Source organism: Pangasianodon hypophthalmus, chromosome 12, assembly GCF_027358585.1.
Source record: "Pangasianodon hypophthalmus isolate fPanHyp1 chromosome 12, fPanHyp1.pri, whole genome shotgun sequence".
NCBI classification, from domain to species: Eukaryota; Metazoa; Chordata; class Actinopteri; order Siluriformes; family Pangasiidae; genus Pangasianodon; species Pangasianodon hypophthalmus.
The window spans coordinates 24,375,510-24,447,598 of NC_069721.1; the positions used below are offsets into that span (position 1 = coordinate 24,375,510).

Sequence of the window (72,089 nt, forward strand, 5' to 3'; positions counted from 1 at the left end):
CAGCAGCGCAGAATAAATTCTGACCTTCTGACTGTTTAATTTCAGCTCCAGTCCTGACCTTCAGCTGTGTTTGGTTTGGTAGATGATTTGTTGTTGATTCAAAATACTAAAAAGATTGGACAGGCCACCTCTGTCCAACCTGGGCCCATCCATCCTGGGGATTCTCTTGTCTATGCCATCCAACATAGGGCTACCTCTGTCCAGGCTGGGACTTCTGTCCAGCCAGGGGCTTCCTCTTTCCAGCCATGAGCCTCTTCCATGACACCTGGGACCTCTTCTCACCAGACTGGAGCTTCTTTTGTGTGCCCTGGGGCTTCTGTCATGCAGCCTGGGGCTTCATCTGTCCAACCAGGGGCTTCTTTAGTTCAGGTTGGGGTTTTAATTTTCCAACCATGAGCTTCTTCAATCAAATCTGGGCCTGTCCTGCCTGGTGCATCATTTGTCCATTCTGTGTCCTCCATCATCCAGCCTAGGATTTCTCTTTTATTCAGTTACTTTGTCCATCTTCCATTTATCCAATGGCCTCTTCTGTCCTGCTTGGGGCTTCTTTGTCTAATCATGTGATTCTTCTGTCCATCCCGGGATGTCCGATGTTCAGTTTGTGGCTTCTTCTGTCCATCCTGGCACCTACTCTGTCCAATCTAGGGCTTGCTTCTGGGCATCCATTGTTTTTTTTTTCCCCATCAAAGCCTGAGGTTCCTGAGGTTCCTTCATTCCAACCAGAGACTTTTTCTGTCCATAACATGAAGTCTCCATGGACCACCCTGGTTACGTTTAACTGAAATTGTTATAGTTTTTCCTTAACTTAATCTAGACCGAAACTAACAATAACTAACAAATTTTAAAAATTCAATGTTGAAGACTAGAACCATGATCATGACCACTGGTGTATATTGTTCTCTGAAACTCTACTGTTTGGGAGACGGCCAGACTTTAGCACCTGTTTATCAATTCAGTGTCGGCTCGCATTAACACCTCGATCTGGAACACTTACTACTGAGGAATCATGGAGATGAACTCATCCAAATCTGACTGCCAGAACTTCACTTTTGATGAGACCGTATCTCACCTCAGACACGATATGGATTTGAATTTATAGGTGGAGCACTTGCATCCAAAACTGAAATGAAGCACAAGCATCAGATGTGGATAATTTTGGCCCGGATTCTAGATAAAACCTTAAACATAGCTGCTTCAATGAGACACTTTGGCTAAAATTGCCAATAAGTTCATATCTGGGATACAGTGTGAATCATATTTTATATCTGTTTTATAGTCATTCAGTCCCATTAGTGTCTTGAACATCTGGTGGTGTCAGTCACATCCAAAGTTTTCTTTTTTTAAAATCAAGATCAGTCTCAGATAAAAGTCTTTTGAGAGTTGCAGTTTGTGTGTGTGCAGGGTCATCTAAGGAAAACTTCATGCTGTGAACATCAGTGAAGAATGCTGAATAAAGAGCACAAGCCTCCATGAAAGGCCTGTCTGTTTGTGTAGTTATTTATTTATTAATTAAAGTTAATGTTACGCCAAGATCGAACAATCCATGCCTGACAAGGTCAAGAGTTTTCTACACCTCCCACTGACATCTCTGAACTCAGTTAGGATTCCAGGTGAGTTGAGATTTATAAATTATTGAGATTTATCCAACACTGCTAATGTCTAGAAATAAGTTTCAGAAGTTCAAGATAAAGAGAAATCTCTATATAACATTTACATTGAAATTGAGTACTATGCCTGGACAGGTAATGTGAAAAATATTCAACCCCCGTAGAAGTCATCAGATTCATCTGGATTGCAAATTTCACTTACACAGATTGTTCCAGCAAGTATTTTTATTGCAGACCAATAAAAGTAAACTTAAAGTAAACTTTCACTGTCAAAATTCATTATTTGTCAGCAAAAACAGAAAATGCTGCAGCAAGTATTCAGCAGTAATGTTGCATTCGACTTACCTCAGAAACGCAAAGTCGAAGCTTGGAACTATGTCATTTTCAACCTGTTTGAGATACAAAGTGGAGAAAAAACATGGATGCCTCCATGTCAATAAGCTAGCCAGCTAACTGTGATGAGTGATACAGTCAGGTCCATAAGTATTGGACAGTAACACAATTTTCATAATTTTGCCTCTGTACACCACCAACGATTTGAAATGAAGCAATAACAATGTGATTGAAGTGTAGACTTCAGCTTTTCAGCTTTAATTCAAAGGGTTTGAGAATTACAGCTATTTTTTTACAGAGTCCCTAAATTTTCACAGGCTCATAATCATAATCATAACATAATCATAAATTTAGGATTATTTTTAATACTTGGATGCATATCCTTCCCCGTCAATGACTGCCTGAAGTCTGGAACGCATGAACATCACCAAATGCTGAGTTTCCTCCCTGGAGATGCTTTTGGGTTGTTTTCGTGGTACATTTTGGGTCATTATCCATCTGTACTGTGAAGCGCTGTCCTATCAGTGTTGCAGCATTTGACTGAATCTAAGCAGAAAGTATAGCTTTATACACCTCAGAATTCATCCTGCTACTTCTATCAGCAGTCACATCATCAATAAACACCAGTGACCCAGTTCCATTAGCAGCCATACATGCCCATGCCATAACACTGCCTCCACCATGTTTGACAGATGATGTGCTATGCTTTGGATCATGAGCCTTTCCTTTCCTTCTTCATGCTCTTCTCATCCCATCATTCTGGTACAAGTTAATCTTGGTTTCATCTGTCCAATGATAACTGGGCAGGCTTTATTAGATGTTTTCTAGCAAAGTCTAATCTGGCCTTTCTGTTCTTGAGTGTAACCAAATGCAAACTGAACACTTGGAATCACCTCCAGACCTTTAATCTCCTTGATTTGTTATAAAATAACGAGGAAACAGGCCACACTTGGCCATGAACCTGCTTATCAGTCAATTGTCCAATTACTTTTCAGCCTGATTGCTTCATTTCAAATTCATTGTGATAGAGTACAGAGGCAAAATTACGAAAATTGTGTCATTGTCCAAATACTTATGGACCTGACTGTATTTTCTTCCTCCAACAGTGAACTGTGTAGTCAGTGTTATAGATTTAACACATGAATATGTTTGTATTTTGATTGATCTAAAGTAAATACGTGTATACAGTATACAGTATAACTCATTTAAATTTAAGAAGTGCTGCTGTGTTTACTGCTGATGCTGTAAGCGGCCATTTTGTTTTGGCGTCACCTTTCTGAACTTGGGGTTGAGACGAACTTCCTGACTTCAGAGGGTATTTTCATTGGTTTTTCCTAGTCGGAGATACCTCAGCACAACAACAGAAGTCAAGAAAAGAAAAGTGAAAATATGCGGCAACATTTACTGACCATGGATTTACAAGCATTAAAGTAAATAACACGGAGAAACCAAGATGTCTCATGGCAGAAACAGATATTTTGCAGGTTTTGTATGTTGGGGTTCAGTGTAGATCACTGCGATTACTGAGACCTACTTTTGACTTTTTATCCAATGTGAATGGCTGAAATTCCACACTGAGGCACTCTGGTATGTAAAAGGATGTGTAAGATATTCCATATTCAGAAGGCATACAGTAATTGTAAAACTATTTGAGTGTCCGTACACCACAAGTGACTCACCCATGTTCCTACTTCATAAGCTCGAGATATTTTGGCATCCCAAACATGTCTTTAAAAAGCAGCTGAATGAATTCATGAAGCCACGTGTCGCTAAAGCAGATGACTGAACACATAGCATTCTGCTTTAGAGGGTGGTTCATTTTATTCCCAAATAATTGTGAGAAGCCAGAAGTCATTAATACCATAGTGAAGTCATTATATATCATATATACATGTTTACTGTTAAGACATTTATAAGTAGCTTTTGTTTGACTGATTATTGCTGCTTGGATATGTTCCTCGAGAACAACAATGATATTTTTCTCAGAGATGTTAGCACAAAGTATGGAATAACACTTGGGGATGTGCAGTTATAGGAAAATAATCAATGCCAGGGTGGTGTGATGTGGCCCAGGCAAAGCACAGTTACTGTTACCATCCTAAAGTTGATTATTTTCCAATAACAGCACCTTTTATACCGCATCAGTTTGCCAACAATTACAATTTTTAAAATGTATGAATGACACATGTTGTGTTTTTTCCTGTTTATAGTTACATTTAATGTTATGGAAAGTCCCTGAAATGATTTAGTTCCTGTTCTCCCTGTAAGTGAAACCACAAATAAGTGTAAACTCCTCTGTCCTGAAGATGTCGGAAAATTTAAAGTTACAGCTTTACCTCTGACTGTTACAAAGCGCTGACACTGGAGACTCCTTCCATAAATGTTAAATAAACATCTCCTTACAGAAAACTTCACCAATCAGTTTTTCAATCTGTTTATGTGGAACGAGCGCATTAATATAAACCTGTGATTTGCAGTTGCGTTACTGTCAGAGCTGCTGTTATAGTAAATTAATCAACACTTTCTGACCAATCACAATCCAGAATTGAACATATAAATGAATATTTGTATAAATCATGACATTTTAATAATTATGTATTATATAAAAATGCCTTAATGTGTAACAAACATCCGTGAATACAGGAGCAATAAACTAACAAATAAACCTGAATAATTAATAAATTAATAATTTTAAGCCAAAGTTAATGTAAAATGTTAACAGATTCAGTTGTGAGATACTGTGATGCCACACACACACACACACACACACACACACCAGCTTTCTGGAATCAATACTTTAGATCCTGGTGTTTCTTTTTGAAAACAATCCTAATATAAGAATATTGATACTGATTGCTTATATTTTTTTAATGGAACCAAAAAAAAGAAAATATCAATGCACAGGCTGGATACGAGTTCTTACTATTGTAAGTAGCTTATATCTCAAATCCTTTTTTCAGTTTTTTTATATGCTGCATAAACATGAAGGCTTTATAGACTGTAATCATTTAATAATCTGTATATAGGAGTGTACTCTGTATCGTGTCTGGATACGTGTTTATCTGACTGAGAGAAACCCTGTAAGATTTTCCACTGAACCTGTAACACCGCTGTAAATATATATACTGATTCTTTATGTGACATATGTATTGATTTTTCTCTCTCAGCACACAGATCTTGTGGGTGTGTGTCACTGTGTTTTATAGTCTGTGCAGACTATATCAACTGTGCAGAGAAGACGCTCCATGAAACTGTTAATAAGGAGTATAAATTAAACATCCTCACAGCTTCCTCGAGGCTAAACTGCTTATATACCCTCACAGTTTGGTTCAAACATGGTGGTGACGTTTCTCTGGCTTCATGACTGGTGAAGTTAATAAAGAAGTGTTTTCTTACCAGGGAGTAACAGCATGTTTATTAACATGGAGTAATTCCAAGGCACATGACTAATCACTAACAACTAATTATCATACCTCATATCTAAGCTGGTCTTTATATGTCCTGTGTTTCCTGTATGCTGTCTTGTCTGTGTTCAGACTCAGCAACATAGATTCAAAAGCTGATACATTAATATTTAGGCAGGGAAAGTTCCTCGTATTCAGAGTCGGGTTACGCGCCTCCTGAAGTCGATTTTCTGAGCTCCACTTCAGCTCATTAAACTCTCCTGCGTGTAGTTCACACCTCTGAGGTCACCAGATTTATCTTGAGTAGAAAAATCTATTTCTTTGCTTGCAACTTCAATATGATGTAAAATAAAAGCAATAGACAAATGAAAAAGCCTTTTCATGCACTTTAAAGGGACAATACTATTAATTCATTAATAGTCACAGTAGTGTTTTGAGTGTATTCACTAACTATATTATCTTTCTCTCACTAGATTATCCTTCACTCTCTGGATTATCTCTCACTCCTTAGATTATCCTTCACTCCCTAGACTATCTTTCGCTCCTTAGATTTGCATTTACATTTATGGCATTTGACAGACGCCCTTATCCAGAGCGACTTACAATTATCTCATTTATACAACTGAGCAGTTGAGGGTTAAGGGCCTTGCTCAAGGGCCCAGCAGTGGCAGCTCAGCAGTGCTGGGATTTGAACTCTCAACCTTCCGATCAGAAGTCCAACATCTTAACCACTAAGCTACCACTTACCACTTAGATTATCTTTTACTACTTAGATTACTATTCATTCACTAGATTATCTTTCACTCCCTAGTCTATCTTTCTCTCTCTCAATTATCTTTGACTCCTTAGATTATCTTTCACTCTCTAGATTATCTTTCACTCCCTAAATTATCTTTCACTCTCTAGATTATCTTTCACTCACTAGACTATCTTGTACTCCCTACTGTAGATTATCTTTCACTCCGTAAATGAGCTTTTATGTATTTTCGTGTGTTTATACGTATAAATCTCCTGGGCGAGGACACAGGCTCAAAGAGCTGAAAGCCTATTACATTTTAGTTTTATCCAGATTGATCTTGTGGTAGTGTATAAGTGTGTGTTTGATTTCAGCTCTTTACATGTTGTGTGTTTGTGAGCTGTTAATAGCATTGTGAAGTTTCCCGCTGTGTGTGTTTGAGCTGTAACACAAGTCACACTGTTCTCTCTCTATCTTTGACTGCAGGATGTTTACTGATTAATGTGAGAGTCAGACTGCACTTTCTAAAGCCAGAGGTTAAAATGAGTGATCCTATTCATCAGAATATGCTAACTGAGAAGCGTGCTACTTAGCAATTAGAAATTCTGTTAGAGCAACACTAGCTCCATCACTTAATAAATAAAGGACAACGTGTCATGGGCCTTGTGGTGGAGCTTTTGCAAGCCTTACTTAAGATTAGCCCCGCCCACTTTAATAATGTCTAGAAGAGTACATGTAGACATTGAAATATCAGCAGTTATTCAGACTTTTCGATGTTATATTAGCACTAAAGGTAGTGTAAATGTGCCACATGGAGCAGGAAGCTAACCGCTGGAGAAGCACGTCTACTGTAAATACACTGAAAATATGAATATTAAAATTAGGTTCATGCATAAATTATACTAATTATACTAATATATACAGGGCAAGAGGTGTATTTATAATCTGGAAAATAAAGCAATTAGAGTTTCCTTCCATTTCAAAAGGGTCTTCGATGGCTGACCCTGTTTCAGTTTAACAGGAAGTGATCTGGGAGTTCCTGTTCCTGATGATGTCACTTCAGGCTCGTGTCTGATTGGCTGAGGAGACTGTTCTGTTACCATGACAGTAGAGCGGGCAGCATCAGAGCCTCTATCGCTTGTCTTTCATTCAAACTGCTCTTTTTTTTCAATGATGTGCTCTCTCTCTCTCACACACACACACACACACTCACGTTCAGTATTGGTGACTAATAACTCAGTTGGCATAGTGGGATAATTTTTATTGCTGCTGTTATAAATCTAGTATGACTCACGCTTTGTTGAGGTGGAGTGAATAACCAAGCCTCTTGTCACATAGTGTGTGTGTGTGTGTGTGTGTGTTCATTATAGACTGGGCATCCCTGTGGCTAAATAACAGGCTGTTTGTCTGAGACACACTACTGATTTATTGGCAATGGATAGTGTAAACGTGCTACTGTTGAGAAAATGACCGTGTGTGTGTGTGTGTTTGTGTGTGTGTGTGTGTGTGTGTGTGTGTGTACAGGCTACCTAATGTCCTCCATGACATGTTTTTTCATTATATAGCCCCTCTGAAAGTGTACTCCACCCTAACCAGAGTTGCCAGGGTGTGTGTGTGTGTGTGTGTGTGTGTGTGTGTGTGTTTAGGTAATCGGTAAAAAAATTGCAGCTGTTTAGATACAGAAAACAGAACGTTTAAGCTTTCAGACAGACATTAGAAGTCCCATTGCTCCATTTAATAAGGAATAAAACACTCAGTGTTGTGCTGTTATGGGAAAATAATCAACGACGGTGTGGTGTGATGAAGCGGAGTCACAGTTAACACCCTGAGGTTGATTACTTTTCTATAACAGCACATCCCCAAGTGTTTTATTTCTCTTATAACACAACAGTTTGCAATTTTTTTTTTACTAATTAAAGAACGATATGTTATACTTTTTATCCATTTGTAGTTACATTTAACGCTGTTGAACATCCGCAAAAATAGTTCACTTACATTATAGCAGCGATAAACGCTCGTTCTCTAACCATTGACGTCTTGTCATCTTTTGTTACTGAGAAACCGCAAAGAAGCGTAAACTCCTCTGTCCTGAAGACGTCGGAAGACTTACAGCTTTACCTCTGACACTGGAGACTCCTTCCTTTCCGTCCGTAAGTGTTAAATAAACATCTCCTTACTTTAAGAAAACTTCACCACATCAACAATTACACATGATTTTAAGTCGCTGTGATTGAGCTGTTGCTACAGAAATGATAGTGAGAGCATTAATAGCCTCAGGGGTGGACTTAGCGCTAGGCAAATGTAAGCAACCAACTTGGGCCCCTAAAAAAATGCAAATTATATATATTTTTAATTATTAATGCTAAATAAGGTATGCTGAAAATGTAAATATCGATGTTAAAACACTGAATAGGGCCCCATATATCATCCTTTATTTTGTCTAGGGCCCCAAAATCACTAAACCCGCCCCTGAACAGCTTATTAACCTGTGATGTGAATTACTGTCAGAGCTGCTGTTATTATAGACAATTCATTAATTAAAACACCTCCTGACCAATCAGAATCCAGACTTCATTAGCGCTGTGTGTATGTCCTCTATAGGTTTTGTGAGTTTTTTTTTTTTAATCTCAGGTGCTTAGGGTTAAAAACCGATTCAGAAGAATCGTGAAAAAGTGAATCGTCCAGAGGAATCGACTCAGTCAGCGAGCGAGTCGGTTATCAGCGGAGGGAAGTCGCGTGAGGGCTGCTGTGTGTTTAAAAAGCCGCGCACGCGAGCGCACCGTGCCGATGGGCGCGGAGCGGCGGAGACGAGCGCGTGACCACCGGAAAGCGCCTGGAAGAAGGATTCGTTAGAGGAGTAGAGGTGTTATAGGATGTGTAACTTCACCGGAACCGGAGTGTGGATGTCGCCTTTCACCGGTATGAGGGACCACTGAGTCACAAACCCCGGGACTTGGGACGCACTCGGTCAGTGGGAAGTTTTCCTTTTCTTTAATACCGGCTCCGGTTTGGACCCTGAAACACTTTCAGCTCACGGTGAGACGCGCGCGCGGCGTGTGTGTGTGTGTGTGTGTGTGTGTGTGTGTGTGTGTGTGTGTGTTGGGGGTCATGGACGTGTGTTTGCTTTGTGTTTTTGTTGGGTTCTCGGTGATAACGGTGTGTGTGTGTGTGTGTGTGTGTGTGTGTGTGTGTTTATACATTATGCTCTAACTCGGGCTCATATACAGGATAACCATCTTTCATTCCTTAGACTCCTTTTTTTTTTTTTAAAAAATACTTTTATTCTGCAGATTAAATTTTTTTTTTTTTAGAAATAAAAACTCTTCCGGATTAAATCTCCACATGAATCTTAACATAAACCTCATTAAGATTATTTAACCAGCATTAACATCTTCCCTCTGCTGCTACAAGATGCAGGAAAAGTTTTCACCTTCATGCACAATAAATATCATTATCCACTATAACACAGCATATACAGTGTGTGTGTGTGTGTGTGTGTGTGTGTGTGTATACACATAGAGCAGGGTCATTATCCATAATGGATAACCAGGATACATGATGTCACACTACAGTGTTGTAGAGAGGATGTGAACCCCAGCGCTGCAGTATAACTGGACGATTGTTCTGTACTTTATATTAGTAAGAATTCATTGAAATTGGAATTAAACCTATAGTTTAGTTGTTAACAAAGAAATCCTTTCATGTCGTGTTTTGTGTACGTTGCATACGTCCGTCTGTCTTCTGTAAGCGCTTTATCCTGGTCAGGGCGGCGGTGGTGGTGGTGGTGGATCTGGAGTGTATCCCAGGAACGCTGTGTATGAGGCGGGAATACACACCAGTCCAGCACAAGAGACCGTTCACACACTTATTCACACCTAGGAGCAATTTTGGCTTTTTTTTTTTTTTTTTAAACCGGAGGAACCCCACATGAACACGGACACGGACATGGGGAGAACATGCGGAACCGAGCTCAGGATCGAACCGTGGACCCTGGAGCTCTGTGGCTCGCTGTACCAATCTGCTACTCGTTTAACTAGTAGTAGTATTAACTAGCTGTAACTAACTATGAGGACAGAGTCCCTGTTCACACCTAGCGTCCTGGGTGATGTGAGTGGAAGTGGTCAGGGCTGAGTACAGGTGTGAACGGGGTGCAGTGTGTCTCCGAGACGATCGCTCATCACATTCAGAGGTGATCTGGGACGCATTACATCTGTAGTGTGAACGTGAAAGCGTCTCGATGCGTCCCGGACAGCAGCGAAGGAGAATTGCGAGACTGTGAACGATACAGCTCTCCATCACTAAGCTAATGGATAACGGTGACGCTATAACAGCACAGACCAAAGCAGCTGCTTTTCATAGTTTCATTCTTCATCTCATCTCATCTCTCATTCATTTCTAAGTTTATTCAGCAGACCGCATGATTAAAACAGCTTGTACAGGTACGTGAGATAGGATTCGCAGGACATTTCTGCAAATGCAGTAGAAGACTGATGTAATAAATGTCCATGATGCACTTCATCCAGAGGAAATGAGGTACCAAATCCGGTCACAAGCGATCACTGAGGACGCATTTTAAATGCATTAAGTTTTAATACACATTATCTTATTCATTACTGTACAAAACATCTTTATCCTGGAATAGTGTACTAATGTTGCGTACTTGTGTTTGAACTAAAGTGTTAATTTTATGTAAATAGGCTATAATATACAAAATAATGAATATCTCTGTTCTGTCGTTTACAAAAACTGGATTTAGATTTATTGAACGTGTTGATTGTAAGATTTCTGCTCTATTTGTTCTTTAATATGACGTTTGTTCACTTTGGGGGAAAAAGAAATGCTCTGTAAGAGCCGAGTTTCAGTAGCTAAATAAAATAAATGGTGTGTATATACACTGATCAGCCATAACATTAAAACTACTGCCAGGTGAAGTGAATAATATTGATTATCTTGTTGCAATGGTACCTATGAAGGGGTGGGATTTATTAGGCAGCAAGTGAACAGTCAGTTCTCGAAGTTGATGTGTTGGAAGCAGGAAAAATGGGCAAGCGTAAGGATCTGAGTGACTTTGACAACGGCCAAATTGTGATGTTTAGACGACTGGATCAGAGCGTCTGCAAAACAGCAGGTCTTGTGGGGTGTTCCCGGTATGCAGTGGTTAGTACCTACCAAAAGAGGTTCAAGGAAGGACAACCGGTGGACCAGAGACAGGGTCATGGGCTCCCAAGGTTCGCTGATGTGCATGGGGAGTGAAGGCTAGTCCGTTTGGTCCAATCTCACAGAAGAGCTACTGTAGCACAAACTGGATCTCAATCCGATCGATCTCAATCTCAATTCCGATCCACAGAGGCCCCACCTCACAACTTACAGGACTTCAAGGATCTGCTGCTAACGTCTCAACACATCTTCAGAGGTTTTGTGGAGTCCAGGCCTCGATGGGTCAGAGCTGTTTTGGTGGCACAAAGGGGGACCTACACAATATTAGGCAGGTGCTTTTAATGTTACGGCTGATCGCTGTATATAAATATTTATACATGTCACTGTCAATTGACTTTATCTTAAAGAAACACACAGTATAAAAGGTCTTTTTTGTAAATTTTATGTATATATGTGCAAAAGACCTTTTATACTGTGTCCTTTGAGATGAAGTCAATTCACTGTAATGTATAAAATCTAAAATATAAAAGCAACTTTAAAAGAAAAGCTTTAAAATATTGTGTATGTTAGTAAAATGAAGAACTGTGTTACAGCTCTGTATACGCACAACATATAGGACTGAATCAATTAACTTTGATATCAGTATCGTATTACGTTATATTGCAATACATGTTTCTTTTCTGAGAGTGTTTGTGTGTATAGGATACTCTGTCGCTGTACTACCAACCTTTATATACGTTATTTTTATTAGCATTAATGTAAAGCGAGACATTCCAGATAAACAGGTTAATTTAATAAAACAATAGATATCCCAGTCAATCTACGCTAGCTGATTTCTTATCTTCTTTTTCTGTATTGGATCTATGTAGCTTCGTGTAATTAAACATGCCTAGATTTGCATACGTTAGTAAACACCTTCTGACCAATCAGAATCCAGCATTGATCTGCGTGGTGGTATAAAGCTGTATAACGCATTTAATGCGCGTTAGCTCCCTGCCTGACTGCTCGGACGCCTCGCGATTAAAGATAAACAAAGATAAGACAGGAAGTGAAGAGATACAGGAAGGAGAGTTACATAGACTTATCTCACGTCCTTCACAAGGCCAGGAAACTGCATCTGAGAATCTTCCTTTCATAGTAACATCGGCTTCACAACTTATTCACGTCATTAACGTCTGCTAAAGCAGCGCGCTAATCTCTTTATAGCCAGCTCCAGAATTATTGGCACCCCGGGGAAAAAATGTCTGTGGTTAATTAGATAAAACTCACATTGCAAATATGAGAGAAATCCAACCTTTAATTGAGGTATAAAAGATACTTTTTTAAAAAAAAAAAACAAAACCACATGTCATAATTATTGGCACCCTTGCAAACTGTAATTGCAGTGAACAAACGGACTTCTCCATCCCTGCTAACCGACCGCACATCTTCACTTGAAGCTACACATGCCTAATGAGTCGTATTTCATAAAAAAAAAAAGATTGGAGCAGCCTGAAATCGAAAACCTTGTGTGAGCCGTTGTGTTTTTTTAAGCATATGTTTAAAATTATAGGATTATTACAGGTCTAAATGCATTTTAAAGCCTCAATAATAAGATTAGTATTAATATTTCAAGCTTGTTTTCCTCCATACACTGAACTGTGATGCTTTCATGCTTTCTTTTGGACATGCATTACGCTTAATGTAGCTTTGAAGAAAATGTTTAGTGTTTATTATCATCAACAGCTCGGCCGAAGAAACTGAGAAACATTTAATTTGCTGTAGAGTCAAGTTGTGGAGTTGTCATGCTCGCGAGTGACAAAACAACAGGTGATTTTTTATTTTATTCTTTTTCTACATATGTGCCATATGAGCCACGATTTCAGTGACATTTGAATTTAGATTTTCTCAACACTATACAAACGCTCTGAAGCGACAAATCAAAACGATCAGCTTGAACGAGTTTTGGACTGAGGTGGTCTGATGTTTCTACAGTGATGTTTCTTCACAACTTTAGTTCCTACCTGCAATTAGTTTTAGCTTGAAAGGACGTAGCAGAGATCGTAGGTGCGTCTGGTGAGTGTATGTAAACTAACAGAACAGAGCTGAGCACATTAATCCAAACAACTGATTTTCACACTGATTAGTGCATTATGCAGTTAGTGCTTTTATAAGCTCTGTCTAGCTACAAATTGAATTGTTTTGCATTCAGTAGGCCACGGCCGCAAAATCAGGAACAGTAGCTGTCGCTACACGCCCACAAGAAACAAAATCCAGCTCAGTAATTCCTTTTTTACAGTGTGTGTGTGTGTGTGTGTGTGTGTGTGTGTTTGCTCTAACACATCTCATAAAATATTTCATGGTTAATTGATTTGAAGTTTGTCGTAGCAGCTGAAGTAGAGAAATGTGCAGGTCACAGGATGTACAGGACGGAGATTTGGAGATTTCCTGTATTAGAGCAGGTTAAACACTAAACCCCGCAGTGTCAAATTCATCACATCGAACACGCACACACACACACACACACACACACATACACATATACACACACTGTATTTATTCCTGTGAAATATTGCACCGCTCACGCCAAGTCTGTGTTTTCTCTCTGGCGGAGATGGCGGAGGTGTGTGTGTGTGTGTGTGTGTGTGTGTGTGTGTGTGTGTGTGTGTGTGTGAGACTGTCATTTATTTTTTTATCAGTGAAACTGAGAACAGGAAAGATTGTTGAAGGTATGCAACTATAACAGGAAATACTCAGAGCACTCGCTTTCATATACACTCCCCTCCGAAAGTATTGGAACAGCAAGGTCAATTCTTTTGTTTTTGTTTTTCCTCATATCTACATTTAAGTGTGTTAAACAACTTAGAAGGTGGCAGAACTACCAAATGTTTAGGTGAGCAAAAGTATTGGAACAGATAGACTTAAAATAAATGAAAGTAAATAACACTTAATATTTGGTTTCATGTCTCTTGCTTGCAATAACTGCATCAAGCCTGCGGCTCGCTGACATCACCGAACTGCTGCATTCTTCTTTTGTGCTGCTTTTCCAGGCTTGTAGCGCAGCTTCTTTCAGTTGGTAATAGTTTTGGGGAGTTTCTTCCTTCAGTCTCCTCTTCAGGAGCTGAAATGCTGCTCAGTTGGTTGAAATTCTGATCGATCGTCTCATATTCAGTTTTTGATCTCAAGCCTAAATGTATTCAATGTATAGCAAAAACAAAAGAATTGGCCTTTCTGTTCCAATCTTTTCACAAGGGACTGTGTATTACACACACACACACACACACACACACACACACACACACACACACACACACACACACACACAACCATAACCAGACAGGCATACATACACACACACACACACAGCGCTTGTATACACAGATGCACGCACAAAATTATAGACTCGTATACACACACACACACACACACACACACACACACAGAGTCTCTGAAGCAGTGGTCAGACTGATTGCGAATAAATTTAACGGGATGAAGATGTTACTCAGCTTCACTATTGTCACAGCTGCTGCTGTAGAAAATTAATCAACACCTTCTGACCAATCAGATTTGAGAACTCCGCACCTCCACCCTGTACTCCAGTAGGTTTGGGTTCTGTGTGTATTTGCAGAAGTGCTGATGTCTAGCTCTTTCTGTTCTGATGTCACGTAACACTCCAGTTCTTTCCATCAGTAATGAGAATGTTTCTTCCTTACTTGGTGGAAGAGCTCAGACTTTCCATCACTGGACTCTGCAGGGGTGAGTGAACTTTACAGCTGTCACAGTAATGAGGAGTTTATAAGGGCAGAAGGCGCTCGTTACTCTCATGTTTAACTCTCCTCAGCTTTCCTCTGCTCATAAAGTCTCGCATCAGTAAACACAGGCGCAGATACTTTCTCTTCTTCTAGATCTCAGCCAATAACACATTACTGTCTCAGCCAATAAGGATCAGGGAAAACTGTCTCGGCCAATAAGATTACCACAATCCTGTCACAGCTAATAAGGATCAGGGCAATACTGGCTCAGCCAATAAGGATCATGGTAGTCTTGTCTCATCCAATCAAGATGAACAGATTCCCATCTCACCTAATCAGGATTAAGGCTGTCTTGTCTCAGCCAATGAGAATCAGGGAGATCCTGTCTCAGCCAATAAGGATTAATACCATTCTGTCTCAGCCAATACATTTAACACAATCCTGTCTCAGCCAGAAAACTGTTTCAGCCAATGAGAATCAGGGAAAACTGTCTTGGCCAATAAGGATTAATATTGTCCTGTCTCAGCCAATAAGCATTAACACATCCTTGTCACAACCAATGAGAATCAGGACAGTCCTGTCTCAGCCAATGATGAACAAAGCAGTTTTGTCAAAGCCAATAGGGATCAGAGAAAACTGTTTCGGCCAATAAGATTAACACAGACCTGTCTCAGCCAATCAGGATGAGGACACAGTTCAGTGCTTGTGAACGCTCCATCACATCATCACTGTCTGTTCTCTCCTCACTTACTGCTGCACTTCCTGCCTCCTAATGGAGCCGTGTGCGTGTGTGTGTGTGTGTGTGTGTGTGTGTGTGTGAGTGTGAGTGAGGGTCAGTCCAGGGTGAAGGACTGTATCTGGGACACAGTTCTGTCAGAGACTCAAACATTCCAGAGTCATACAGAGACCATACTGCACTGATTCTGTCACACCTCTCTCTCTCTCTCTCTCTCTCTCTCTCTCTCTCTCTCTCTCTTTCGTTCTGTGTAACAGTTTTTGCTATTCGTATCTTGTGATATCACATTGCTGAACTCTGACAGTTTCATCGTGGAGCTGTTGATAAATCTGATCCCTCACGTGCCATCTCCCCACCAGTCTTCAGTGACTCTGAAGGAAAAAAACGTGTGCATCACAGTGACAGGAGACACCTCTGACCATCTAGTGATTTTTTTTTTTTTTTTTCTGAGCCGCAAATGTGATTTTATTTAACACACATCTGGAAGCAGAGTAATGTTACACACTGCTGTGTCATCCTGTCGTTAATTGTTGGGGTCTCTGTTTTCCTGGAACGATATGAAATCTCAAAACAACACGAACAGAAACGTTTGACACTCTCCATGATGTCATGCTTCTCTCTCTCTCTCGCTCTCTCTCTCTCTCTCTCTCTCCCTCTGTCTCGCTCCCTCCCTCGCTGATGCTCGCTGCTTCATTGTGGTCTTTTTGTTTTTGCTGGACTTGTTTTATTTTGTTTCTTTTCTTTGCTAACTCTCGTGTCGGGCTGGTCCTCCTCCTCACTCGGGCGGTGAGACTGCTCGTTTTGGTTTTCCGTGCTCTCGGCATGTGTCTCTCCCACACAGCTGCTGGGAACAACACGGTGCTCGCTCTTCCTCCTCGAGCTGACCAGCACCATGAGGTTTTCCAGAGACAGCCTTGAATTCTTCAGCTTGATAAGGAACTGTGGCAGAGTTTATCCTTACGGTCGATCCTTAGTTTTAGCTTTCACTCACTTTATTTCCTGAAAATGATCATATCATGTCATGATACTTACATTGTCAGGAAATATTTCATTTTGCCGAGGTTTTGCTAACAAAGCTACAACTTATAGCGTCCACTAAGACATTTTTGTCCAGTCTTTACAAACATAGTGTTTAATATCCAGTCAGTTACAGAGTTACAAAAGCACCAGCGATACATAGAAAAGTGTATCATGACACTATTATATCACAATATTGACATCACGTCATCATATCGTCCTGCTCTAATTTGGAAATTAGGAATGTTAAACAGTGTTTTAAAGCAGCGATTAGTGATTTTAAAGCATCTATTAAACAAAAATTCCTTTAGTGTAATGTGATTAAAGCTGATTTACTGTGATGTGATTGAGTACTGAGTTAACTCTGAGACATAGCAGGCCACGCCCATTTCACTGGCACCGCCCCCGAGCCACTAGCGATACACGCACTAGTGAGTACACGATGTAGCGTAACTATAAGAAGTGGCGTTTTATTAAACGTGATGTAGAGCTTTTAGGGCTGGAGGAGTTTATCTAATGATTAAAATGGCATGTGCTGACTCTGATATAAAAACAATTGGCAGCATACTGTGTGTGTGTGTGTGTGTGTGTGTGTGTGTGTGTGTGTGTGTGTGTGTGTGTGTGTGTGTGTGTGGGGAAAGCGTCACTCCACATCCTGCTCCTCACCCTCCTCAGTGGAGATGTTTTTGGTTCCTGGACCAGCAGATCTTTCATTCTGCTACACTGCAGCATCTTCAACTCCACCGTGTCTCTGATTTCTCAGGATCAAGGAAATCAGGAAAGGATCAGAGAGGGAGTGAGAGAGAGACAGAGAGAGAGAGAGAGACAGAGAGAGAGAGAGACAGAGAGAAATGGGGAGAGATACAGGGTGAGAGACCGAGAGAGTGAGATAGAGACAGAAAGAGACAAAGAGAGAGGAGAGAAGAGAGATATGGGGGGAGGAGAGAGAGATGGAAAAAGAGATGGGGAGAGAGGGAGAGAGACAGAGTAATGGGGAGAGAGAGAGGAGAGAGAGAGAGAGAGATGAAGAAAGATATGGGGGAGGGGGAGAGAGAAAGAGAGATGCGGAAAGAGAGAGAGTAATGAAGAGAGGTATGGGGGGAGGGAGAGAGACAGATTTTTTTTTGACTTTTAAAAAGCTTTTATTAGTACAATAATCCTTTAAAACACATAAAATTTATCTATAAAAACCATTTCAATTAATTATGAGTGCTTCTGTTAAAAACATCAAATTAACGATTCAAAGAGAGGGAGAGAGGGGGAGAGATTGGGGGGGGAGACAAGGAGAGAGGGAGAGAGAGGGAGAGAGAGAGGGATAAGGAGATACAGAGAGAGGGAGAGAGAGAGGGATAAGGAGATACAGAGAGAGGGAGAGAGAGAGGGATAAGGGATAAGGAGAGAGGGACAGAAAGAGTCTTAAACTGAGTCATATTTTCACAAAACCTCACACTTTCCCACAGCCATGTCACACACACACACACACACACACACACAGCTCTGATTATTTTATTAAATAATATCCAGAAGCTCATTTACTTTAAAAAACACATCTGATCACACATTAGACTTTACACTTCTCACGTGTGTAGAGAGAAGTCTTTGTGTCACATGAAGTGTGTGTGTGTGTGTGTGTGTGTGTGTGTGTGTGTGTGTACGTACGTAAGTGGTGTACTCGGTGAAACACACTGTCTCAGTAACACTCTCTCACTGCTGTTTACAGAGGCAAAGTAAAGTCAGTGTTAGCATGCTGGAATGATAATATAGCAGAGTCTCGTTAGCATCCACAACACACACACGCACACACACGCACACACGCACACACACACACACACACACACACACACACACACATCTTTATTCGGTTAGAATAAATGACATTACATCCTCTCCCGCACATTTTTCTCCCCATGTGTTTATTTTTGGAGCTGCTAGAAGAACACATTCTTGGCCTTAGCTCAGAAAGCTGCACGCTGCTGTGTTTAATTAAACGACAAACAGACCGTATCTAATGACTTTTGTAAAATGGGAGCAGCGGTAGAGGTTAGGGCTTTGTGTTAGTGACCAGAAGGTTGCGACGTTCACACTACTGAGCGACAAATCGACGTACATGACACGGAGCTGCCGTTTTAGAGAGTTCAAAACACTCTAAAATCCAAACACTCAGCTGGAACGATTCCTCAGACCGATCCGATGCACCGCTAATCCGCGAACGGCGAATACGAAGCCTGGCACGCAACATGTTTACAAACAAACAGTTTACTCACTGATTATTTAATTTGTGTTTAATTAGTCAGAAGAAGATGTATAGATATATACGTAGATGTAGGTGGCACCTCGGGTGAGTGTGTGTGTGTGTGTGTGTGTGTGAGGGACACACAGGATAAAAGTGGAAAACTCACAGATGCTGTTGCTGAACTCCACTTCTGGATCATTGACCCTCCTAATGATCAGCTTCATTACTCTGTCACTCTCTCTCTCCTTCTCAATAGTGTGAGAATGTGTGTGTGTGTATGCGTGTGTGTGCGTATGTGTATGTGCGTGTGTGTGAGGGACAGTGTGTGTGTGTGTGTGTGTGTGTGTGTGTGTGTGTGTGTGTGTGTGAGGGAAAGACAGACAACACAACTGACAAAAGTGGAAAATTCACAGATGCTGTTGCTGAACTCCGCTTCTGGATCATTGACCCTCCTAATGATCAGCTTCATTACTCTGTCACTCTCTCTCTCCTTCTCAATAGTGTGTGTTTGTGTATGTGTGCGTGTGTGTGTGTGTGTGTGTGTGTGTGTGTGTTCTTTTAACAGTTTATGGACTTTATTCACCTGTATTGGTTGATAACTGGGGCTCTGTTGTGTGAAAGTGACTAATAAATGCATTATTAGTTGTGATAATGTACAGTTAATGCTTTGTTAAGACCTTGTTATGTAAATTACTGAGCATGAATTAATCTGAATTCGCCTCGTATTAGTGCATAAATGTCAACATATTATACCAGTAGATTGTAGCATCAAGTGACCTGCATTTTATCCCTTTAAGAGCTTATACAATACTGAAATATATGTTCTATGTTCTGAAGTAGAGATTTAGTTCTCGCTAATTAGAAGCTCTGGACAGCTGAAGACTGGAAAAAGACCAGGTGATTTTTTTTTTTAATCTTCAGCTGTCCAGTTTGGTGAGTCTGTGCCCATGAGAGCCTCAGATTCCTGTTCTTGGCTGACAGGAGAGGAACCTGATGTGGTCTTCTGCTGTTGTAGCTCATCCACTTGATGATGTTTGATGTTAGGTTTGATGTTTTGTGCATGGTGAGATGCTTTTCTGCTCACCACGGTTGTAAAGAGTGATTATTTATATATCACTATATCCTTCCTGGCATCTCGAACCAATCTGGCCATCTCTCTTCACAACAAGGCGTTTCCACCCACAGAACTGTCGCTCATTCAGTGTTTCTCGTTTTTGGCACTGTTCTGTGTAAACTCTAGAGACTTGTGTGTGAAAATCGCAGGAGATCAGCAGTTTCTGAAACACTCAAACCAGCCCATCTGGTACCAACAACCCTGCCACAGTTAAAGCCACAGAGATCACACTTCTTCTTCATTCTGATGTTTGATGTGAACATTAACTGAAGCTCTTGACCTGCATGATTCTATGCACTGTGCTGCTGCCACTTGATTGGCTGATTGGATAACTGCATAAATGAGCAGATGTTCCTAATAAAGTGGACAGTGAGTGTATGTGTATGTTTTGTATTACGTGCTGGAACGATACACAAACTGCAAATACGATACGCTACGATACAGTGGTGTCTCGACGTACGATACATTTTTTCGATACAGCAGATATAATTGTTGCCTGCGTTTGTGTCTTAGATTAGCGTTTTTAGCAAAGTAGAACAAAACAACAGCGTTAAAATGAAACATGGCTAATTAAACGTTAGCGCTCTGATGGGGTTCCACCCCAAAATGATGACCTGCTGTTTAATCGGTCACAGAAATCAAACTTGCTTCCGTTTTAAACAGCACACTGCAGCATGTGAGATTTTCAGACGTGTGTGTTTTTCAGACACAGTTTCTTTGTTTAGAATTTTGTCGCAGTGTGAATTTTTTTTTTTGTTGTTGTTGTATCCCTCAGCCTGTTATTCGTCTCGGTTTGGACACGCTCTGAAACAAAACAGCTCCATTTCACAGCATAGTGCATCTTCTTCTACTCGCTCTCCTTCTATGTCCCCTGTGCCTAACACACACACTCTCTCACACACACACACACACACACACACACACACACACACACACACACACACACACACAGCTTGAAGGTCAGTAGGATGGTGTCCAAAGAGACACTGAGTGTATTCTGTCTCAGTGCTTCAGTGATGTTTATTTTTTACGTTCCTATCTTCGCTGAGCTCCAAACGAGCCGTAGGAAACGCTGCCAGAACATCTACCATCCCTTTATTTACTGTATAAACATGGCTTGGGGGTGGGAGGCGTGGCCGGGGTGGGGGTGGAGGTGGGGTGGTGTGTTGTGTGTGAGAAAACCTGGTGTACTCAATTTGATCAAATAAAAAAATCTGATCAGGTTATCGTTTCTATAGTAACGGATCATTCACATTTGACTTATGTACAGCGGATTTAAAAAAAATCATTGAAACGGTAATGATTTCTTAACATAAGGAGTTGTTTATGTAACATTACTGGAAGGAGTCTCCAGTGTCAGAGGGAAAGCTGTAACTTTATGTTTTCTGACATCTTCAGTTTACGCTACATTGCAGTTTCCCAGGAACATGACAAGCTGCATCTGACTTTTTATCCATTTACAGTTACACTTAATGTTGTAATAGTTTCACAAAACAAGTTAGTTTCCTGTTCTTACATCTTGTTCCTGTTTTATTTCTACTTCACTGATCACTGCGTTGTATTCCGGTACCAAGTGTCTCAGCAGTACCGGTGTTTCAGAACCTGGCTAGCGTCCCGTCTCGTAAAGTCAAAGGTCAAACCTTCATACAGGCCAAACATTTCAGAGCTGAGTGTCAGAGTGCTCTGCCTCCTGGAAATCACACACACACACACACACACACACACACACGCCATTTTCTAATTCTCCTCACAAGCAGTATGTGAGTTCAGCATGAACAGAGCGAGCGCAGCGTCGGCGCCATTGTGGGAACGAAGCAGGCGTCTGTGACGGTCCGTTTCCTCTCACGGCTCGTTTCTTCTGTCTTTAATTGAATGAAAATGAACGTCTTCTTTTTCACCGCTGGAATGTTCAGACCCATTTACACACGGGAGATGAGTTCTCTCCGGCTGAGCTTGGCCCGCAATTGGGTTTTATTTATTTATTTATTTATTTATAATTTTTTGCCTTTGCTCATCTGTGCAGGAAAGAAAGAAGAAAAAAAGCGTTTGATACGGCAGCTGAGGTCTGAATAATGCAGCTCACACGAGCATTTCTGAGAGAATCCGAGATACAGAGAGAGAAATTCTCAGCTTTGTGATTTGAGAATTTTCAAACTGATTGAATTTGGCTCATACTTTATAACTTTATAACTTATTTTATAACAAAATATTTCTGTTTTGAATAATACATTTTCCTGAGGTGGTTTGATGATAAAATAGACACCAAATATGAATCTGCAAATTAGAAACTCCCCTCACAGTACATGCCCCGCCCCCTTTCACCTAGTAAACTGGTGTTGTAGGGACTTTTGCATATTGGCACCTGATTGGTTATTATATTTTATGATGCAATAACACTCGCCTCATGGGGGAATAAATGTGTGGGTTTCTGCGAGAGCCCACGTTAGAGAGACTCTGAACTTTAAAATAATAATAATAACAATAAAGTCTTTTTCTAATTTCTAAACACTTTTCTGATTTATTAGAATTGACTCAGCTGCAGTTTCATTCAGTGTCATCTAAAATGTTTCAGTTCTACGATAAAACAGATGACTGAAAAGGCACAGAAGTGCCAACATTTAGCATTCCTCAAGAAGATTTTCAATTTAATAATTAAAAAGAAAATCAAACATTTTTATACCGTTTCGGAGATAAATTTGACGTCACTTCTCATGACATCATCTTTCTTCCAGGTTCTTTAAACACTCCAGATACCATACAATAAATCTAAAATCTAATAAATCTGATTATTTACTGTTAGTATGTGTGAAGATGAGTCTCTATGTTGTAATTTTATTCTTTACTGCGTTATAAACAGCACTAAACTCTACCTTTCCCTGTCGCTAGGGTGGTACCCTTATCTTTTCTGCCTGTAATATGAAATGTAGTTTTGTGGCATAAAAAGGGGTGCCATTAATTATTTTTTTGAGTAAAAAATGAAATGTGCACTTTTCCCATTCACCCCAGATGTAGTCCATCAGCTAGGACGTGCTCAGAACATAAAATCTGCTTCTGTAGTTTAGCATTGTGAGGCTAATGTAGCTAACATATAAAGGAAGCTTGTAGCTACCAGTTTATCACAATCTAAATCATCACACGATCACGTGGAGTGTATTTACATCAGAGACGGAATGAACAGATCATGTGTTTTAACCAGACGCAAATACAAATACGAAAAGGAGGAGCACTATTTGTGTTTTTTTTAAAGAAATTCTCAGTTTTTTTGCTTTCATGTGAGTGAGTGAGTGATCAGATATATTTTGGAAAACAGAAACAAGTAAATTTGTTAGAAAATGTTGCAGGTAGATACAATGGACAGTCCCATGCACATATCTTTATTTTTTATTTATTTATTTTTTGAAGAGCCTTCTGATTTAGGCCACGCCCACTTCAGGTTTAAATGTGAATACAGATAGAAATATTTGGTGTACTAAACAGATACAGATAGTGGTATTGCTTTACACTCTTAATATACACAGCTTTGAAAAATAGCAGAATGAATCTGTGTTGATTCCACTTTCAGACTTTAGGCCACGCCCACTAAGGAATTCACTTTAAGATGGAGTTACGATGGCGTTTTTTTGTAGCTCGGTGACATCATTTTTGTCCATGTTTATATAAATAGCGGTGTGTCACAGAGTGTGTCACGTATAGACATTCTGACCTCTGGTATAAAGCTGATGTCTGATTTTTTTCATGTGTCCTGTCTGTGCTCTCTCTTCTTAGAAAAGAGGAATGAGATGGATTTCTTGGTTTAACTAATTCATCATCATGTGAGCGATGATGCATTGTTTCAGCCACGTTTCCTGTGAAATGAGTTGTGTTCCGGCGCCTCAAATCCCGGAACGCTTTAGCTTCAGAGTGACCGCTTGTGGTTGCTGTGCTGCGAATGAAAGCACCGAGTGTAGGCGAGGAACGCTAATGACTGGGCTTTTAGGTACAGGGGGTTTCCTGTGTGTCTCGAGTGCTGTGTAAGAGCCTGTGGAGGAAGGGCTAAAGAATGTAAAGCCCGATGGAGGGGAGACCTCGTAACCATAGGCTGTTCCGGGAATCATGAAGCAGAATGTAAAATTTATTCCGTTTTACATGAACACGTTTGGCTGAAGCATTTTTATTTTTTATTCAAGCCTGATAATGCTGATCCCTTTTCACCCCAAATGTAGGATGTGTGTATGTGGAAGTTTGATTTGTTATTTTTTTTTGTAACATCTAATCAGGATTATGGTCAGGAATTTTACATGACTTTTATAAACACTTTGCACCTAGGGTTGCCACCTGTCCTGATTTTCCCAGGACTGTCTGTCCCGGGAAATATATGGCATTTTGTCGAGCTGCTCCTGAGATACCAGTGATCCAGACACCTTCTGCTCTCCAGACCTGTGTGATCCATCGTGCTGCCCTACTTCTGGTTGGAGTTCTCATCAGTTGAGTTCGCTCGCTGCTGCTGAGGCCCCACATGGACGGCCTGAAGATCAGTGGGATTGCTGGGGATGGTGCCACTTGGGGGCCGTGGTGATGATTTGGGGATCTCATATGGGGAGCTGTATTGTGATGGCTTGGGACTGCGATTGCTGTGGTGGCTTTGTACTCAGGACTCCATCAGTGGACAGTGGACAGATTTTAACCAACCAGACTTCTTGTGAAAACTGTAATCAATTTCCTGGTTGCACAACTGCACTATTTGTGCATGTAGTACACAGTTATAGAAGGGAAAGATTTATAATCGCACTATCCGTTGCACCCAGATGAGGAGGAGTTTCCTTTTGAGTCTGGTTCCTCTCAAGGTTTCTTCCTCATATCGTCTCAGGGAGTTTTTCCTCACCACTCTCACCTCTGGCTCGCTCATTAGGGATAACTTACATATTTAAAATTTATTTTGGTTTAATTTAATTTGAATCTATTTATTTCTGTACAGCTGATTTGTGACAATGTCCATTGTTGAAAGTGATATACAAATAAAATCGAATTGAAATGAATTTCCCAGGACACGTAATGCCCCATTTTTTTTGTATGGTTGAGTTTATACAGCTACTGTATATTTCATACATCTGTACTGTATAACTATCACACAAGCTACCAGAAATGATTGCCAATGACAATAAATGCAACCCTGGTCCACTGCAGTGTTCTAGCAGGCTGTAACTGGCTGTTACTCATGACATACGTTTGTAATCATCATGCGTTTTAGTTCCTAACTTATCAACTTCTATACAACATTCATTCATTACTCACTTTGGCTAGTTGCCAGCAATGTCAGCTTTAATAACACACGTGTGCTTATTCAGAACGTTGAAATGGGAGGTGAGTCAGAGGAAGAGGATGGTGGGAGTACTAGGCCTGTCAAAAAGAAGTGCAAATGTTATACTTCGTTTAATAATGACTGGCTAAAAAATGAAAAATATGTCTATAGGCTTAAGCCAGTAAGCATGAGGGAAGGAAGAATCGCTTTGGATGGACATGCTGCAGCTAAAAAGCACAAAAACCTACTTCAATCTGAACGCAAAATGAAGGGGATTTCCACATTTATGGTCAATCAAAGATTCAACTGAGGAGGATAAAATTTAAAGATAAATCTAAAGATCAGTGAGATTACTGAGGATGTTACCACTTAGAAACCATGAAGATAGCTTTAGGACTGCAGTTGCCATGAACAGTTTTGCTCTCAGGTCTCCGTCAGTGAACAGTTGATAACTTTTAACAAAACAGACTTCATGTGAAAACTGTAATCAGTTTCCTGGTTGCACAACTGCACTATTTATGCATGTAGTAGACAGTTATAGAAGGGAATTATTTATAATCGCACTATCGGGTGACACCCAGATGAGGATGAGTTTCCTTTTGAGTCTGGTTCCTCTCAAGGTTTCTTCCTCATCTCGTCTCAGGGAGTTTTTCCTCTGTAAAGCTGCTTTGTGACAATGTCCATTGTTAAAAGCGCTATACAAATAAAATTGAACTGAATTGAATAAAAACGAAAAGCAGATTTTTGTTTTAATAAAAACACATGAAGAGACTACAGGCCTATGGGAAAAATTGAAAAAATTAATTGAAAAATTAGGTCTGTAAGTGATGATCAGGCTTTTTGTCTGTCAGTCAGTCAGTCAGTTGTGTCGAGTTTTTTTGTAAGTCAGAGGTGGCAACCCTATTTGTATCTCCTGCATTTTATTAGAGAAGTGACGGATTACTAGTTAATAATGTGCCAGTATTATTACATGTGACTCAATAGCACTTTCTTTTCCGATACTGAAACCTGGAGGATCATTCGATAAGATACTAGTACTAAAGGTTTCAGCTGATAGCGATACCCATCCCATACTGTTCTCTTTTAAAAACTAGTAAGATATTATTAAACATTAAACATAAAGCACTTCACAGCTTCACACGAAAATCACTTACATTGTAGATATAATAAAGTATAAACTATACATATAATAAAATCAATTCTAACAAAAGAAAAAAAAACACACAAATCTCTTTAAGTGTAAATTAAATTTTTAATTAATTTTAATTAAAACTGCGTATTAGATCACTGCCATCTTTAAATATTATTAATAGTGCTAATATCTTCTGGATTAATGCAACAGTACAGTAATATGACTAACCATGGAAGAACAGAGGATTATCTAAACCGCTAGTCTCTTACAGTCTTCCAGTTCATGAACTTAAAGCCATTTTAGAGCAGGTTTTTTCCCATGTTCCTAAAATAGTAAAAAAAATGAGTGTATTACACTCCCTCCTCCTCGTTTAAATTCGAGATAACTGATTCGCACGAGTGCCAAAATGACAAAACCAAACATTTCTATTCAGAGAAACATGGTAGTGCACATAGAGGAGAGTTTATAGCCATGAAAAGTATGATAATTCTTCATTTACAGTATTGCCTGCAAAAATATTTTTTTATAAATATTTACACTTATAAAAAAGAAACAAAAATATTTAACACCGAAAAGGAGAATTTCTTGTATCATTTTAAAGAATTTAAAAAAATAAATACAAAATCTTGACCAGCTGCTTCCAGTCAGTATGGAAGTATTTATTTTTTTAAATAAATGAATACGTTTTATAAAAACAAACATGTATTGTGAAATAATTTACAACAATATCAATATTATAATCATCATAACGTTGGAACGTTTTTCAGCAGGATGTAGTGAAGTGTCTGTGCAGTGAGGTGAAGGACAGATAGGACAGGATATGTGTGTGTGTGTGTGTGTGTGTGTGTGTGAGCACTGCTGTCAAACATAGAAGATTCACAGACGTTGTTGCCGAACTCTGCTTCTGGGTCATTGACTCTCCTAATGACCAGTTTTATTACTCTCTCACTTCTTATTCTGTCTCTCCATCTCAAGTGTGTGTGTGGGTGTGTCTGTGTGTGTGTGTGTGTGGGTGTGTGTGTGTGTGTTAGACAGTCTCGCTGTTGTGTTTGGTTTGTGTTGTTGCTGTGAAATCACCTTTAAACCTCAGCAAAGTTAATATCGGAGACGACCTTCATGAGCTTAAAATCTCGCTGCGGTTTTCCTATCGGTCATCACGTACGAGTGCTCCACTACTGCAGGTGGCGTTGTTCAAATTCGTGAGTTGAAAAATTGAAAAAAAATTGAAAAGTTGAAAATTGTCCATGCTCTCTTTGTGGGAGGGGCATACTCTCTCCGCTGTCAATCACAATGACACTAGCCAATCATGGGCATCTGTGAGTTTGTATGTATGTGGAAGAGGGCGGATAGCGCTTTCCTCCGAGTGTGTTACGCCGCCCCGTGATGCAGCAGTTCAGAAAGATGCAGTTTCACTTGTCTCGGAGGAAGCAGGTGGTAATCGTCACCCTCCCTGGTTATTAGATGTCGTATGATGGAGGAGAGCGGGGGAAACAAAATGGACGCCTCCAAGAAAGTGCATGCTTCAAGCTAACCGGCTAACGTTAGTGATCATGAGTTTATGATGTATTTACTTTCGCAAAACTGTACGGTCAGTGTTCAAGATTTCACCGAGTAATGAGTCTATGTTGATCTGATCTAAAGTAAATCCTGCTATAAGCTCTTTTTCAGTCGTGAAGTAAAGTTTTATTTACTGTTGATGGCGTGAGCGGCCATGTTGACGTGACGTCATTCTGACTCACGAGATGTAGTCAAACGCAGAATCAGAGTCATCCATGTTGTAATGTCCACTTGTGCCACAATTTTGGAGCTGAACTTTTCCACAGGAAGTACACTGAGACCTTTACGCTGATGATTCAGTAACCATGACATAGCTCTTTTTTTCTCCGTGTTGTTATTCCTGTCTGTTCTCTTCTGCTTTACAAAGCCCACTGTCTCCAGCCATCCTGCTTTACTTTAGAAATAATTGAATTTCCTTGGCTGTGTTTTTAATTTAAATCAAACGCTGTAACCTTCTGTGGCTGTTTTGAAGTGTTTCGCATTAACTAATTAAAAAAAGGCAGTGAGCGATAGAGAAAAGGAATTCTAGCTTCAAGCAAAAACACGGATTCATTTTAATATGACCCAGGTCTCGTACACGTTCTGTTAGCCTGGGATAAAAGGATAATAATGGATCATTTGGGGTTTCACACCTTGTTTTAGATTTATTTTCTTTATAGTCGAGCTATTTTGCACTTTCCACTAATGTGTTGAGAAAAAAGAGAAAAAAACCCCTCACCAGATGGATCTCTCCAGACTCAGCTTGACGCTTCATTCTGAAAGGGATTGTGGGATAGAAATGTAAAATAAGCTTTTACAGACGTGTCAGAAATGTCAGGGTTTCTAATAAAACAGAAACCGCACTGAAACGCATGAGAGGTTTCAATTCCGCATCCATTAGAGCCGTGCACGGAAATAAGTGCTCTCACAGAACAAATGCTCCTGCTAAGAAAAGACAACGACCTCGTCGCCTGTTTGTTTGGGGTTTTTTTCCGGAGCTGGTTTATTTTTTTCCCCAGTTGACATTCAGAACTGATTAAAAACACGATGATGTGGGCCGGTGCTTTAGAGAGTCAGTGTGGAAGAGCAAACAGTCAGCGTGGATTAATTGCTCGTTAGATTTCATTTGGTTCAGTGTCAGTGGTTCAGCGTAATATTGGGGTTTATTTTTGGTCGAATTTGTTAAACAGGGTTTGTTGAAAACTATCAGTGCAGAAGGTCAGAATATAATACAGATGGTCTAAAAAACATTTTGCAGGATTTGTTTGTGTTTCTAAATGAGTACTTGTTCTCAAAAACTATAATATTTATTATATTTACTTTCATATTTAGCCATAATGCTTGTTAATACAGTTCAAAATATATCCAGTAGGCAGCGATGATATGTAAAGTAAGGACTAAAACAGTATGCGTCATGCTATTGTAGGAAAATAATCAGCTATGGGGTGGTGTGATGAAGTCGAGTTACTGTTACCAAACCGAACAGCACGTCCGGAAGTGTGTTATTCCTCTTATATACTGCTATGATTAAATTTTTTATTTATTACAAAATGATGTTACTGTTTTTATCCATTTATGGTTACATTTACAAACAAGTTAGCGCCTGTTCTCACTTACGTTACAGCTGCTATAAACAATCGTTCCCTCACCAGCCTCTCTTTTTACAGCTTTACCTCTGACTGTTACAAAGCGCTCACACTGGAGACTCCTTCCATAACTGTTAAATAAACATCTTCACCACATCAGCGATTACACACGTCTTTTTCTTTGTTAACATGGAGGGAATACATTGTCAGAGCAATGCTGTCAGTAATCCTGCACCTACAGAGTGGCAGGAATAGTTCATATAAAGCTTTTCTGCATGGAAATAAACCTTTCATGCATAGCACTGCGCTGCAGGTTCATAAATATCAGAGATGATATCTCGCTGCTGTCAGTTTCCTTCTTTCCAGAAGATCGTTTAATCCTCCTTCCTGGAGTTTAGGATGGAGCGTGGAAGCTTCCACACTTCCCCTGTTTAATTATTCACCAGCTACCTTTTATCACACCATCATGAGCACTTACTGACGGGAAAGCCAAGAAGAGCTCCATGTAGAAGTAGATCAGGGTGTGAGGCGAATCGTACAAAACAAGTTGTACACAGTGAAGTGCAGTAAACACAATACTGAAAATATACCTAATGTGATAATGCAAGGCGGTGCAGTGTAGGAAAAATTCATATGATTCCCCAATATGGAGAGTAAACAGTGTATTGTATAGGATGCAGCGCTGTTGTGTGTGAGCGTGCACATTCCTGCACAGAACATGTGACCTCTTCAGGGTAGAATTCAGATCAATATTCAGATGGAATCTCTATCACAGTTCATATTACCGATCTACTGCACTTTCTTCACATCACATGGAAAGAGTGTTATGGGAGATGACATATTTTCAACAAACACTATAAATAGAAAACGAGGCAGACGGTAAAGAGAGCAGGCTAAAGGTACTCCGTTAGTCTGGAAATATTTCAGACTGGAAGCCGATTTCACTGTCAACTGCACGAGACTATGCTGGGAAAAGTCATTATTTTCTTTTGTTTGAATGGAGTGGGGGGAAAAAAAAACAATCTCCCACCTCTACACTCTCCACACGTGGGAGAATGTTTTTTTTTCCCCACTCCGTCCATTCATGCTGACCAATCCCACCTGCTTCTGAAGGAATTCTAACTAATCCCACTCACTCACAAAGGAGTTCTGCCCAATCCTGCATGCTCTCAAAGGAGTTCTGCCCAATCCTGCATGCTCTCAAGAGTTCTGCCCAATCCTGCAAGCTTGCAAAGGAATTCTGCCCAATCCCGTAAGCTCTCAAAGGAGTACTGCCCAATCCCGTAAGCTCTCAAAGGAGTTCTGCCCAATCCCGTAAGCTCTCAAAGGAGTACTGCCCAATCCCGTAAGCTCTCAAAGGAGTTCTGCCCAATCCCGTAAGCTCTCAAAGGAGTACTGCCCAATCCCTAAGCTCTCAAAGGAGTTCTGCCCAATCCCGTAAACTCTCAAAGGAGTTCTGCCCAATCCTGCAAGCTCGCAAAAGAATTCTGCCCAATCCTGCAAGCTCTCAACGGAATTCTGCCCAATCCCGCAAGCTCTCAAAGGAGTTCTGCCCAATCCCGCAAGCTCTCAAAGGAGTTCTGCCCAATCCTGCAAGCTCTCAAAGGAGTTCTGCCCAATCCTGCAAGCTCTCAACGGAATTCTGCCCAATCCTGCAAGCTCTCAAAGGAGTTCTGCCCAATCCCGCAAGCTCTCAAAGGAATTCTGCCCAATCCCGCAAGCACTCAAAGGAATTCTGCCCAATTATGCAAGCTCTCAAAGGAGTTCTGCTCAATCCCGCAAGCTCTCAAAGGAATTCTGCCCAATTCCGCAAGCACTCAAAGGAGTTCCGCCCAAAGTGTTGAGAAAAAAAGAGAAAAAGAGAAAGAGAAAACCCTCATCAGATGGACATGCCCCTAATATCTCTCTTAACTGGTTTGACGTTTCATCCTGAAAGGGATTTTGGGATACAAATGTAAAATAAGCTTTTACAGAAATGTCAGAAATGTCAGGATTTTTAATAAAGAGGTAACTCCCATGCGTTCATGAAAGTATTTTGACTATTCCCACCCCCTCATGAAGAAATTCTGGGTAATCTCACCTACTCTTTAAGGAATGCTGAACAATTCCTTTGCTCCTGGCCCAGGACAGAATACTGGCCTGATGATGAAATTCTTCCTAATCAATCCACTCCTGAAGGAATTCTTACTAATTCTTTCCTGCTCTTAAACAAAATCTGATCAATGCTTCTGCTCCTGCAGGAATTTTGACCAATCCCACCTGCTTCTGAAGGAATTCTAGCCAATACCTCCACTCGCAAAGGAATTCTTACTAATCCCATCCACTCCTAAAGGAATACTAACCCTCCTTCCCTAAAAAAAATCTGACCAATCCCACTGACTCCCAAAGGAATTCCTTAAACAATTCTGAGCAATCCCTCTGAGAAATTCCACATGCTCCTAAAGACAATGACAATGCCTTCGCTCCTGAAGGAATTCTGACTAATCCCTCACTCTTCTGAAGGAATTGTGACCAGACAGCAATTATGTTTGATTGTATACACCTGCAATATATTCGAATGAACCTAGCATTTTAAAAAATATAAACAATTTAGTAATTTAAACCACAACAACCGTGACCAGGATAAAGTGGTTATTGAAGATGAATGAACGAATGAATAAGTAAATCCAAGTTTCCACCAGACGTAAAATTTACACCAATAAACACATCCATTACACTCACACACTAATGAACGCGGTCACTGGAGCTATCCATGTGTAAAGATCCTAATTACATGCTACGTATCTGATGGAGAAATCGTGCCATTTCCTATAAAATGAAATGAGTGGAGGTAAATACAGACACCAGTGTGCTCCTAACTTTTTTCTGTGGTAAGGTTGACGCATGGAATCACCAATCTGTAAACACCGTTTGCGCAAACATGTCCTGTTTATATTTATAAATGTAGGCAAAGCGCAGACTGAGGCGGCCATTTATCAGGTGCAGTTTCCTTTTCCATGACACAGTGTAGTCATGGAGTTTATGAGGGTTTAGTGTATGCAGGTGTGTTTGTCTTTCTAAAAGCTTTTTCGTGTTAGTTTTGGATTTGGGAAATCTGTCACTGAACACGGCTAACACTAAAGCGTTACTTGTTATCCTCTCCTGATTAGTATTAGGTCAGTAGTATAGTATAATGGGGTTACCCCTCTTTTAGGAGCACACTATGATAAGCAGGAAATAAAACAGCACAGGGTGTGCTGTTGTAGGAAAACAATCAACAGCAGGGCATTGTGATGAAGAGGAGTTACTGTTAATTTCTTTATTATCATATAGTGACCACTGTACTTTTTATCTGATTATAGTTATATATAAAGTTCATTAAACAAGTTCATTCTAGATATAGCTCCTAAAAATGCCACTTATGTCACATACATCATGATTTATTTGGAAAACCCATTTCCATCGTTCTTTTCTTGTCTTTAGGTTTACTGTTAGGTTTAGTTTCTGCATGAATTAGGTGCAGTAATCATTATGTCTTTGGAAGGTCCTCACAAGGATAGAAAAACGAGTGTGTGTGTGTTCAGTGTTCAGACTTCCTGGATGTTTGTGTTTCTCAGTCTAACCTTGTTACTTTAATGAGGCACGTTCAGGAGACACGCTAACGAGTCAGGAGAGCTAACGAGCTGCAAATTACAGGGAGAGAGAGAGAGAGAGAGAGTGAGTGAGTGAAGGAGGAATATATATAGAGAGACAGTAGAGGACAGTTAGAAGGATGCAGGATGGTCATCACACTTTGTCCTTCCTATCAAGGTGGTGTGCTAATTATAGTCAACACTGCAGGAGCTGTTCATCGTCATCCTCATCATCATTATCCTCATCGTCATCCTCATCATCATCATCAGTAAAGGAGGCGTGGCCTCTGTGTCTCAGTCTCAGTGAAGGAGGCGTGGCTTCTGTGTCTATTACAGTGAAGGAGGTGTGGCCTCTGTGTCTATGACAGTGAAGGAGGTGTGGCTTCTGTGTCTATTACAGTGAAGGAGGCGTGGCCTCTGTGTCTATTACAGTGAAGAAGGTGTGGCCTCTGTGTCTATGACAGTGAAGGAGGTGTGGCCTCTGTGTCTATGACAGTGAAGGAGGTGTGGCTTCTGTGTCTATTACAGTGAAGGAGGTGTGGCTTCTGTGTCTCAGTCTCAGTGAATTAGGTGTGGCCTCTGTGTCTATTACAGTGAAGGAGGCGTGGCCTCTGTGTCTATTACAGTGACGGAGGTGTGGCCTCTGTGTCTATTACAGTGAAGGAGGTGTGGCCTCTGTGTCTATTACAGTGAAGGAGGTGTGGCCTCTGTGTCTATTACAGTGAAGGAGGTGTGGCTTCTGTGTCTATGACAGTGAAGGAGGTGTGGCCTCTCTGTCTATTACAGTGACGGAGGTGTGGCCTCTATGTCTATGACAGTGAAGGAGGCGTGGCCTCTGTGTCTATTACAGTGAAGGAGGCGTGGCCTCCGTGTCTATTACGGTGAAGGAGGTGTGGCCTCTGTGTCTATGACAGTGAAGGAGGCATGGCCTCTGTGTCTATTACAGTGAAGGAGGCGTGGCCTCTGTGTCTATTACGGTGAAGGAGGCGTGGCCTCTGTGTCTATTACGGTGAAGGAGGCGTGGCCTCTGTGTCTATTACAGTGAAGGAGGTGTGGCTTCTGTGTCTATTACAGTGAAGGAGGTGTGGCCTCTGTGTCTATTACAGTGAAGGAGGTGTGGCCTCTGTGTCTATTACAGTGAAGGAGGCGTGGCCTCTGTGTCTATGACGGTGAAGGAGACGTGGCCTCTGTGTCTATGACGGTGAAGGAGGCGTGGCCTCCGTGTCTATTACAGTGAAGGAGGCGTGGCCTCCGTGTCTATTACAGTGAAGGAGGCGTGGCCTCCGTGTCTATGACAGTGAAGGAGGCGTGGCCTCCGTGTCTATGACAGTGAAGGAGGCGTGGCCTCTGTGTCTATGACAGTGAAGGAGGCGTGGCCTCTGTGTCTATTACAGTGAAGGAGGCGTGGCCTATGTGTCTATTACAGTGAAGGAGGTGTGGCCTCTGTGTCTATTACGGTGAAGGAGGTGTGGCCTCTGTGTCTATTACGGTGAAGGAGGTGTGGCCTCTGTGTCTATTACAGTGAAGAAGGTGTGGCCTCTGTGTCTATTACAGTGAAGGAGGCATGGCCTCTGTGTCTATTACAGTGAAGGAGGCGTGGCCTCTGTGTCTATTACAGTGAAGGAGGTGTGGCCTCTGTGTCTATTACAGTGAAGGAGGTGTGGCCTCTGTGTCTATGACAGTGAAGGAGGTGTGGCCTCTGTGTCTATTACAGTGACGGAGGTGTGGCCTCTGTGTCTATTACAGTGAAGAAGGCGTGGCCTCTGTGTCTATTACAGTGAAGGAGGCATGGCCTCTGTGTCTATTACAGTGAAGGAGGTGTGGCCTCTGTGTCTATTACAGTGAAGGAGGTGTGGCCTCTGTGTCTATGACAGTGAAGGAGGTGTGGCCTCTGTGTCTATGACGGTGAAGGAGACGTGGCCTCTGTGTCTATTACGGTGAAGGAGGCGTGGCCTCTGTGTCTATTACGGTGAAGGAGGCGTGGCCTCTGTGTCTATTACGGTGAAGGAGGCGTGGCCTCTGTGTCTATTACAGTGAAGGAGGTGTGGCCTCTGTGTCTATTACAGTGAAGGAGGTGTGGCCTCTGTGTCTATTACAGTGAAGGAGGCGTGGCCTCTGTGTCTATGACGGTGAAGGAGACGTGGCCTCTGTGTCTATGACGGTGAAGGAGGCGTGGCCTCTGTGTCTATTACAGTGAAGGAGGCGTGGCCTCCGTGTCTATTACAGTGAAGGAGGTGTGGCCTCCGTGTCTATGACAGTGAAGGAGGCGTGGCCTCCGTGTCTATTACAGTGAAGGAGGCGTGGCCTCTGTGTCTATGACAGTGAAGGAGGCGTGGCCTATGTGTCTATTACAGTGAAGGAGGCGTGGCCTCTGTGTCTATTACGGTGAAGGAGGTGTGGCCTCTGTGTCTATTACGGTGAAGGAGGTGTGGCCTCTGTGTCTATGACAGTGAAGGAGGTGTGGCCTCTGTGTCTATTACAGTGAAGGAGGTGTGGCCTCTGTGTCTATGACAGTGAAGGAGGCGTGGCCTCTGTGTCTATTACAGTGAAGGAGGTGTGGCCTCTGTGTCTATTACAGTGAAGGAGGTGTGGCCTCTGTGTCTATTACAGTGAAGGAGGTGTGGCCTCTGTGTCTATTACAGTGAAGGAGGCGTGGCCTCTGTGTCTATTACAGTGAAGGAGGTGTGGCCTCTGTGTCTATTACAGTGAAGGAGGTGTGGCCTCTGTGTCTATGACGGTGAAGGAGGTGTGGCCTCTGTGTCTATGACGGTGAAGGAGACGTGGCCTCTGTGTCTATTACGGTGAAGGAGGCGTGGCCTCTGTGTCTATTACGGTGAAGGAGGCGTGGCCTCTGTGTCTATTACAGTGAAGGAGGCGTGGCTTCTGTGTCTATTACAGTGAAGGAGGTGTGGCCTCTGTGTCTATTACAGTGAAGGAGGTGTGGCCTCTGTGTCTATGACAGTGAAGGAGGCGTGGCCTCTGTGTCTATGACGGTGAAGGAGACGTGGCCTCTGTGTCTATGACGGTGAAGGAGGCGTGGCCTCTGTGTCTATTACAGTGAAGGAGGCGTGGCCTCTGTGTCTATTACAGTGAAGGAGGCGTGGCTTCTGTGTCTATTACAGTGAAGGAGGTGTGGCCTCTGTGTCTATTACAGTGAAGGAGGTGTGGCCTCTGTGTCTATTACAGTGAAGGAGGCGTGGCCTCTGTGTCTATTACGGTGAAGGAGACGTGGCCTCTGTGTCTATTACGGTGAAGGAGGCGTGGCCTCTGTGTCTATTACAGTGAAGGAGGTGTGGCCTCTGTGTCTATGACGGTGAAGGAGGTGTGGCCTCTGTGTCTATTACGGTGAAGGAGACGTGGCCTCTGTGTCTATTACGGTGAAGGAGGCGTGGCTTCTGTGTCTATTACAGTGAAGGAGGCGTGTCTTTTGCGTGAAGTCACACTGAAACAGCACTAAATTGTATTACACTGATATATAATATCATTTTAAAAGGTGCTTGGAGAATTTGTAAGGTTTGAATCTGCCTACTTTGCCATATTTTCCATGGCAGTATTACAGAATGACTGCGTGCAGAAATACTGATCTGAGAGCGCTTAAGCTGTGCCTGGCTGTAAGTATAAGCTGTTGTTGCATGCTGTTTTGTGCTGTGACAGGTTTCTCAGGGTTTCAGCCCGTGTTCGAGCGTCTCACTGTGTGAAGTGGATTAATCTCCCTTTCACTCAGAGGAACACACTGAGCAACAATCTGTCACCACAATACACAATTCTTACACTACTCACATGCTAAAGCTAGTTTTAATATCCAAATTGCAACACTTTGAGCGCTAATGGTCTTTTAATTTAAAATACAGGGCTGATTTACCACAGTGGTGCTGAATTCCGGATTCTGATTGGTCAGAAGGTGTATTTAAAAAAAAAAAAGCTAATCAACTTTGGAGTGGTTAACAGTATTTCCACTTCATCACACCACCTTGTTCTTGATTACTTTCCTATAACAGCACGATACAGAGTGGTTTATTCTTTGCCTAATAGAAAGTTTCCAGTTTTAGGCCTCAGTTTTCCTAAACACTATAATCACAGTCCAGCTAATTTCATTAGTCCAGCTAGATACTCCATTGCATATTGAATGTTTAGCATAAAGCGCTAGCTCTTAGCTCAACTCTTTGAGCCATAATAAGAACATAGTCTAACCTCAGAGTTCAGCAGAGCTCAATAGTGTGACTCATTAGCACGCCTGAGCTGATGCTGATTAATGAACCCGGACCGTACGGCTGTGTTTCATTTTGACACAGTGGCTCCTTTGTGTCCTGTTGTCCTGCTGAAGGATGCTCTATGTGTGTTTCATAAAGGAACAAAAGTACACACATATAAAAAAAACTCTGACACTTTTTCCATTAATTGAGTGCTTTCAGAGCACCAAAGGAGCGTGGAAGTAGGACAGACGGTCCCCACGTCCCCGGGTGTGTCTGGAGCGCTGCTCACACAGCCAACAAATAAAAACGCCATCCGCCGAGGATCCACATCTGAGCTCAGTTACAAGACCAGCGGGTTTGTGGAGCGACTGAAGACGTGTGCGCTGCTCTGGAACGAGAAACAAGAACAAAGTTTTGCTGTGGGAAAAAATTCCCATTACGTCATGCCACAGTTTTTAACTTTGCTCAAAGCAGAGACAAATGAGCTTTAATTAGACTCGTTTAGATCAAGAAGAAGAAGACGAAGGACTTCGTGGTTTTCATTAAGCCATAAAGCTACCTGTGAACAGTATGCATTCATCTCAGTGTCTCTCAGATTGATGAACTAATTTTCACGGAAATTAAAATCGTAAGCGCTCCGTGTACGTTCCAACATTTAATGCAAACAACCCATTATCTTTATTTTGTTGGAGAAAACTGGATAAATGGAAGATGTAGCAATAACTCCACCTAGATCAATAGCCTCAGTGTCTCATGCTGCAATTAGCAATGAGAAACAACGTGTAAGGTAGGTCAACTGTCTTGCTCATCTTTCGTCATAAAAATGTGTCTGTGACGGTGGTCTTAAATGTGTGCCGCCATATTGTTGTGAGGTTTATATCAGACTTTGAATTCTGAGTTGAATGACTGTTTCTTTGCCTTTTTCCGTTTCGAAGGTTGGGTTTTTTCCGAGTACAATGGATTGCAGCATTAGTCCTAGTGAAAGAGATAACAGTTACTCTTTATCATCTAATTTCATAAATCATAGCTCAGAAAAGGCGTAACAGGTGGATTCCAGTGGTCTTATTTCTTTTTGCAAAACCAAAACTGAAAAGTCAAAGCATACACACAGAGTAAATATACATGTGAGTGAGTTTCAGTATAAAACACTACAGCTCTTTACTGGAAAAAATACAGCTATCTCCAGATGATGCAGAAATGTTCAGTCCCACTTCATGACCACACCTGTTTCATGCTTGGCTAAATCAGGAAGAAAGCACTCCAAGTTTCACTTTGAGAAATGTTCATTTATGAGCTATATGAGTCATATTTCCCCCTCGTCCTTATAGGGAGGCTTTGGACTGCAGCTGCGTCACGTTACAACACGTTTCTGTGTGTTTTTTCCTGTTTCAGCAGCTGAGGAATTCTCAGTACCTTAGATCATTAGAATCCACATTTATTCTTGGGAATTGCTTTGAAACATTTTTCCAGGTAATACAGAAGAAGTTATACAGTGTTTGTAGTATAGAACAGGTCTTATACAGGGGCTTTTAGTACAGAGCGGGTCTTATACAGGGGCTTTTCGTACAGAGCGGGGTCCTATACAGGGGCTTTTAGGCAGAGCGGGTCTTATACAGGGGCTTTTAGGGCAGAGCGGGTCTTATACAGGGGCTTTTTAGTGCAGAGCGGGTCTTATACAGGGGCTTTTAGTGCAGAGCGGGTCTTATACAGGGGCTTTTAGTGCAGAGCGGGTCTTATACAGGGGCTTTTAGGCAGAGCGGGTCTCATACAGGGGCTTTTAGGAAGAGCGGGTCTTATACAGGGGCTTTTAGGGCAGAACGGGTCTAAAACAGGGGCTTTTAGGGAAGAGCGGGTCCTATACAGGGGCTTTTAGGGCAGAGCAGGTCTCATACAGGGGCTTTATTACGGCAGAACGGGTCTTATAGAGGGGCTTTTAGTACAGAGCGGGTCTTATACAGGGGCTTTTAGGGCAGAGCGGGTCTTATACAGGGGCTTTTAAGGGGCAGAGCGGGTCTTATACAGGGGCTTTTAGGGCAGAGCGGGTCTTATACAGGGGCTTTTAGGGCAGAACGGGTCTTATACAGGGGCTTTTAGGGCAGAACGGGTCTTATACAGGGGCTTTTAGGGAAGAGCGGGTCTTATAGAGGGGCTTTTAGGGCAGAGCGGGTCTTATAGAGGGGCTTTTAGTACAGAGCGGGGTCCTATACAGGGGCTTTTTAGGGCAGAGCGGGTCTCATACAGGGGCTTTTAGGGCAGAGCGGGGTCTTATACAGGGGCTTTTAGGGCAGAGCGGGTCTCATACAGGGGCTTTTAGGGCAGAGCGGGTCTCATACAGGGGCTTTTAGGGCAGAGCGGGTCTCATACAGGGCTTTTAGGGCAGAGCGGGTCTCATACAGGGGCTTTTAGTACAGAGCGGTGGTCCTATACAGGGGCTTTTAGTACAGAGCGGGTCTTATACAGGGGCTTTAGGGCAGAGCGGGTCTTATACAGGGGCTTTTATGGCAGAACGGGTCTTATACAGGGGCTTTTACGGCAGAACGGGTCTTATAGAGGGGCTTTTAGTACAGAGCGGGGTCCTATACAGGGGCTTTTAGGGCAGAGCGGGTCTTATACAGGGGCTTTTTAGGGCAGAGCGGGTCTTATACAGGGGCTTTTAGGGCAGAACGGGTCTTATACAGGGGCTTTTAGGGCAGAGCGGGTCTTATAACAGGGGCTTTTAGGGAAGAGCGGGTCTTATACAGGGGCTTTTAGTGCAGAGCGGGTCTTATACAGGGGCTTCTAGTGCAGAGCGGGTCTTATACAGGGGCTTTTAGGGCAGAGCGGGGTCTCATACAGGGGCTTTTAGGGCAGAGCGGGTCTCATACAGGGGCTTTTAGGGCAGAGCGGGTCTCATACAGGGGCTTTTAGGGCAGAGCGGGGTCTCATACAGGGGGCTTTTAGGGCAGAGCGGGTCTCATACAGGGGCTTTTAGGGAAGAGCGGGTCCTATACAGGGGCTTTTAGGGCAGAGCGGGTCTTATACAGGGGCTTTTAGGGCAGAGCGGGTCTTATACAGGGGCTTTTAGTACAGAGCGGGGTCCTATACAGGGGCTTTTATTACAGAGCGGGTCTTATACAGGGGCTTTTAGGGCAGAGCGGGTCTTATACAGGGGCTTTTATGGCAGAACGGGTCTTATACAGGGGCTTTTACGGCAGAACGGGTCTTATAGAGGGGCTTTTAGTACAGAGCGGGGTCCTATACAGGGGCTTTTAGGGCAGAGCGGGTCTCATACAGGGGCTTTTAGGGCAGAGCGGGTCTTATACAGGGGCTTTTAGGGCAGAGCGGGTCTCATACAGGGGCTTTTAGGGCAGAGCGGGTCTCATACAGGGGCTTTTAGGGCAGAGCGGGTCTCATACAGGGGCTTTTAGGGCAGAGCGGGTCTTATACAGGGGCTTTTAGGGCAGAGCGGGTCTCATACAGGGGCTTTTAGGGAAGAGCGGGTCCTATACAGGGGCTTTTAGGGCAGAGCGGGTCTTATACAGGGGCTTTTAGGGCAGAGCGGGTCTTATACAGGGGCTTTTAGTACAGAGCGGGGTCCTATACAGGGGCTTTTAGTACAGAGCGGGTCTTATACAGGGGCTTTTAGGGCAGAGCGGGTCTTATACAGGGGCTTTTATGGCAGAACGGGTCTTATACAGGGGCTTTTACGGCAGAACGGGTCTTATAGAGGGGCTTTTAGTACAGAGCGGGGTCCTATACAGGGGCTTTTAGGGCAGAGCGGGTCTTATACAGGGGCTTTTAGGGCAGAGCGGGTCTTATACAGGGGCTTTTAGGGCAGAACGGGTCTTATACAGGGGCTTTTAGGGCAGAGCGGGTCTTATACAGGGGCTTTTAGGGAAGAGCGGGTCTTATACAGGGGCTTTTAGTGCAGAGCGGGTCTTATACAGGGGCTTCTAGTGCAGAGCGGGTCTTATACAGGGGCTTTTAGGGCAGAGCGGGTCTTATACAGGGGCTTTTAGGGAAGAGCGGGTCTTATACAGGGGCTTTTAGGGCAGAGCGGGTCTCATACAGGGGCTTTTAGGGAAGAGCGGGTCTTATACAGGGGCTTTTAGGGCAGAGCGGGTCTCATACAGGGGCTTTTAGGGAAGAGCGGGTCCTGTACAGGGGCTTTTAGTACAGAGCGGGTCTTATACAGGGGCTTTTACGGCAGAACAGGTCTCATACAGGGGCTTTTAGGGCAGAGCGGGTCTTATACAGGGGCTTTTAGGGCAGAGCTGGTCTTATACAGGGGCTTTTAGGGCAGAGCGGGTCCTATACAGGGGCTTTTAGGGCAGAGCGGGTCTTATACAGGGGCTTTTAGGGCAGAACGGGTCTAAAACAGGGGCTTTTAGTACAGAGCGGGTCTTATACAGGGGCTTTTACGGCAGAACAGGTCTCATACAGGGGCTTTTAGGGCAGAGCGGGTCTCATACAGGGGCTTTTAGGGCAGAGCGGGTCTTATACAGGGGCTTTTAGGGCAGAGCGGGTCCTATACAGGGGCTTTTAGGGCAGAGCGGGGTCTTATACAGGGGCTTTTAGGGCAGAACGGGTCTAAAACAGGGGCTTTTAGTACAGAGCGGGTCTTATACAGGGGCTTTTAGGGCAGAACAGGTCTTATACAGGGGCTTTTAGGGCAGAGCGGGGTCCTATACAGGGGCTTTTAGTACAGAGCGGGTCTTATACAGGGGCTTTTAGGGCAGAGCGGGTCTTATACAGGGGCTTTTAGGGCAGAGCGGGTCTTATACAGGGGCTTTTAGGGCAGAGCGGGTCTCATACAGGGGCTTTTAGGGCAGAGCGGGTCTTATACAGGGGCTTTTAGAGTATAATTAATATAAGTAATTATTATTATTATTATTATGATTATGAATGTAATCAGTTCAAGATGAGAATTCTGAAAGTTTTCTGAGCGGTTCTCACTACATTCCTTTCTCTCTCTCTCTCTCTCTGCTTGTGTGTGTGTGTGTGTGTGTGTGTGTGTGATATCGTTATCAGCTCACTGTAATGAACTTGTGTCAGAGAGGAAAGAAGGCAAACTCAGACTCACATAACTATCTTCTTTTTTCCCCCTGTTCCTCCGGGCCATGCTGAGAGAATGAAATGAGAAATGTCATTTTTCTGATAACCCGTCCACCCGAGCCCGAATCTGCTGTCTGTCTGAGGCTAACATCAGCAGTGACAATTAGCATTCTCCGCTCTCCTCGCTTATCTCACTTCACACACTGTGGCCGTGTTTCACTGCTGTTAGGACTGTCTGGAAATTAGAAATCTGTGAGAACAGAGCAGATCATATTTTTGGCTTGCTGTTACTTACGGTATCTCAAGGGGGCACAGATTTCCTAAAATTGTTTTCAGTTGTGATTTAACATTGAAAACATTAGCAGCTATGAGTGTACAAGACAAGGTTCTTTAGAGACATGCCACAGAGGAACCATTTTTAAGTTTCCTAAAGACCAATAATTCTTTAATCTTATATTACATAATTCTACATGCATGAATTTTACTACGTGAGCTTTCTGATAAATCTGATTACTGTGCATTTTTGCAGAAGTATAAGTATAAATCAGCGCATGTTGTCAGAAACGTGACGTTTCTGGTGTAGCGTGTACACATATGAGCGTGTTCTTCAGAAGCTTTTTCAAAATGTGGTTGCATGTTTAATGACACGCACGCACACACACACACCCACACACACACACACACACACACCCACACACACACACCCCTACCCACCATGAGAGGCTTATGTTACACATACACTGTGTACTTTGTGTATTTATGGTGTGCGTGACATGAAGAATTATTTTAATTTATTGCATTAAAGAAATTACTCGAGTTAATAAGTGAATATTGTGAGGCTGGTGAACTTCATTCCTCGCTTTTGACACGCTAATTTCCCGAGTCAGCGAATATGCAGGATGTAACTCGGCTCATCTGCTTGCACAACTTTGTCATGATATCACAGACATCTACTGACTCATCCCTTCCCACACATACACATACACACACACACACGCACACATATACGTTCAGTCTGGCTGTCCAAGGCCACTGAATTCTTGATGTATAAAGTCTCAGATACAATTTTAGAACATTCTGGAAGTTGGAGAATTGTTAATATTGGAGCTTGTTAATCAGATTCCCAAGAAATTCACAACTATTTCTCATTTATTTGGATGAATTGAAGTTAAGGTGAGTTGCTTGAGCACTGACTGAAAATTATGGAATAAAAAAGTGTGTATTGCTGTATCATGAGAAACAGTGGGGTGATGAAGTGCAAGAATGGGGGGAGTTGTAGATAAAGGGGAGGAGTTGTACAGAAAGGGGCGGAGTTTTACAGTCTGATTGCCACTTAAAGGAACGCTCTCCAGCGGTGTTCAGTGTTGCTCTTTGTTGGTCTCTTGGAACTGATGTTTATCTACATACACAAGTGAGTACAAAGAAAACTTTTCTATATCTGGAAGGAACTTATATTTCGGTTTGGCCATGAAAGCATTTACACACCTCTTTATTAAAAGACTGATAAATGCAGCCTGATGTGTGTATCGTGTGTCTTCTTTTTTCTCTCTTCTTTCCCTTCCTTTCCTTAACATTCCTATCTTTTTGAAAAGTTTTCCCTTCATTTCCTTTCCTTTTCTTTCCTCTTTTTTCCTGTCCTCTCCTCTTTTTTCCTGTCCTCTCCTTTTCTTTCCTGTCCTCTCCTCATTTTTCCTGTCCTCTCCTTTTTTTCCTGTCCTCTCTTGTCCTGTCCTTTCATGTGTGCGTATATGTTAATTGATTTATTAAGTTTTTTTTTATCCTTCCAGGCCGTCCTGTTATTCCTGAGATGATGTATGAGAGCCGGTGCTCGGAGCGTCACTCATTCCTCATGGATACGGCAGCAGTTTCACATCACCTCATCTTCCTCCCTCTCCTCCTCTTCCTCTCTCGCCTGTGTATGTGTGTGTGAGCTGGAGCGCGGCCGTCATGGCTCACACACACCACAGCTACAGTCTCCTCAGCACAGTGGCTGAGGAGCATCACAAGAGGATGCTACCACTGCAGGTATGTGCACACACACACACACACACACACACACACACACACACACACACACACACACACACACACGCGAAACTCTGCAGGAGGTACTACACTCACATTCTTGAGTTGTTAACATGCTGCCGTGTGTTTCAGCAGGACCCTGCGAGTGTGTTGTCTCTCCTGGACATCCACAGAGAAACACTGCACACACTCAGTCCGCTCTCTTGCCTCAGACGCTCCAAAATCTACAGCTTCGTCTTCGGCCTTCTCGTCCTCTTCCTCATCATGGCCTCGTACGTGCTGAGCAGCGAGAGGAAAGCCTTTCTCATCACATCATCTCCGTATCACACAATAAAACATAGAACAATGCTCTTTAACCTCTCCTCCACTAAAGACTCCGCCCACATCGGTCAGGTGGTGCAGCGGATCCTGTCTAACCTGGAGTTTAAACCCAGGAAGTTACCGGATCTGGGAATGCTGGTCCATAGCGAGCCACATGTGAGTGCTCCGTCTCTCAGATTCGAAAAGATCGAAACATGATTTGTATGATTTCATTTATCACACGTTTTTATCAGCTTTAACTCAAATGTTTGAATCTTTTCCTTTCCTTTTCCTTCTTTCCCATCCTTTGCTTTCTTACCCTTAATTTTTCCTTCCATTTTTACTTTTATTTTTACTTCCCCCTCTTTTTCTTCATTTTCTTCCCTCTCCTTTTTTTCACTTCCTTTCCTTAACTTTTTCTGTTCTTTTAAATAGCTTTTCCTTCCCCTTCATCCTTCCCTTCCTCCATGTCTCTATCAGCTGCTGTAAGAAGCGATTGAGTCGCTGTTGAAAACATGCCATTCACTCGTTCTCAAGTGTGTGTGTGTGTGTGTGTGTGTGTGTGTGTGTGTATAAGGAGAGCATCAGTGTGAAGCTTGTGCATGTTTTTGTTTGACAGGATGTGACGCCTCACAGGAACATTAAATCTACATCTATCCCTGTGTGTAAACACAGTGTTGTGTGTAGTGTTATGTTGTTGCAGGTGTAGTGACTGATTGTGTGTTGATGAAACGTGTCATTTCTCTCTCTCTCTGACACTACACATCTGCCTGGTGTGTGTGTGTGTGTGTGTGTGTGTGTGTTTAACATTCAGCTATAAATCTGTGTGTAACTGATCTTTTTCTGTTTTTTAAAAGCTCATTAAAGCAGCAAGCAGAGCCTGGAGTCCCTGTTCATGCCAACACTCAATCCCTCTCTTCCTCCCTTTCCTTACTTTCCCTCTTCACTTTCCTTTTCTCTCTCTTTACTTTCCTATTTCTCAATTCTTTCATTTCCATTTTCTGTCATCTCTCATTTTTCTCTCACCTTTCTTTTCCTTTCCTCATCTTTTTCCCTTAAACTTCTCTTCTCTCCTCTCCTCTCCTATTTTTTGTTTTCTGTACAGGACGTGTGCAGTCGTTCCTCTCCTCCATGCTGATTGTCAGTGGAAGTGGTAGAGGAAATGACTTGCTTTGTAATCAATATGTAATTTGACGAGAAGGTTCTGAGTAATTGGGTCTGGTTTAATCAGGAGGGGCCGCGAGGCTCTCTCTCTCTCACACACACACACACACACACACACACACACACACACACACACAATCAGCAGGGAAGGGCAAGGATGAGGAGGAACGGTGGAGGAAATGTTGGCATTTATCTCACACACACACACACACACACACACAGAGTGGCATGCAGTGTGTAATATGTATTAGCCATATGTTTGATAAAAGTGTAAATGTGTGTGTGTGTGTGTGTGTGTGTGTGTTCTCAGCCGGTGATGCTGTCATCGCTGCCTCTCTGACAGTCTCATTTTCTCGCCTGAACAGATGTTCTCGGTGATTCCCCGCCACTTCCTGCCAGATGCGAAGAATCCGTGCTGGTATAAGCAGCTGTCAGGGAACGCCAGCGTGAATCCGTACCAGAGGAACCTGTACGCTCTGTACTCGCGCCAGTCCCGCGTCGCCTTCCACATCCTGAGGAGAAGCTTCTGGAAACATCTGTTACGGCGAGAGGGGAAGTTGTACCGGATACGCTGCCTGCCCTACTTCTACATCATCGGGCAGCCCAAGTGCGGCACCACGGACCTGTACGAGCGGCTCCGGCTGCACCCGGGCATCCGGGTCAGCGCACTTAAAGAACCACACTGGTGGACTCGCAAGAGATTCGGTTAGTCCACTCACAGTCTGTCATTTTCACTCTCCTCTCTCACTTCCTGTTCTTTAAATTTGCAGAAGTGACACACTGGCGACTTGAAACAAAGCGCTACTGGCCAGTCTCTGCAAAAGTCTGCTCAGTATCTGTCATTTATATAAGGAATAAATCACTCAGCGTCGTGCTCTTCTAGTAAAATAATCAACGACAGGGTGGTGTGATGAAGCGGAGTTACTCTTACCACAACGAAGTTGATTATTTTCCTATAACAGCACAATCTGAAGTGTTTTATTCTTCTTATACAGCAATTTCCCAATGATTACATTTTTTTAAATGTATTAAACAACAAAATGCCATACTTTTTATCCATTTATTGTTACATTGTTCCCACTTATCCCACTTACGTTATCGTAGTTATACACAGTCATTCCCTCACCAGCCGGAAAAATGAAGGTTGCAGCTTTACTCCTGACTGTTACAGAGCACTGACACTGGAGACTCCTTCCATAAATGTTAAATATTTCACATAAACTGATGTGTTTAAATCTGTTTATGTGGAGCGTCCGCTGTACAAGTCTGTACATGTCTATACATCTGGGAAAAGCTGATTATGAAAAGTGCGTCAGATGTAACAGCATGTTTGGACATGGATTTATAGCTTAGTCACATAATGTCATATTGTGGGCGGAGTTTATATCGGCTGTATTATCCTTTAAATATTACACACTGTTTTAAACTGAGCAGCGAGAGACTGAGAGATGGAGGAAAAGCGGAGTGTATGTGTGTTTTGAGTCAGTGGATCCCTGTTGCTGTGTGTGTGTGTGTGTGTGTGTGTGTGTGTGTGTAAGGAAATTGAGCTCCCTTTTCCAAACTCACAGCAATTTGCCATCTGGCCCTGCAGCGTTCAATCCATCGACACGCAACACTCAAACCTCTTCACAGCACCACAACTTGCGGCTAATTACTAACCAATGAGGGTTACACACACACACACACACACACACACACACACACACACATGCCACCTGCAGCTGGCTTTTTATATTTAACTACATTGTAGGCGTGCGGCTGTTAAAATACTCTACAGAGACCACACTTCCTCTTCAGGAATAACACACACACACACACACACACACACACACACACAAATGAACTTGGGAAGCCACATCTTCCTGATTTATGTATGACATTTACCACTCAGATGAAAGCTGTATTATAAATAACGTCCGTATAAATATACTTACTGTTTTGTCCTTATTATTATTATTATTATTATTATTATTATTATTATTATTACACTCATAGTTAAAGTTAAGATCAGTGTGAGAACATTCATTTTCTTTATATTTCTATAATTCCATTTCCATAAATCCATCTACTAAATCCAGAACCATACAGTGCTGTTTCATCTGAGCATTGCTCTCTCTCTCTCTCTCTCTCTCTCTGTCTCTCTCTCTGTCTCTCTCTCTGTCAACAAAACACAGCTTTTCCTTTTACCAAGAAACCAGAAAGCGTAAACTCCTCTGTCCTGAACACTTTCCTGTGCTGGAAAACTTTACAAAGCACTGTGACAGTGACAAAGTGCTGACATTGGAGACTCCTTCCACAAATGTTAAATAAATGTCACCTAAAAAAACATCACCACATTAACAATTATTTGTTTACTTTGTTAAACAACACATTTTAGATTATGTGGTGTGCCTGCTGTACACGTCCCTGTGTATGAGCTGTTACTATAGAAACGATAATGTTAGAAGAATGTTATTAGACGCATTATAGAAATAATAACGAGCACGTTAATAGTAAGCTGTCGTTCATGCTACAGCCGCTACTGCATTCTATTAATTATGTATGTAATGCAGTTGCATTGTTATATAGTTGTTATAAATATATAGAGACTACGCTGGTCACGTGATCGCGTTCTTTTGTGAAGAGTCTTTGAGATCTGCACCAACACACATTATATGTTATATGTTTACATGACCTTATTATAAAAAAAGGCAACAAGAGCCCTTCAGTAGCTTTCAAACAACACTAGAGGCTGAACACGGGCATTTTAGCCGACTTTGGAGCTCTATTTCTGCTACGGAGTTCATAATGTTTCAGTAAATCACTTCCAAAGGCTCCAGCTCAGACACTTTGTTTATTCAATGAAATTTTTGGGAGAATTTATAAATGTGTTGATTTACTTTTAAGATATGGTGAACCTGTAGTACATTTTGTTTACAATATTAAACCTCTGTTCGTAGCTATTTTTAATTTAGTTAGTTTTATACAGACAAAAATGCACAGTGTTTTGCATCTTTTCAGTCTTAATTTCTCTTCATTCAAATTTTGTTTGCATTTTTTGAGAATCAAACTGAATCAAATCATTAGTTAAGTATTGTGAATCGTTGTGAATCGAATCGAATCGTGACCGGAGTGTATCGTTACACCCCTTTAGAGCTAACAGTAAACAGGTGAACACAGTCAGGTAACAGACCAGTGAGAGGATAGTGGCAGAGATGGTGAAAGAATGACAAGCGCAAGCACCAAGCAGCGCTCGCCACACGATAGTCTGGGGAATTCATGACTACAGCATTAAATCAGTCATTAAAGTCAGAATCTATATGAATGTCAACACACATTTGTGCAATTTTCCTAGCTCAGATGACACACACACACACACATATTCCCACTCTGTTTTCACTGACTCTGTTTTCACTGTTTTTATTGGCTAAAAAGACGTTTGTACCAAACAGAAGAGAAAAGAGTAAAGAGAATAAAGAGATGAACATTTCTTTTGGAACAGATTTTGGGAAAACCAGTTGGAAGACATTTTGTTTGGAGAGAATTAAAAGGATGCACCGGAGTAAAAATACAAACTGTTCCTTTTTCCTGTGAAAATGACTGATTCTGGTTTTTGATCATCTGTTTGTTTGTCCTCCTGAAAGTCCAGGGAGACGGAGTACTTTTCATCCAGTATTCATTTCTTCATTCCCACGCGGTCATACAAAATCACACATGGGAAGTTTCCGACCTCCAACGATCAAGCATTCCAGTTTATGTAGCTCAAAATTGGCGCATAAACAAACAAAATGGCTGACACAAGCTAACAAGACAAAGTCAAAGGGTTCGTAATTATCCCTCGTGGTTTGTGTTTCTGTCTCCGGTTATATCGTCGACTCAGCGCTGCTTTTTAATCATTTAAAAATTTTATTTTCAAGAATTAAAATTTGAGATCAGTTCTGACACTGACACAGAGAGGTGTTTCATTACAGTTTTCCTAGAAGCAACTGGGATGCCTGGAATGCAATGCTGCCTTGCTAATTTTCTGCTAACTTCTTACAACTTAACTGTTTTTGTTTTAAGTCTGCATAAACATGATCTGATTATAGTCACATGATGAGGCGAGTCACATTGTCGTTGGCATGTCAGCTAAAAATATGGGCTGTTTATTTAAACTATTTAAACCGTTGTGTTTAGTTTAGTAATTTGGTTTAGAGCTACTAAGCGAAATGAAATAACAGGAACATATCCTGCAGTCTTTAAATACATTTTTCATAGTGGGAAAATTCATTCACACTAACCTCTAGTTGGAATTTTGTGAGCTTTTTTGTTTTGATTTCTCAGACCAAACCAGAAACTTCCGGTATGTCTGCTAGTATGAACATTATCATGCCACAGAGGAACGTTATGGAACTTTGGATTGGATAATGACATGATAAACAGCTCATTCGGAATATGAAATCATTCATCATTCCTGGTGAAAATCTTTGCATGTAAATGCAGACAGTGTCTTTCTCATTTTAGGATCATGAGTGAAAAGGTGGTGTGCTGTGCTAGCCAATCAGAACTGCTCATTACTATGACATCAGAGGCCGTCTGCTGAGGGCGTGTCCCTTCTGATGATGATGAAGATGATGATGATGTTCTGGAAAGAGATTATTTTAAAATTTTCTCTGCAAAACCATGACAAGCAGAAGGAGCAGTCATACAGAGCTGTAGTCGTGTAATTATAAGCACTTTCATTATAATGCCGTGTGTTTTGATGATTTTCTTCCTCTCTTCAGGTATAATCCGTCCCAGTGATGGCCTCCACGCTCGCTATCCGGTGGAGGATTATCTGGATCTGTTTGATCTTCCAGCACATCACATTCAGTATCAGATGTTGGCCAACCGGACCGCAGGAGTCCATCATGCTGATATTATCATCGGTATGATCCGTATAATCACACTGCTGACTCCGTACTGTAGAATGTAAATGTAGAAATCTAAAATCTCAAATGACGTCGTGAAAATATTATTTCTAGGTGCGTTCCAAGAGTTCCAAGAGTTTAGCTTGCAGTGGTTTGTTTTAAAAAGAGGTAAAAATCATAGAAAATGAAATGAAAATTATGTATTTCACATATATTTCTCACGTAAGGGGCGTGTCTACAAACAAACCGGCCAATCATAAGAATCTGGATCACAAGAAAATATGGAAATAAATCATATTATGGAATTATGTTGGAAATTTATTTAGCAAATAATTTGTAGCATGAAATATACAGTATATAGAGTATATAAGGAATAAAACAATGCGCGTGTCATGCTGTTAGAGTAAAATAATGAGTGACAGGGTGGTGTGATGAAGCGGCGTTACTGTTCCCACCTGGAAGTTGATTATTTTCCTGTAACAGCACGTCCTGAAGTGTTTTATTCCTCTTACACCACAGCATTTTGGTAATGATTATTTATTAAAGAATAATACAGTTTACATTTTAACCTTTAACATTAATGAGACGAGTTAGTTCCTGTTCTCACCCACGTTATAGCTGCTATAAACATTCATTCCCTCACCAGAGTCTCTTTTTTCTCTCTCTTGAAGTTAATAAGACAAAAAAAACCGCAGCTTATCGTCTTTTGTTACCGAGAAACTGCAGAAAAGCGTACACTCCTCTGTCCTGAAGATGTCGGAAAACTTCAAGTTACAGCTTTACCTCTGACTGTTACAAAGCACTGACACTGGAGACTCCTTCCATAAATGTTACATAATAAATGTCTCCTTTCAGATCAATGATTACACACATGTATTTTTAATCTGTTTATGTGGAGCGTCCGCTGTACATGTCCCTGTGAATGAGCTGTTACTATGGAAACGATAACGTATTCGAACGAGAGCATTAATATAAACCTGTGATTTGCAGCTGCACTACTGTCAGAGCTGCTGTTATAGAGAATTCATCAACACCTTCTGACCAATCACAATCCAGAACTTTAAAATATATTAAAAATGTAAAGTGTGTCAAAAGTTTGTACACCCCTGTTCATGGAAAGTCTTCATTTTTACTATTTTCTGCAATTTTAGAATAATAATTAAAATCAAAGCTATAAAATAAGACATATGATAATTATAAAATTATAAAGTGACCAGGAAAAGAATGAACTCCATCTAAATTATTTTATAGTTTAAATTTTTTTTGATCAGAGCTCCTCACTGCTTCTCGAAAGTTATTAAAAAGACATTTTTATTTCAAAATAAATTAAAGAAAGAAATCAGTATTAATGCCACTATTTACATTTAGTCTTAGTAACTCGTTTCAAACGGATAAAAATGCATACATTCAGTTTAAAGTGTTCAAACTTTTTACCTGGTAGTGTAAATTTAATGTTCTTTTCTTCTTGTTTGCACTTTTGAAGTCTAAATGCTGAATTTGCAATCAGATAACTCACAGCTTCTTTCCTAATACGTGTTTCTCGTCAGCATCCTCTTTACCTGATCATATCTCGCTGTGTGAGCGTCACTTTTGATAACACATCAACACCTTTTAGCCTTTTTTTTTTTTTACCCACAACATTTCACGTGTTACACCACTGATCTTAAATCTTTAACCATCAGCGATTTCCCAACTGGATAAAAAAACTGTGTTTTAGATGAGCGCTTTGCTGAAAAAGGCCCACTTTGAGGTAAAGTGATAAAGACTTTGACTCCCCGCCCATTGGATTAGATTTAGATTGTTCTGATAAAATAAAGTCATTGCTAACTTTTAGCGTAATCAGCTAAAAGTGGTCCTGAACAACAGGAAGCAGAATATTTTTATCAGATTTCTCTGTTGGAGTGTCAGTATGAATTTCAAAACCAACGTGGTTTTCAGACTGTTTGCTCTCTGGATGTTCATGTAAGGGAAATACTCTGCATTACACCACAGTGCTGCTGAATTCTGCACTGTGATTGGTCAGAAGGTGTTTTCTATAACAGCAGCTCTGAAACTAGTGCAGCTGCAAATCACAGGTTTATATTAATGCGCTTGTTCTAATTCTAATATCTTTTCTATAGTAATAGCTCAAAAAACAACACATGTAATCATTGATCTGTGAGAAAATGTTTATTTGTGGAAGGAGTCTCCAGTGTCAGCACTTTGTAACAGTCAGAGGTAAAGCTGTAGCTTTAAGTTTTCAGAGTTTTGTGGTTTCTTGGTAACAAAAGACGACAAGCTGTGTTTTTTTTTGTCTTATTAAATTTAAGAGAGAGAGTAAAGAGAGGCTGGTGAGGGAACGAGTGTTTATAGCTGCTATAACGTAAGTGAGAACAGGAACTAACTTGTCTTGTGGATTAAATGTAACCATGAATGGATAAAAAGTAAACGTGTCGATCTTTAATAAATAGAAAATTGCAATCGTTTGCAAATTGCTGTGTTATGAGAGGAATAAAACACTTCAGGACATGCTGTTATTGGAAAATAATCACCTTTAGGCTGGTAACAGTAACTCCGCTTCATCACACCATTCCAACACTGATTATTTTACTGTAACAGGACAACACAGTGTTTGTGGTTACTAAGTGATTTGTGAATTTTGTCCCTCACTGAGTAGAATAAATTATAAAAGTAAATCTTCTGTGTTTTACGTGTCATATACAGACACATGGGAGACACGGTGGCTCAGTGGTTAGCCTCTTTGCCTCGCACCTCCGGGGTTGGGGGTTTGATTCCTGCCTCACTGTGTGTGTGGAGTTTGCGTGTTCTCCCTGTACTTCAGAGGTTTCCTCTGGGTACGCCGGTTTCCTCCTCCAGTCCAAAGACATGCATTGTAGGCTGATTGGCATTTCCAAACTGTCCGTAGTGTGTGAATGTGTGTGATTGTGCCCTGTGATGGATTGGCACCCCGTCCCCCTGCCTCGTGCCCCGAGTCCCCTGGGATAGGCGCCAGGCTCCCCGCGACCCTATGCAGGATGTAGGATAAGCGGAACAGAAAATGGATGGATGGATGGATGGATGGATGGGTTATTGCTGCTTTGCTAATGCTAAGCTAATCGTGAATTGTGATTGGCAGGTGAGGCCAGCGCGTCCACCATGTGGGACAACAACGCTTGGTCCTATCTCTATGGCAACACCTCAGAGGCGGAGCCTCCCTTCCTCATCCAGGACTTTATCCACGCCCTTCAGCCTGAGGCACGCTTCATTGCCATCCTGAGGGACCCTGTCGAAAGGTCAGAGGTCAAATATCATATCAGGGTCCTTGTTTAGATGAAGCATGTTGGTAACCACACCCACATGTCACATGGTACAGGCTCATAATACAGCGCACTAGAGAGCTAGTGAGGAGTGAGGTTTGGAAAATAGCGCAGGACTTTTAGTGAGTTGTCACACTTGAGTCCTCACTCAGGACTGATTCTGGGCTCGTTTAGGGGCGGGGCTTATGATCTCAGGTCTTGCATTCACCTAGAAGATGTCTTTCTTCTGAACCGTGGATCGATTGCACAATTCCACGTGTCACTTCGGAGGATTGCAAAATAGTAGGCACTGGGTTCATGCTTTTGCTGTCCTGGTGAAGAAGTGGTGAAGAACGGAGATTTTTGGATGCGTGTTGTGTCATCGTGCAGGAATATCTGCAAACGAGGAGCTGTTCTCGTATAAGAAGTTTTTTAGCTGTGTAGACCGACATGAGACGTGTTTTTCACAGTGTTCTCGACAAACCTGAGCTAATTACAGGGTTCTGTCTCCAGCATCCCTAAACATGAAACACGAAGTAACGTGACAAGATGAACCAATTGATATCTTCCACACCTGATACACCCAGTGTTGCGGTTCTGTTCATGAGAACCCCAGACCACCATTATCAAGAGGAGCAGGGATCGGACCTCGGTACCATTCCCTGGCTTAAAAACAGCTTAAAAACCACAAAACTCTCAGGCTGAATGGCTCTGAGTCTGGGGAAAAACAACACAACTGTAGAGTGGATGTCTGAAATAGTTCACCTTGGACTCATCCATTTTTAAGTTACTTTATCAAGTACAGAACATCCTGCACTCGGAACATGTCTCTGTCTGCATTAGATTTAACAGCTAATTTCTGTCTTTTGACAAAAAAAATCATAATAGTTTTTGTCATATTTTAGTATTTTGACTTTTTAGAGCTTTGGGGTGCTTTTATTTTTGCAGATTTTGGTCTATTTAAATGAACCCTGGTCCTTTTACACCTCGATGTGGTTCATTTGTTTGTGAGTGCGAATCAGAACTGATCTGAGAGAAAGAGAATAAATAAAAACATTTCTTGATGCGATACACAAATTGTTTTGAACTAGTTATTTATATTATTGTTTTCCATCGTTTTTCCATCGCTTTATTTCTGTCCAATAAATAAATTAAGTTTATGAGCATGCATTACGCCCCGCCCACTCTTATATAATCCCTTTAGCCACTGTCTTTGGCTTTTTGGTTTGTTTGTTTGTTTAATTATGTAAAGTGAGAAACACAAACGAACCAATTTTTCAAATTGTTTATAGGTAGACAATGTTAGATTGGCATCTGTGAAAAATATGAACTAATTGTGACGCAAACGGACGTGATGTGGAGGCTCACGTTACCTGAGCGAACAACACGCCACTCAATTTTTGTAAAAAAAAAAAATCTTATAAAATAGATTGACGAACATTTTTCATTTCAGTTTTTATCAACAAATTTAACAAAATAAAGAAAATGAACACTTCCATCAGTGTTGGGTGAAAAACACATCGTCTACATGTATACAGTGAATATTATAAACGAAAAGATGATTTAGCTTTACGTGTCTCAGAGGAAGATTTTACGCTACATGTCATGCAGTAAATAAGAAATTTAGATAATGGGGAGGAATTGGCAACAAATAAATTGAGTAAAAAATGTAGGCCATAGAAATACCAAAGACAGCCTCGTGGTGTGAAATTGTGCTTCAGGAGTGTAACGCTGTAGGAGAAGCTGTCACTGGTTTTGTGTGTGTGTGTCGTGAACATCGCTTCATGGTGATAATCCTCAAAGGCTGTAATTTCAGCGTACATTCACATTCTCTGTCTTTCTATGAGCATTGTAATTAAAGGAGAATGAGCTGAAATAGATCCGTGTGTAGCTGCATTAACTCTCACGCTGAAGGTACAGCAGCTTTAAATAAAACGACTCGTGGAAAAATACATACGTAGCTGACGGGCTAAGAGGAAGCAGTCGTTTTTAATGAATTTCAGATTTCAGAAATGTATTTCTTTTTAAACAACCTTACATTATTTATCTTACATTATTTTAATCTGGATATCTAAGATGATTATCTGTATTAAATTCCCACTAATACAGCATGTAGATTAGTTTATTTTAAGATTAGACTTACACTTGGGTATGAATGATTTCACAGACCAAAAACAAACTAAATATCTGCTCCAGGTCTAAAAAAGTTCTTGGTACTCACATGTGTATGCTGATAAATGTCAATCAGCCATGAATTGCCCGCAGCTCAGCTGATTTACATTTAGACACGCCCACAGAACTCCATAAAAGGCAAAGCTGGCAGAGAGCTGAAAACAACAAAATGACAACTAAATGGTTTATTTAATGGTTTACTAATGGTTAACATTTTGGATTTTCATGAACAACACATTTCTCCTGCAAATGACTGAAAACAAATTTGCGTGTATCCCCACGTTGTAAAAGTGTGTGTGTGTGTGTGTGCAGGTTATACTCGGACTATCTGTACTTCGGCATGGCCAATAAATCGGTGGAGGATTTCCATGAGAAGGTTTGGGAGTCGCTGCAGCTGTTTGACGCGTGTCTGCAGGAGTTCAGCCTCAGAGCATGTGTGTACAACAGCACACTCAACAACGCCATGCCTGTGAGTAACACACACGCGCGCACACACACACACACACACATTCTCTCTCTCTCTCTCTCTCTCTCTCTCTCACATTGTCACTGTGTCTCTTTCCTCTTCAGCTCCTCTCCATCACAGGGCCTCCTGACGGAGCTGCGCTGTGAGGCCCTCTCTATTTAGCCAATATCATGTTAACATTCCTCTATACATTATTTAATCTAAATGTTTTAAACACTTTGTGGACATCTTAATCAGTCTGGTAATTAATTTTTGTCCCAAAAATGAAAAATAAACTTCATTTTAAAATGTGAAAGTCTCTATAGCAAATTGCAGTTTCTGTTTTCGGCATTTTGACGTTTTTGAGTGATTTCTGTAGAGTTATAAACTGTAGAAGTAATACGGTTCTCTAGTTATTACACAGGACGTGCATCTATTCCATAGACTAAGATTACATCTGTAATCTAAGCTCAAAGTGAAATGTAGGAAATTTATATGGGAAAAGTTTAATAGATAAATGACACTATATATGTTTAAATAAATAATAATAATCTGTTTTCTGTTGGTTAGATGTTTTCCTGCATGAGTTTCTCTCTCTCTCTCTCTCTCTCTCTCTCTCTCTCTCTCTCTCTGCTCGCTGTTCCTCTGCATTTCTTTAGAAACTCTCCACCTTCTTTGCGGTTTCTCAGTAATTTTTGTAATTCTTGCTAAACTTCTGTGGTATAAAAGGAATAAAACACTTGGGGACGTGCTGTTACAGGAAAATAATCAACTTCAACTAAATTCAGCGTGATCTGTTCACAACATATGATGCACTTAAGCTATTAGTTGTTCATTTATTTATCATTAAGTAATAATTAATAATAAATAATAATTAATGAGTATTGTACTGATGTACAGAATGGCTAATTTCACACACACACACACACACACATCTCAGAAACACACAACCAGACGATGCAATTAGCATGAGAAGGTGAGATTGTGAGTGCTAGAGTGATTATATAAGAACAAAAGGACAGATGGTGTGTGCACAATGTGTGTGTGTGTGTGTGTTTGTGTGTGACAGCACATTTCGCTGGACTTCAGGCTCTTGATTAAAGAAAACAGAAATGAAGAAGGAAATCAATGTGTAATTAGATGTGTGTGTGTGTGTGTGTGTGTGTAGGTGCGTCTGCATGTAGGTGTGTATGTGGTGTACGTGCTGGACTGGTTGTCAGTGTTTAGTCGTGATCAGCTCTTGGTGTTGAGGCTGGAGGATCACGCAGCAGACAAGAGAGCGTCCATGAACAGAGTCTTCCGCTTCCTCCAGCTGGGTATGAACACACACACACACACACACACACACACACACACACACACACACACACACACACACTGAGAGCAGGGAGTGTGTATAGTACTGAATGTAAACGTGTGTGTTTACTTTGATTAACTGCTAGGGGGCAGCAGCACCTCACACCACCATGCACAACATCATTACAGTCACCTGTTGTGTGTGTGTGTGTGTGTGTGTGTGTGTGTGTGTGTGTGTGTGTGTGTGTGTGTGTGCGCGCGCGCGCAAGAGTTGGTATTATTCACGTGACAGAAAAAGAATGAGTGTCAGTGTGTGTGTGTGTGTCTGTGTGTGTGTGTCTCTCTCTCTCTCTGTCCCACATACACACACAAAACACACACACACAGACACACACATACATTTTCTTTCTTGCTCTCTCTCTCACACACATGCAAAACACACAAATAAAGACACACACAAAATATATTTCACACACCCAGAAACACAAACACACAAACTCTCTCTTTCTTGCGCTCTCTCACACACCCAAAACATGCATACACAAACATACTGTATACACAAACATACTGCATACACAAACACACAAACTGGATATATACACACATACCACTAAACGCAAGCAAACACACAAACACACACACACACACACACACTCTTTCTCTCTCCCTCTCTCTCTCTTACACAAACACACAGACAAACACTCTCTCTCTCTCACACACACACAGACACACACACACAAACCACACACACAAAGACACAGGTAAACACATCACACACACACTAATGCTTGTGACAGTGAAAAGGCTGACGTGGATCTGCAAATATTACACTGTATGTGTGAATCTGTCTAACAAGCAGACTGTGTCTGTGTGTGTGTCTGTGTGTGTGTGTGTGTGTCAGGTCCTCTCTCGGAGCAGAAGGAGGCGGAGATTACGGAGCGTCCAGCGTCTAACACTCGCAGGTTGGCTGATAAGAACCTGGGCCCGATGCTGCCTCTCACACGCCGCGTCCTCACTGCCTTCTACTCTCCCTTCAACAGGAAACTGGCCACCGTACTGCACGACAACGCCTTCCTGTGGCACAACCACTTTCCACACACTTAACACACACCCACACACACACTCTCACACACACACACACACACACACACACTTACACACACCCCAGAAACAGTTCGTGCACTATCACTGCTCCCTGAGAGACTCACCCTGTTGGGGGAATCATCATGTAAATAAAATTATTTTCTTAAGTTATGGGCTGGATTTCACTCAAACATGAAGCACATGGGTTTCATATCAACTTTTTTAAAATAATGGGGATGATTTTTTTATAACTTTTTCTCAAACATAAATAAACAGTGTCTGTAAATAAAATACACTAAAAGGTTAAAAGAAAAAAAAAGACCAATGACTTTTTTTTTTAAAATACAGTTTGACTCAGGTTTGGTATCGTTAAACCCACACACACACACACTCACACACACACACACACACACTCATTTAAGCACTTTTACATCAGGATTGTGGATTAGTCAGAAGGTGTTGATTAATTTTCTGAAACAGCAGCTCAGACAGTAGCGCAGCTGCAAATCACAGTTTTATATTAATACGTTATCGTTTCTATAGTAACAGCTCATTCACAGGGATTTGTACGGTGGATTAAAATAATAATCTAAAATTAAAATAAACTGTATAAAAATATATAAAACTAAACAGATATAAAATGTAACTCGTTCACTTGGACAGAATTACTGTTTACATCACTGGATTATTCTGCAATCCTGCCCCCTGCTGGACACACACCATAATCACCACTAGTCACTTTTAATGTTTCCTCTCTATTAAAGCTTTAAGCAAGATATTAGTGAAATAATTTATATGTAGCGCACAGAATACTGAATCTGTCCTCCTGAATCCATCCTCCTGATGAACAGTGTACTAAAACAGATTTTAAATAATAAAAAAATGACAGGTGATTGTTCATGTGCGGTGACTTCACCACCATTTAACAACAAAAATAAAATGACGATAAATTATTCAGTAAAGGTTCGTGACCGTCGTTCATTTCGGAGTTGTGTGATGACATTAATAACGACATAGCCTCAAACAATATGAAGTCGAGAGGCTATCACACTTGACTTATGCTCAGTGTCGTGGACTCGAGTCACATGACTTGGACTCGAGTCACAAATTTGCTGAAGACTTGCGACTTTGACATCATTGACTTCATTTGGACTCGAGCCTTTTGACTCGGAGAGACATTTTCAAAACCAACGATTAAACATTATACATTCAAAAGTGTGCAGTGAATCAGTTATTCTTCTTTCCAGTAAACAAGACATTTTCAGAAAATCATTATTATCAAGGTCAGAGTTCGAGCAGGCAGACAGCTACTCAACCTGCACTAGAAAAAGTTGAAAGAGCGCTCGTTCCCCGGAGACGGAGGCTCTTTGCGGTAGCTGTGCTCTCAAAGATAGCAGCCTTCACCTACAAAGATTGTGTTGTTTGCAACAACAAAAGGGCTGCAACATGTAGAACCCGTGAATCAGAATCAGACGCAGATTTTGTTCAGCACAAAGCAAATCCCCGGGCGAGTTGAACTGAGATAGATGTGTGCACTTCGTGAAAACAGTCTACACATCATCTCATGTGAAATTCAACTAAAATATTCAGTTTTTATAGTCATAGTTATGTGTCTCTCAAATACCTCTATATTTCCATTGAATTAATAAATGGAAATAAATAAAGTTTATAAAGTTTGTCTAGAAAGTGATTAACACCTATTTTGCATGATTTGTGTAAATTTGCTATACTAATTATTACTCTGGCCTTAAATCTGGTAAAGAGCACATTATGACATGGACTTATCTTCATGGACCATCTGGTCTTGACTTGGGACTTGAATGCCAAGGTCCCACTTGTGCCGCCAAAACAGTTCTGAGCCGTCGAGGCATGGACTCCACTAGATCTCTGAAGATGTGCTGTGATCGCTGGCACCAAGACGTTAGCAGCAGATCTTTTAAATCCTGTAAGTTGTGAGGTGGAGCCTCCATGGATTGGACTTGTTTGTCCATCTCACAGATGCTTGATCAGATTGAGATCTGGGGAATTTGGAGGCCCAGTCAACACCTTGAACTCTTTGTTATGTTCCTCAAACCATTCCTGAACAATTTGTACAGTGTGGCAGGGAGCATTATCCTGCTGAAAGAGGAAACTGCCATTAGGGAATACTGTTGCCATGAAGGGGTGTACTTGGTCTGCAACAATGTTTATGTAGGTGGTACGTGTCAAAGTAACATCCACATGAAGTCCAGGACCCAAAGTTTCCCAGCAGAACATTGCCCAGAGCATCACACTTGCCTTCTTCACATAGTGCATCCTGGTGCCATCTCTTCTCCAGGTAAGTGACACACACACACACTCGGCCTTCCACATGATGTAAGACCAGGCCACCTTCTTCCATTGCTCCGTGGTTCAGTTCTGATGCTCACCTGTCCATTGTAGGAGCTTTTGGCAGTGGACAGGGTCAGCATGGGCTCTCTGACCGCTCTACAGCTACGCAGCTCCATACACAGCAAGCTGCACTGCACTGTGTGTCCTGACACCTTTCTATCAGAGCCAGGATTAACTTTTCAGCAGTTTGTGCTACAGTAGCTCTTCTGTGGGATCGGGTTAGAATTTGCTGATTTGTGTGTGTGTGTATGTGTGTGTAAATATATATATATACATGGTGGAGCTTGGCGTCACCTGACACTACGGACGATTTCATAATAATTATAAAAGTCAAAAAGGCAAAGATAATACTAAGATATTAAAATAGATATAGTGGCATGATGGAATTGGATATTGCATAAAAAGACACAGCAATGTTGATGAACAGGGCAAAAAAATATTAAAGTATGTACTGTTGCAAAACCACAAAGTTAAAAGTCAGCCATTCTGAAATGTAATTAAGGACGAAGGCCACAGTGAAGAGCTTTAATCCTTCATGGAATTCTGGTGTGTGGATGGATGCTTCTTCCAAAACAATGTCCTCCAGTGCTGTAAAGGGCTTTTTTTTGTAGCCTGAGCTCCAGAACTTTCCATAAAGTAACCAGAAACAGTAGAATAAATGTTCAGGACAAATGCAGAAACTTTTTTCAAACGCTCAAGCATCACTTGTTGTCACTCTGAAATTGATTAAAAGGTGTTTTGATTTAGTAAATCATTTTGAGGGAATGAACTCTAGTCACTGGTAGCTGTGGTTTTACACAATCTTTTACAGAACAGCTGAAAATGTTGGCGTAAAATCAGAATTAGTGTTGATCACGTGACAGCAGTGTGTTATCGCATCATAAAATATAAGAACCAATCAGATTCCAGTACGCAAATGACAGCAGAGCGGCACCACAGGAACAGAGAGGGAGTGATGGTTTTGGGGACGTTTCTACTTTAAATATTAATGTAGTCTGTATATTTAAATGAGTGCAAAAGTTTAGGCACACATGCCTTTTTTTCTGAATATTAAACGCAAGTTAATGTTCATAGAGTTAATTTTTTGGGGAAGTAGAAAGGTGTGATTTTAAGGTTATGCACTAACACAGGGTAGGAACACACATCATGATGGCAGGAATGAAATTTCTGAAGTTGCGTCTCTCGGCCTTTCTTTAGCGCTTTAACTTCATGGTTCTTTAACTGGGAAATAAAATCCCAAAAGTTAAAAAAGCATATGTTTATGGTTTAGTAAAAGACATCTCTGTGTATTTGCTCTGTGTGACAGTCTGGGAAAATAATCTTTTTTTTTTTTTTTTTTTTTTACAAACTGCTGTTAAAGCGCTTAGTGCATTCTCAATCTCTTTACGCACGGACATTGAAAACCCAACCAAGGTGAAAGTATGAACGACAGATCCAAACTCCGCTAATAAATCTATCATCATCATAAGAGAGGAAATTTTTCTAAAGCATAAACTTCACTTAAGGACTCTCCTCCTGTCATTAGTCTTTTATATGAGGCTTTTATTAGCTTAGACAGCACTAATACTAATCCTGGGCCTGTAATCTGTCAATCGATCACACAAATGACTCCTCAGTACTGAGCCCAGAGTATTTGAACCTTATTTAACAGAAGAGTGATTATATTCTCCAGTTTCTCTTGCAGATTCTGATTTCTTTTCCACAACAGGAATTAGCATTAGCATTAGTTCAGAAGATATTGCTGTGGATATTTTTTGAAGCTGTGTGTCTGCAGGCTATGTGTGTGTGTGTGTGCGTGTGTGCTGTCAAACAGAAAATTGATGAAGTTCCACTGTGATGATGTTTCACAGTTCAGGTAAAGGCTAGCTACCACACTGATCGCTAATATAACATTCGAGTAGTTACACAGGAGCAATTTAATTTAAAATATGTACAATATATCTTTAGGATCTTATTACACACACACACACACACACACACCATCTCCACTCCTCAGTAAAGCATTATGATACACACACCAAGTATTAGGATGTGTTCATCCACGACTAAAAAGGATTTTTATTTAATAAAAAACAACACATCATATGTTTTACATGTAATGTCAGTGAAATGGGTTAGTTCCTGTTCTCACTTATGCTATAGCAGCTATAAACAGTCGTTTCTTCACCAGCGTCTCTTTATTTCCCTCTCTTGAAGTTGAGAAACCACAAACTCCTCTGTCCTGAAGATGTCGGAAAACTGTTACAGCTTTACCTCTGACTGTTACAAAGCACTGACACTGGAGACTCCTTCCATAAATGTTACATAAACACATTTCTCCTTACAGATCAATGATCTCACACATTTTTTAATCCATTGCTGTGGAACGTCCGCTGTACACGTCCCTGTGAATAAGCTGTTACTATAGAAACGATAAAGTATTAGAACGAGCGCATTAATATAAACCTGTGATTTGCAGCTGCACTACTGTCAGAGCTGTTATAGAAAATTAATCAACACCTTCTGACCAATCACAATCCAGGATTCAACAGCGCCTTGATAGCATAAACAAATTTAAAATAAATCTTAGAGGATAATTTATTGTAAGCTTGTTAATAAGACTTTGGAGTTTGGAGTTACTACATTTTGTGTGAGTTTTTTCTTCTTTAAAAAATAAACACTAAACAAACAACTTTTAAAAGGAATTTCTGTGTGTTAACCAAACAAATGCCAGCTTTCTCTCTGCATCCATTTTCTTTTAAAGGAAATACAGAGTTGTCATGAATCCAGCATTATGATATCCTTAACAAAATATAACCCTATAACCCTGTAGCACACACACACACACACACACACACACACACACGTCTGAATCATTTTCTCTAAAACACCCAGAGAAACCCTGGATCTGCTCACACATTGCCATCTTTTCAGTGTTTATCAGTTCACACTTGCAAGCAGGAGATAAATCGACTCGTCATGTTTCCCTGCCAGCTGAATTTGCACACGTCCTTCAGTGCAGATGGAGATGGTTGGTGTTGGACCACAGAAACACAGTGTGTGAGATGAGACGATTCCTACAAGCGAAGCTAGAGGGCAAGCAAACCCAGCAATTCGTCAGGGCTCAGCTTGTCATCTCAACATGGCAAGTTTATCTAATATTCCTTATCACACTGCAAGAGATGATATCTGAGCAAGTAAAATATATTGAAGATAGGCAAACTCAACCGATATTTGTCTTTATTAGGTTGTTTTGAAACAAATATAAGTTTATCAAGCCTAATTTTAGACAGTTTTACACATTTCAAGCTCGAAATTGTCTTAATGTATTGACAGATCATTTTGCATTTTATACTAAAAAGAAGCCAAATTATCCTCCAACAGACTCAGATAATTTTAAGCCTGAAATCAGTAGAAATATCTAGAAATCGGCCTAATCTTATATTTGTTAAATAAAAATCTCCTCATGAGAAATTTCTTTATTCAAGAAACCTCTCATTGGTTCTCATTGGTTGGAGTTCGCTTGCTGCTGCTGCCGGGGCCCCACATGGACGGCTTGAAGATCAGTGGGATTGCTGGGGATGGTGCCACCTGGGGGCTGTGGAGATGGCTTGGGGATCTCATATGGGGAGCTGTACTGTACTGTGATGGCTTGGGACTGCGATTGCTGTAGTGGCTTTGGGGCTGCAGTTGCCACGAGCACCTTCGTACTCAGGACTCCATCAGTGGACAGTGGATAGATTTTAACCAACCGGACTTCATGTGAAAACTGTAATGAATTTCCTGGTTACACAATTGCACTATTTGTGCATATAGTACACAGTTATAGAAGGGAATGATTTAAAATCGCACTATCCGGTGTATAAGCTTTATTTATTAGTGGCTCCAGAGGGGCCCAAAAGCTCCACATTCCCCGGTTTCCGCTCATGTTGTCGATAAAGTTCACAATTTTCTTAATCAGCGAGTGATCACAGAAGCGTCGATATTTTCAAGCATGTTTTGCTTTCTTGGTGATGAATCATGTAGTGTGAACCTCTCTACAACTAGTAACAAATGCAGTGATAAGAAACAGCCAATAAGAGTCTGAGAGGAAATCAAATTCATCTGCCGTCCTGCGTAGCAGATCCGTGAATCCAGTTGATCATCCGACTGTTTATGAGGGAATGTGAGGAAAAACGTAAGCGCAGTAATAATTAAGAAATTATTTGGTAGGTCAAACCCAAATGGTCATTAGGAACAGCAAAACATGGCATGATTCCTGATAGCACATAATATACAAATAGCTCCATTTGTTTTCCCTATACCTCCAGTTCTCTTGGCAGAACAGACAGTCCTCACTTATTTCTTTTTTTGTTTTCGGACAATATAGTGACAAACACTGTTCCCTCTAAGCTGCTTCTGATGATGCTCCCATGCAGAAAAAAAAATCTGTGCAGAATACAGCAACAAAAATGCATACAAAAAAGTGACTCAAATGACTTATTTCACAATTCCATGTTACAAATGTGGAACAGCAAATAAAACATCAGGGAACAATGGCAGCAAATACAGCTTGCAATCACTGCAGCACAAAAAAATTCAAGGAAACATCTGTACTTGTGGTTTCTCATTTCCCACCAGTGTGTTTGTGAGAAAGAAATGGCTTTGTGCTATTCACTGAGATGAGCTAGGGACATATTGAGCTACATTAAGAATGTAAGATGCTTAAGAAGCCATCTTAATTATTCAACACCTTTGACAATCACCTGTTACATCTTGTTAGCGTAGCGGTGCTGCAGCCACTACAACAAACAACCGATCACAAGCTAATGAAGTCATTCATCAAGAAACAGAGAACTGTTGTCATTATGTTTTATATGACTTTGTTTGTTGTGATGGTGTGAATGAATGCAGTACAGCATCTGACCAATCAGGATGAGTTATAGTGATAAACATCACGATAAACATCCCAGTATAATGCTTTCCAAAATACGGTCTCTTGGCCTGAATTTGATATCAGTCAACCTCAGTGACTTGTATTATGGATGTGTTTGAATTCAGCTCTACATCTGGAGTCTCTACTGTTTAAAACTTGGCGTCTGATATTCAAGTCCTGGCTTGTGCGATATGACTTCTGTCCAATTCTTCATTTTAAACATCTTCTACCGAGCCAAACTCTGGATATGATTCAACTTGCCAAAAACCTTGCACTCTGGTGAGACTGCACTGTATTTCTGTCAGTCCAAGCCCTTTGACCAGGAACGTCTTGGCTTTATATTTATCTATGTCTGTTCGAATGACCCACTGCAGCATCCAGTTTAATGATGCTTAAAATAAAGTTTCTGAGGGTCTCTTCTCTTTCTCCCACGTCAGGTTGATTTCCTGTGCTGTAAGAGCCGGTGAGGAAATGGAAGTCTCAGCTGGAGAGGAACTGGTTTACTCTAAACAGCTATTTGCTATCTTCATATCTGCATCATCCCTGCGGGGACATTAATATCAAGTGGACATGATAGCAGTTACAAAAACATACCTCACAAAATTGCTACAGAGCTGAAACTAAAGTAGCGAAAAGGCATGTCTCAAATCCTTGGCTCTTTTTCTTTCTAATCGCTAATAATTTATCGAGCAATTTGTGCAGCCAATTATACCTGACTAGGTGGAAAATATGTGAGTGGAAAATCTGCAATGGCTAGGCCTCGAGGACTTTCAGCTGAATTTTCTTGCATTTTGCTGCGTAGGCGTTTGTCAGGATCGGGCTTTAATTGCTCTGTACTGAAGCTGCGGCTCTAATTAGGGATCACCACAGTTCCCCATGACTAGCTGTGAATTTAGTAAAGCAAAGCTAGACAGTTTTACCACATTTTACTGGATTTCTGACAGCAGAAGTTCCCCACAGCTGTCATAACTTTAGACAGAAACCTCTTCTGTAGCTCCAAAGCAAAACAAAAAAGCCTCCTTAATGCTAACTGTCAAAACTAGCATTTAGCGCACTGCACAGCAAATAGCAGTTTGCATTAGCTTAGTGAAAGATGTACAGTTGTGTCTGTTCCCTGTTCCAAACACACCTGACCCAGGTGTTCGCTAGCCTAATTATTAACCAGCTCAAGTAAGATAGTGGAAAAGAGTAAATTATAGACTGGATGGGAAGTCCTGGGATTATGCTTTACAACAAGAGGTTTTACTGTTTTATAAACGGTTTGGTTCTCTGTTATTTTCGCCAGCTGTGATGACTAGCTGCTCTATTGCGTCTGAATGGTGAACAATAAATGAAGGATAAATCAAACTGAATAAAATGGGCAGTGGTTATAAAGCTAATCTGTCAGTGATAAATCAATCTGTCAGTGATAGAGCTAATGTGTTAATGATAGAGCTAATTGCTCAGTGATATGGCTAATCTGTCAGTGATAGAGCTAATCTGTCAGTGATAGAGCTAATCCGTCAGTGATGGAGCTAATCTGTCAGTGATATGGCTAATCTGTCAGTGATAGAGCTAACCTGTTCGTGATAAAGTTAAACTGTTAGTGATAAAGCTAATCTGTCAGTGATGTGATGAAGCTAATCTGTCAGTTATAAAGCTAATCTGTCAGTGATAAATCAATCTGTTACTGATAGAGCTAATCTGTTAGTGATAGAGCTAATTGCTCAGTGATATGGCTAATCTGTAGGGGATATGGCTAGTCTGTCAGTGATAAAGCTAATCTGTCAGTGATACATCAATCTGTCAGTGATATGGCTAATCTGTTCGTGATACATCAATCTGTCAGTGATAAAGCTAATCTGTTCGTGATAAAGCTAATCTGTCAGTGATAAATCAATCTGTTAGTGATAAATCAATCTGTCAGTGATAGAGCTAATCTGTCAGTTATAAAGCTAATCTGTTACTGATGAAGCTAATCTGTCAGTGATACATCAATCTGTCAGTGATAGAGCTAATCTGTTAGTGATTAAGCTATTCAAATTAGTCCGTCAGTGGTCAAACCAAATTAGTCAGTGTTCAAACTGATCTGTCGGTTTCCTGTGAGTGGTCAGTGATTTCTCAGACACTAATGTGACTTTGTGCGTGTGGCAGATTAATATGACGTGTCAGTGGTCAGATTGCCGAGCTCCTAAACCAGTCAGTGATCAAATTCACTGTTTCAAATTTAACGAATAATGAGTTTAAACCAAACAGAAAAAATGTTTCAGTGGTGAAACCGATAAGCTCCCTGTCTGTCAGTGAAGAAAGCCATCAGTCACTGGTCACATTATTATCCTCTCACTGGCCAAAATAATCTGTCAGTCATCCAGTCGATGTCACAGTGGTCACATGATCTGCTCTGGTCGTTAGTCACGTTAACGCTTTATACAGGTATCCCTGGCACGGCCAATTCAATCTTTCCTCTACATCTCTGTTGTCTGCCAGATTAATATGTATGTTTTAAACGTCCTGTAGGAGTCCGAACAGTGGCCTGAACATTCATCGTATTCAGGGAGGTTTTTTTTTTTTTCCCGGCAGCAGTGATGACTTTAGCTGCTGTAATGGACCTGAGAGCTGAACAATAAATTGAGAGCAGAGCAAAGCAAGCTGTTTCTCCTGATTAGAAACACAGAGGCATTTTTTCCCTCTTCATCAGAGTTCTCTTTCACCAACTTTCTCATACTTTTTCTTAAATTACTTCTGGTCCTGTTTTCATTTCCTTGGACGCCTCCAGGAACCCTGTGGTACACCTCAGCTCCAGAACAGCTTCCTAACGCGTCAAGAATAGCATTTAGTGCGCCAAATAATAGATAGCAATCTGGACTAGCGCTCTTATAATACAGGGCTGGAGAGCACGATAATTCCAGTGGGGAATACATGAAGACAAAACATCGAACGGGAAATTAAAAGAAAAAAAAAAAGCATATGCAATCAAGCTTTTTATTTAAAATTCATATTTTAGAGGTTGGACTTGAACAAAAAAAAAAGAGTCAGAAGTGTTGCATTTTAATTTTTATCTAATTGAATTTAGATTTCAGCATTAAGTCAGATAATTCCTGCTCTCTCTCTCACACACACACACACACACACATGTATGAGTCAACCTTTCCAGGACTTTAATCATTAGCAGTTTATAACAATAGCGCTGTAGAGCTCCAGGAATGAAATTCCTCATCTGCACGATGGATCCTCAAGAGGAGATTTGGTTTCATTCAGGAAATGCAGATTGAAGATGTTAATAGAAATAGATGAATACAGCAAAGACCAAACGTCTGGGTTGATTAGCAGGAATGGTTTCCATTCCATCAGCTATGTAAGGAATAAAACACGCTGTTGTATCCTGCACAGTCATGGCGCAGCCTGCGAGCTCTCGATGGACCACCCGCTAGACTGTAGTGATACAGGACAGTATAGATCACTTCACTGTTTGTAAACGAAAAGAGATGCTCCCTTAACCTGATTGCGAGAAGACCTGAGTATCCTAGCAACCTGAACCTACGTGGTTATAATCTGACTGAAGAATCTATCTGGAATTTTATTTAGGAAGGGGATTGACGTTAGCTAAAATATTCTCCAATCCAAATGTTTATACTCGAGAGAAACTGAAGTCTCTTAGATGTTTACAACTTTGTTGTTTGTGGACACATTCAAGACGTGATCTTTTACTATTACAGCATCGAGGATGTCGCCAGGGCATCATCTATAAGCTGAATTAAAGGTAGCTAGCGAGACGTGACCGTTATCTGAAACTCCTCTGTAAGAACATGAGCCTGGGTATCTAGCATCAGCTCGCTAGTTTCTTGCTGTAGAGTTTACTCGAGCCACGTAGGTTTGTTAAAGCAATATAAATTAGGGATTTTAGCTAACTAGCGAGATAAGCCTCGTAAATTTTTATTTAGCAATCCAACTTCAGGGGCGATGGAATGGCCACAGATGGAGCTCCTTGGACCATTGACAAGGTCAGAGGAGGTCAGCTTGGGTCAGCCTGGTTTACCACAAATACAAAAATGCTTAACAGAAATGAGAGTGATAAGCGAAAGTTGATTATTTTCCCATTCCTCTTCTACCACAGCTACACTATATGGCCAAAAGTATGTGCACCCCTGACCATCATACCCATATGTGGTTCTTCTCCAAACTGTTGCCTCACAGTTAGAAGCACACAGTTGTATAGAATGTCTTTGTATGCTGTAGCTTTACAGTTTCCCTTCACTGGATCTAAGAGGCTCAAACCTGTTCCAGTATGACAATGCCCCTGTGCACAAAGCGAGCTCCATGAAGACATGGTGTGTGAAGGTTGGAGTGGAAGAACTCGAGTGTCCTGCACAGAGCCCTGACCTCAACCCCACTGAACACCTTTGGGATGAACTGGAACACCGACTGAACCCCAGACCTCCTCACCATCCCAACATCAGCGCCTGACCTCACTAATGCTCTTGTAGCTGAATGAGCACAAATCCCCACAGCCACGCTCCAACATCTAGTGGAAAGACTTCGCAGAAGAGTGGAGCTCATTATAACAGCAAACACAGGGGAATAAATCTGGAGTGAGATGTTCAACAAGCACATGTGAAAGTGATGGTCGGGGTGCACATACTTTTGGCCATATAGTGTATTTTCCTACAACTACAATGCTTCATTTTTAATGAATGATGCGTCATACTTTTTTTAATCCAAAATCAAAGCACAACTTTTTCTAATCCATTCAGTTGTGTTTTTGTTGATAAATAGCCGAAAAACAATACTCTCACACACACACACACACACACATACTCACATACACACACACACTCAAATACACACACACACACACACATACTCACACACACACACACTCACATACACACATACACACACATACACACTCGCACACACACTCACACACACTCACGTACACACACGCACACACACACACACACATTCACTCACACACACTCACATTCACTGACATAGACACATATATGCACTTGCTCACACACACACACACACACACAAATACACACACTCACACTCGCTCACACTCACATACACACTCACACATTCAAATATTCACTCAAATACACACTCGCGCACACTCACGTACACACTCACATACACACTCACACACACTCACATACAATTGCACACACTTGCACACACTTGCACACATTCAAATACACACTTGCACACACTCACATACACACACACACTCACATACACACTCAAACACACTCACACACTCGCACACATTCACACATTCAAATACACACTTGCACACACTCACACACACACTCACACACACTCACACACACTCGCACACATTCACACATTCAAATACACACTCGCACACACTCACGTACACACTCACACACACTCACACACACTCACATACACTTGCACACACTTGCACACATTCAAATACACACTCTCACACACTCACATACACACACTCACACACACTCGCACACATTCACACATTCAAATACACACTTGCACACACTCACATACACACACACACTCACATACACACATCCTACATCTGCTCTTCTCCTCCTCTTTCATTTTCCTCTCTTCTTCCTTCTCCTCATCTTCCTCCTTTATTCCTTCCTCTATTCCTCCTTTTGTTTCTCTTCTCTTTTTCATCCTCCATTTCCTACTTCTTGTTTTTTTATTAATTACTTCTTTCTCCTTCTTTGTACCTCTACCTCCTTCATCTTTCCCCTCTTCCTCAATCTTCTCCTCTTCCTCCTCCTGCTTAT

The 72,089-nt window shown here is 41.3% G+C and overlaps 1 protein-coding gene across 4 annotated transcripts; it reads left to right on the forward strand.

The window, feature by feature from the left end:
- Positions 1-8,784: 8,784 nt before the first annotated feature.
- On the forward strand, positions 8,785-59,237 carry LOC113527444 (carbohydrate sulfotransferase 15). Of its 4 annotated transcripts, none has more exons than XM_053238788.1 (9): positions 8,785-9,047; positions 44,226-44,463; positions 44,596-44,940; positions 46,293-46,632; positions 50,670-50,813; positions 53,911-54,067; positions 56,555-56,711; positions 57,856-58,003; positions 58,885-59,237. In XM_053238788.1, exons 2-9 carry the CDS (start codon positions 44,386-44,388, stop codon positions 59,085-59,087), a joined length of 1,572 nt encoding a protein of 523 aa, XP_053094763.1. In that variant the 5' UTR covers positions 8,785-9,047; positions 44,226-44,385; the 3' UTR covers positions 59,088-59,237. The 4 variants fall into 4 exon arrangements, with proteins under 4 accessions (XP_053094763.1, XP_026771069.3, XP_026771070.3 ...); XM_026915268.3 differs by having other exon boundaries at positions 8,786-9,116; XM_026915269.3 differs by having other exon boundaries at positions 8,786-9,116; positions 44,599-44,940.
- Positions 59,238-72,089: the final 12,852 nt, after the last annotated feature.

Bases quoted from the DNA above. Each gene is read 5' to 3' on its own strand.
- LOC113527444 (XM_053238788.1), top strand. From the start codon at position 44,386: ATGGCTCACACACACCACAGCTACAGTCTCCTCAGCACAGTGGCTGAG. The intron at 50,814-53,910 runs GTATGATCCGTA...TGTGATTGGCAG, and splicing joins TCATGCTGATATTATCATCG to GTGAGGCCAGCGCGTCCACC. The intron at 56,712-57,855 runs GTGAGTAACACA...GTGTGTGTGTAG, and splicing joins CACTCAACAACGCCATGCCT to GTGCGTCTGCATGTAGGTGT.